The 72,089-nt window shown below is 43.8% G+C and overlaps 2 protein-coding genes across 2 annotated transcripts; one reads left to right on the forward strand and one right to left on the reverse strand.

Annotated features, from left to right (window-relative positions):
• The first annotated feature begins 24,812 nt into the window (after positions 1-24,812).
• LOC110575338 (40S ribosomal protein S27-like) lies at positions 24,813-25,080 on the forward strand. Its single transcript, XM_021684358.1, has one exon. It carries the CDS (start codon positions 24,813-24,815, stop codon positions 25,062-25,064), a length of 252 nt encoding a protein of 83 aa, XP_021540033.1. The 3' UTR covers positions 25,065-25,080.
• A 17,000-nt stretch (positions 25,081-42,080) lies between these two features.
• On the reverse strand, positions 42,081-42,479 carry LOC110575327 (60S ribosomal protein L32-like). Its single transcript, XM_044911921.1, has one exon. It carries the CDS (start codon positions 42,477-42,479, stop codon positions 42,081-42,083), a length of 399 nt encoding a protein of 132 aa, XP_044767856.1.
• Between the last annotated feature and the right edge of the window lie 29,610 nt (positions 42,480-72,089).

Below are 72,089 nucleotides of genomic sequence, written 5' to 3' on the forward strand. Positions count from 1 at the left end.
GCGCTGGAGGTTCTGAATTTACCCCCTGCTCCCTTTTTGTCTTTAACCATTCAACTGCTGGGTATTTCTGGATTCGCAACATCTTTCTTGGTACCCAGAGATGTACTGTATTTTATTGGGGCATACGTTCTGGGCTCTGGCTCACCTGCGCAGAGATGCCATCCCAACGCAGTCTTTGATTTTTTATTTTATTTTATTTAAGATTTTATTTATTTGCGAGAGAGACAATGAGAGACAGAGAGCATGAGAGGGAGGAGGGTCAGAGGGAGAAGCAGACTCCCCGCCGAGCAGGGAGTCCGATGCGAGACTCGATCCCGGGACTCCAGGATCATGACCTGAGCCGAAGGCAGTCGCTTAACCGACTGAGCCACCCAGGCGCCCCCCAACGCAGTCTTTGAGGAGGTGAAGGATTATGCCAGTGGTGCTTTGGGGTGTTGAGATACCGTGGGAGGATTTAAAGAGGTCTCTTGGAGACTACCAGAGGGCATGCTCCGGCGGGGCGGGGTGTGTGTGGCCTCCCTCCTCCCCCCTTCCTTCCCCCCACCCCCTCCAACTTTCCCCCCCACCTCGATTAGTCATGACCAACCTAGACAAATAGTAAAAGGGAATCTTTGTGATAAACTCCCCCAGTATTCTTCTATTTCTTTGGGGCCCTGGACTTGGCGAAGAGTTTCCCTGCCTTTTAAAATTATAAGTAGCCCATTAAACATGCTCTCTACCCTTTGGTTTTGTTTGCTTGTTTGTTTTAGAAATCTTCAGAGCAGGGGCTGCCACTCTGAAGTGACTGGAGTTGAATTTACTGTCACCCCAGAATGAGCACGTGGTTACTGCACGTGACGCAGAGACAAGAAGACAGGACTCCGGAACCGTGGGAACCAGCGTGGTGCGGTGACGCCGCAGAGAGTAGTGTGCCGGGTGGTTACCTTAATTCCCAGCTGGGCTGCTTCCTAGCTGTGGGGCCAGGCAAGTTCCTGAGCCCCTTGCTTCCTACACTCCAGATGAAAACAAGAGTTGTTAGCACAAAAGGGTTGGGAAGGATAAATGCGAAAACATAGGTGACGTGCTTTGTTAGGTCAGTGCCGAAAATTCGCGAAGTGGCCGCTCAATATTGACTTTTGTCATTATGAAAATCACCTCCCTGGCTCTGTAATCCTGCTTCCTGTTGAAGAGCAACTGAAGGAGTCACAGGAGCCACCCCCCCCCCCCCCCTCTGAGTCTGGCTATTTTTGAGGCTTCCTTTGGAATGGGCCGGCCCCAGCAGCCCAGGGGGTGGGAGGCAGGGAGGGAGGCAGGCATTATGCTCTGGGTTGCAGCTGTGGCAGGCAGTACAGTATCCCCCACATGCCAGATGAATCAAGCTGAGGGCCAGATCTGGGCTGTGGGCCAGAGGCTCCCCACCCTGATTTATAGTGTGGACAGAGATGTGGGTGTTTTGTGAATATATTTTGATGATGATAAAAAAAGGGGGGGGGGCGAAAAAAAAAACCCACCCTTCCTAAAAAATGTGCTGAGGGAGGGAGGTTCAGGCCTATCTGCAAGATTAGAGCAGCCTGACTGTGAGCAGGAGTCACTCGTAGGAAGGAGGCCCTGTGGAAGACTGGCCTGTGAGAGGCAATGCCCCTTGAAACGCAGTGAATTGTGAATGAGGCCCCTGTATGCCAGCCATTGGGGGTTAGACCGGGCCTGCTGGCCCTCCGCAGGTGTGGAGTGGGGGACTAAGCCTGCATTTTAACTCCCCACGTGCACGCCCCACAAGCCGGACAGAGACCACCGGACTTGCTGGGCTCTGGGGAGACACCCGGCTCCCATGCTTCCCTGGTCCTAACACTTCTCCAGAAACTGGCGAGGCTTTGCTTTGGGCCTACATCATTGCCAACGGGCTGGGGACAACAGGCGAAGTGTGGGAGGGCTGCCTTGGATGGAGTTTGGAAGAAAAAAAAAAAACCACCCACATCCAGGATTTATTCTCAACCTTCAACCCAACACATTTGAGAGGGCTCCCAACTCTGGGGCCGAGAGAGCAGAGTGGAAGCAGGGAGGCCGAGTAGGGGCTGGGAGTGCGGGCTCCTTCCGGAATGTTTCCCCTCCCAGACAAGGCAGAGCCAGGCACAGCCCTCCTTGCTTCACTCAGGAAATGTCAGGCACAGCTGGCCCAGCTTGCTGTATTTCATCTGAGAAAGAACCTCAACCAGGTTCCCTAGGACCCGACAGATCTTTGAAGACAAGCGGTGTATTTCCCAGACGTGAGGCGGCTAAGCGGACATCATGCTGGAGCGCACAGCACGTAGCCTCACATGGATCTGCAAACATTTTTTCCTGAGGGAAGGGCAGGGAACACTCTCATGCCAATAACCTGTAGTATCTGACAAGTACAATCTGTTGGGGTTTTTTTTTTTTTTTTTCCACTTCTTCACCTCTCAGCACTCCCAGCCTGGGGCCCTCCATTCAAGCCAGGCCTCATCTGGGTCCCTAGTACCCCTGCCACCCGCCATGCTCATTTGTGCCTTTACGCTTTCACTCTGTCTAGAATCTTCTCGTCCCTTGGCGATCTACAACCTCCTTATCCAGTTTTCTGAGGAAACAGCCCCAGGTACCCCTGGCCTCCCCCACCATTGTTGCCGGGCCCAGTTTTTTAGGGGCACGTACTACCTGTGTGTACATCTTCACGAACTCCGAATTAGCCCATCAGTACAGAGAGCAAAGGAGCTGGAAAGGAGAGGGTGAGCCTCTCTCTGTTTGGCTGCCTCTTCAGATCCAGCTCCAATGGGTTTTGGGGAGCTTTTCCTTGGGGTTTGGTTTTTTTTTGCACACACTCCCCTCTTTTATGTGTTCACTCCACCAAAACACAAACCCACCACACCTGCAAGGCCAACCTGGGGTTACTTTCAGAGCCTACAGTGATTTCCCTCATCAGATAAAGCTTCTCTGGCCCTGAGCCCCGCAATTTCTCTGCTTTACCTCTAGGATGAAAAGTCAGGCTCCATGAGAGGGGCTGCAGTCTGTATCACTTGGTGTTGGCTCCTTTGCCAGGATGGTGAGAAGCCCCCGAAAATAAAATAAAATGGCTTCTCAGGCTCTTTTAAATTTCCCATTTCCTTCCTCAAAGCTCAACAAAGGACTTGTGTGTGAAGTGTGAGTGTGTGTGAGTGTGTGTTTGACCATGATGGGAGAAGGCACACAGGATCCTTGTGCATTCCGTTTCCTTGGGAGGAAACCGAAGTGGGTGTCCCGCTGACTTGCTGGGGATGTCTTTTACTAATAGTTTCATTTGCTGTAACCAAAAAGTTGCATCTCTGGCTTCTGACTACGTCCTACTCCTGATTTGATGCCCGCCAAAAAAGCATGTCCCGTAGATGTTTGGGAGACTGCATATTCCTAGCAGATAAGGGAGTGGGAGGCCATTCCCTTCTCGGGGTGCTGGTGGTTCATTGTAACGAAGGTGAGGGTTTCATTTCCCCCACAGTACTGCTTTTTTGATGATCCGGCTACGGCCAACTTCTGTCCCTGCTTTGGATGGCCCTGTCTCAGCATTTGGGAGCGTCTGCCAGGGACTGGGCTTCATAAAGATTGAGTTTGCTTTGAGATCCTGTTAAAAATGGAGGAAGCATTGTGGGTACATGCTCATTGCAACCCTGGGAACAAACTGTTGGCTAGGAGTATAGTGGGGCCCATTTACAGACCAAATGTGCTAATTATAAATGGTTCTTATCTTGTCATTAAACAGATCTGGCAGGCCTGGGACTTGGCAGCTCTTGGTTAGCTATTAGTTCCACATGCTACTGTACCGGCTGGGCAGTCATAAAACTGTATCTTTTTGAAAAATGGTCCATAATATAGACCAGCCTCCTCGGCACCCATTAGCCCAAATTGGTATGACTTGATGGTCCAATCTTGGGCTGCTCAGATGCTGGATTTCATTTCTTCCTGGAGCTTTAGGCAGACTGGAGGGAGGGTCACCAGAGCTGTGTGCAGTGAGGTCGGGGCAGAGGCTCTGGCCCCCAGCCCCCCACCTCCCTTGGCACCACTTGCCTTCCCGCTGTGAGACAGGCCCTCTATGTCACATACTCATCCTGTGTCCCACGCTGTCGAGTCCTGCTAAGGTTGAACTGCGAGTTGGGGTTTAGTTGATAAGAGCCTGGGGCATAGCAGGTATACACGCCTGTTAACAAGACTCTAGGAGGCAAAAAGCCTCTGTGGGTGGAGGCCACAGTGCTAGGATGAGAGCTGATAGGGTAGATATTTTTGGATTAAGTTTCCTCAGAAGACCACGCAGACCTTTCTGGCATCAGGAGGGAGTGATTGGGAAAACAGGGTGCGGGGGTGGGGGGACAAGTCCCAATACCCCAGAAGTCCCAACAAAGAGACCACACTGAGTCTCCAGGCAGATGGTGGCAATCTCTCTGCTCCTCCCTGGCAGTGTGGTAGAGAGCATTTATGAAGTACCGGGTGGCATGTGTGTCCTTGCAAGTTTAGGGGCCGGCCCCTAGGCTAGCTTATAAGGTAGATGAGAAGGCTTTACCCAGCGTTTCTAAAGCTTGATTTGGCTTTCATTTGATTTAAATGTCTCAAAAATAGAGAAAGGAACCAATCTTCTGCTTAAAAAAACACAAATTTGGGAATCAAATCCAACCATTGCTCATTTATTCTCTTTTAAAAGCACGTATTGAGCACTCAGTATGTGCCAGGCACAGGGCTTAATATATGGCAGGCAAGTATGATTATATCCCCATTTTACAGACCAGGAAACTGAGGCTCAGGTACATTAATCCAGGTCCCACAGCTCTGAAGTGTGATCCCGGAATTAAAACATGGTATAGCAAAGAACACGGGTTCTGAGGTCAGGCTGCAGGGAACATTCTTTGTCTTATAGATGGATGTATGAAATTAAGGGATGTTTATTTTTGTAAGTGTTCTCTGGAGGGGACCCCCGCCCACCTAGGACAACAGCTGTAGCTCAGCGGGGAGGTTTAGTGTAAGGCTAGGCCATCAGCACACAGAAGGCAAGTGAGGGCTGGGAGAGAAAGCACCAGCCAGAATGACTTGTTCAAGGTCATACAGCCATCAAGGGCAGAGCCAAGCCCAGGCAAGAGCACTTCCCCCCACTACTCCCTGCAGCTGGCTGGAAAAGCAGAGCTCTCAGCTGCAACCTCCACAGCAGGAGGTCCTTCCCCCAAACTGTTCCTCAGCCCCCTTCCTCTTGCTTTCAGACAGGAGTTGTTTCCCAGGTAGCCATAACCGTATGACCATCAGAGGAATTTGTGCGGAGTAGTATCTCAGAGCTAACTGAGGGCACTTCGGGACAAACAGACAACCCTGGGGTTTTCATCACCATTTCCCCTGAAGAGCCTTGCTCCAAAGGCTCCCGCATGAAGCTTTCCTTCTCAGAAACTCAATGCTGTCTGGGAGGATGTTTGCAGAGCAGTGACTGTCCTCTGACCAGGGCTGGTCCTCTCCAAAACAGTAACATTTGTCTCTTGTTGGTCTCTACCTTGTTCCTTTCTCTCCCATGGAGCCTCAGGCCCTCCTGCTCTTGTGTTTTTCCCTCCCCTGACATGATGGCATCTTATGTTAGCTGTCTGCATGTGCACAGTAAAAGCATCTCTCCAGAAAGAATATCACAGCAGCTTGTGTGCCCTTTCCTAGGTCTTTGTTTCGGGGGACAGGAACTTAAGCCAAAGGAATATATCTCTATCAGTGGAATTTCAGGCATTGGCCAGCAAGTGGGAGGGTTAATAAAGGGATATTGAGAGAAGGCACCTTTCTGGCACTTCTGAAATCATACTACTGGCTCTGGATGTCAACTCATTTGGAAACTATATCTATAGCTGGAAAATCCTCAGAACTCGTGTGGTCACGTGGAGCGGGCACAGGCTCTGGAGTCAGACTGTCTGAGGTCACATTCTGGCTCTGGCACTCACGAGCTGTGGGACCGTGCTTAAATTATTTAAATGCTTGGTGCCATAGTTTTCTCATTCTATAAAACAAGGTAGTCCTAGGACCTAATTCACAGGGTTCTTACATGAATGCAACTAGATAACTTGAATGCATATGAACACTTAGCATGGTGCCCGGCACAATGGGAAGCACTTAGTGAATGATACTTAGTCTTGCCATTCCCTTGCGAAAGCTGCTTTGTCCTTAGGTCCCTGAACTATGTAGATCACTCTGGGTGAACTCAGTTCAACTGGGATTATGGAGTATCTGCTGAGTGCCTAGCCCTCTGCTGGGGGCACTGTGAGTAATACAGTAGAAATCTATGAAGGAGGAGCTGTTTCAAGGACCTTCTCTGATGGGATGTTTTGAGCTTCTTCCAAAGAGCCCCCTCTGGCAGCTAGGTGGAGAGGCTCAGGGTCTTACACAGCATAGAAAGGGCTTTAAACTCATGGGCTCTGCTAGCAGGCAGGCATGTGTTCGATTCTTACCTCTGCCTCTGGACTGTAGTGTGACCTTGGCAAGGCTCACTACCTCCCCATGCCTCTGTTTGGGCATGCCTTGGCTCTTGATCTGTAAAATGAGCATCATCATTACCTTCTTTTACATGATGTACCTGTCAACATAGATCCATACCTATTGCTTTGTGCAGTTATCTTTTCAATCAGATGGGAAAAAGGTGTTACAAATGCATTAATATCTTTAAAATTTACCTATAAATATTAATATTATGTGCACTGGTGCTCTTTATTTCTTTGTGTGGATTTGAGTTACTATCTAGCGTCCTTTCATTCAGCCTGAAGGACTCCCTTTGCCATTTTCCCCTCTCTTTTTTTTTTAGATTTTATTTATTTATTTAGAGAGCAGATGGCGGGGTGGGGCAGAGGGAGAAAGAGAATCTTAAGCAGGTGCCACGCTGAGTGCGGAGCCCATTGCTGGGCTCGATCCCACGACCCTGAGATCATGACCTGAGCTGAAACCAAGAGTCAGATGCTTAACTGACTGAGCCACCCAGGTGCCCTCCGCTCTTTTTTTTTTTTTTTAAAAATTTTTTTTTTTTTTTTGAGAGAGCGAGAATGAGAGAGAGTACATGAGACGGGGGAGGGTCAGAGGGAGAAGCAGGCTCCTCGCTGAGCAGGGAGCCCGATGCGGGACTCGATCCCGGGACTCCAGGATCATGACCTGAGCCGAAGGCTGTTGCTTAACCAACTGAGCCACCCAGGCGCCCCCGCTCTTTTTTTAACTGAGGTATAATTGACATATAATATTGTATTAGTTACAGGTGTATGACATGATGATTCGATATTTGCATATATTGCAAAATGATCACCACAGTAAGTCTAGTAACATCTGTTACCATATATACTTATAAAAAAAGTTTTTTCTTGTGACAAAGAATTTTGAGATCTGCTCTCTTGGCAACTTTCAAATATGCAATACAGTATTATGAACTATAGTCACCATGCTGTACATTCCACTCCCGTGACTTACTTATTTTATAACTGGAGGTTTGTATCTTTTGACCCCTTCACCCACTTTGCCCACCCCTAGCATCCCCACCTATGGCAACCACTAGTCTGTTCTCTGTATCTATGAGCTTGGGTTAGTGTTTTTGGTTCTACATATAAGTGAGATCATATGATATTTGTCTTTCTCTGACTTAGTTCACTTGGCATAATGCCCTCAAGGTCCATTCAGGTTGTTGCAGATGGCAAGATTTCATTTTTTTTTTTTTTTTTTTTTTTGTGGCTGAATAATGTTCTCCTTCATTTTTAAGGATCATTTTGCTGGGTATAGAATTCTCAGTTGATAGCTTTTGCCTTTCAACACGTTGACTATATCATCCCACTGCCTTCATGCCTCCCTAGTTTCTGATAAGAAATCAACTGCTAATCTTATTGAGGATCCTTTGTATGTGATGAGTGACTTGTCTCTTGCTGTTTTCAAGATTATCTCCTTGCCTTTGGCTTTTGACAGTTTGCTTATGATGTAACTAGGTGCAGACCTTTTTGAGTTTATCCTGCTTGGAGTTAGTTGAACTTTTTGGATGTGTAGATTAATATTTTTCATCAGATTTGGGGAGGTTTTTGCTATTATTTCTTCAAATATTCTTCCTGCTTCTTTCTCTCTTCTCTCCTTCTGAGACTTCCCTTATGTTTATGTTGTACATTGAGGGTGTCCCACAGGTCTCTCAGGCTCTGGTCATTTTTCTTTTTTCCTTTTTCTTTCTGTTTCTCACATTGGATATCAACATCTTCAAATTTGCTGATTTTTTTCTTCTGCCTGTTCAAATCTGTGGCAAATTTTTCTCTAGTAAATTTTTCACATCAGTTATTGTACTTTTCAACTCCAGAATTTCTATTTGGTTCTTCTAAAAACTAATTTCTACCTCTTTATTGATATTCTCTCTTTATTGAGACCTCGTTCTCACACATTCCTTTAGTTCTTTAGACATGGTATCCTTTAGCTCTTTGGACATATTTAAAATGGCTGACTTGAATCTTTGTCTAAAAAGCCCAACATTTTGGCTTCCTCAGGGACAGTTTCTAGTGGTTGTTTTGTTTTTTCCTGGGTATGGTCTACTTTGCAGGTATCATAATTTTTTGTTAAAAAACTGGTCATTCTGAATATTATGATGTAACTCTGGAAATCAGAATCTTTCTCCTTCCCAGTGTTTGTCGTTGCTGCTGCTTGTTGTAGTTGTTGTTTGTTAAGTGACTCTATTTGAACTTCCACAAGAGCTGGTTGGCCCTATCTCATAGTTACACTTTACAAAGTATAACTCCCCCTACTGTTTGCTTTGGCTGACCCACAACTCTTTTGATGAAGCTTGAGGCCAGTCACTGGGAGGAGCAAATTATAAATATTAAACTTGTCTTATGCTTCTTAGATCTCTGCTGATCTTATGCTTCTTAGATCTCCTCATTTCAAGGAACTCGTAAATCACAGGGCCAACCAGCTTTCATTATTTGCCTTCATGTCAGAAAGAGAAAAAAAAAAATCATGAGAAATGATCCCATTCCATTTCTCCTAAGAGGGTGAAAACGACTTCCCTAAAGAGAATCAGCCACAATCTGGAAAGAGAGTTGAAATCCATGTCACCCAGGATATATGCCCACAACCCTCTCCTTCCATTCCTGATCTTCCCTACTTTTTAAAAAATTTTATTTATTTATTTGACAGAGAGAGACACAGCAAGAGAGGGAACACAAGCAGGGGGAGTGGGAGAGGGGGAAGCAGGCTTCCCGTGGAGCAGGGAGCCCGATGCAGGGCTCGATCCCAGGACCCTGGGATCATGACCTGAGCCGAAGGCAGACGCTTAATGACTGAGCCACCCAGGCGCCTCACTGATCTTCCCTACTTTTGAGGGAAGGGGCACACATCCCTGCAAACTGGGGTTGGCTAAAGTTCTACAGTGTTGCCAGAGACAGGTTCTCACCCCACAGCAAAAGGGGGCAGTTTTCATGGCAATCTGGAGGCAATCAGAGACTGGGGCAGAGGGACTGGAAATGTAGCCTGAGGAGCATAGGCAGAGTATATCCGGCACTGGACACGGAGTTGGGGAGGAAGGGAAAGGGTGAAAGGGAGACAGGCAATGGGGAAAAGAATGGTTGATCAGTTCTGTGTGACTGGGGCAGGCTTACAGCAAGAGGCAGTTTGCTTTTTCTGATTCTATATTTTCACCAGTTTGTATTTTTTATTTATTGATTTTTTTAAAACTTTTTTTAAGATTTTATTTTTAAGAAATCTCTACACCCAATGTGGGGCTTGAACTTACAACCTGGAAATCAAGAGTTGCATGTTGTACCAACTGAGTCAGCCAGGCGCCCCTCACCAAACAGTTTTTAATATTGTTATTTGGGTTCTGGTGACACTCCCCAACTATCAACCTTGTACATTCATTTAACAAGCATTTACCATGTATCAGGTACTGGGGATACCGATATGAATAAAATAGGTCCCTCGGGGTCATAGGGGAAACCACTGTATAGAAAATTACAGGATAGTGAGAGCAGGAAAGAAGGCCAGAGAACTGGGGACCCCAGAGAGGCCCCTCACTCCAGCGTGGAGAGGGGGTAGGAAGTAGGATTCTGTTAGGTTTCTGGAAGGAGGTAATGTTTCAGCTGAATCTCTAACCTTAAAGCACAAGAAGTTAGTTAAGTGTTGATGCGAGGAGCATGTGAGAGTGCAGGCATCCTAGACAGAAGGAATAGCAAATACAGACAGAAGCCAGAGAGAGCTTCTGGTACATTCTGAAATGGGAAATAGCTTTGGAGGATGGATATGGAGTGAATGGAGGGTACCAGAAGGAGATGAGATTAGAAAGCTAACTAAGGCCAGATCACGAAATGCCCTGTGTGTTTTAAGGAGGCATCTGTGTTTTATCTTAAGGTTGTGGAGGGGTCAATGAAGGATTTTGCAAGAGGATGACCTGGGTAGTGTAATAAGGTGGTCGACTGTAGAATCATATACTATTGATGTTCAAAACTGTAGCCCTTCTACCAACAGCAGCAGTCTCACCTGGGAACTCATTAGAAATAGAAATTCTTGGGCCCCATCCCAGACCTGCTTGATCAGACACTCTGAAGGTGGGACCCAGTCATCTGTGTTTGAACAAGCTCTCCCAGTGATTCCAGTGTTTGCTCAAGTTGGAGAACCACTGCCCGAGACAGATCACCTCGGTTGGAATCCTAGCTCTCCCAGTGTATTACCATGGGCAAGTGCAAAATTTTTCTGAGCCCATTTCCTCAGCTGTAAAATGGGGATTATGAAGCTATTGTGAGGATTAAGTACATTGATGTGTGAAAAGTGCCTGGAGTAATACGTGGTCCATCGAATGTGAGCCATTTTCATGAATGTTATTGTCACCCAAATTCTTTCTGGATGGCTGAATGTTTTTATCTGAACTGTGGGCCTTAGTTTAGTGTCATGGTTCTTCTCCTCCCTTCCCTCTCCTCCCCTCATATGTAGAAAAATAACTATTACATGTCTGTTGCAAGCAAAGGGGTGCTTAAGGGGAATTCACCTGGAGCTAACACTAGCACCCTAATGAGAATCCAGGTTTGCTGACTATAGAAGAGACGGAGTTCAGGGTGTGGCCTTGGACAAACCCCCTTCCCGGGTCTTGTCCTCAGTATGCTCATCTGTGGAGTGAGGGGGTTGGAACAGATGATTTTGGAGGACTTGGACATTCAGGAATTCTACTTACCTTTAAATGTCAGATTCATCAAATGTTCATTAAGTGTTATTCTAGTAACTTTTCACAAGCCTGTGAGATAGGTGGTATTATTATCCCCCAATTGAAAATGAGAACACGAAAGCTGAGAGAAGATAAGCTTGCCCCAGATTGCATAGCACCCCATGGCAGGGCTGAGATTTGAGCCAAGTCTGGCTGATTCTAGGGTGTATGTCTCTTCTGCTTGTCACATTGCCCCCCCGTGGCACACTGTGGCTTCCTTCAGAGAGATAAATGGGCTTGCCCAAGGTCACACAATGAAGCAAGGGGCAGAGAAAGGACCAAAACCCAGGTTTTCTGACTCCAGGGCCTGTGTTTGGTCTACAAATCACAGTGGCCTCTAACAATGAAGGCTAACAGCATGCTAAGTGCTGGACAGATTAATGGCCTGCCTCTTGCCTTACAGGCTCCAACAATCTAAAGTCAATAGACAACACACCAGCAGTGTAACGAACGGCCATGTGGCACAGAGGTCAGCAATCCTCTGCAGGAGCCAATTTGAAATGCCTAGAGGGGTCCAAGAGGGTTTGAGGTGGACTTCCTGACTGAGGATGCTTTCAGGAGCTATTTGAAGGTGTTAGGACAAGTGACATGCTGCCTCTTTCCAAGCAAATAATGGGTAAAGTTGGAGATTTCTCCATTCACCCCACTCCATCTCCAGAGCGGAGATGTGTGTGTACATTGAGGGGCAGAAAGAAAATGTTAGAACGTCTATTCCCATTGCCTCTTTATTTTATCACTTTTAAATGTCTATTTTCTGTATATGCTTTATGATGTAAAACAGACACACTAAAATTCAGGAGTGCCTGATTAGAATTTACAAATTTCTCATGCATAATTTATAAATTTCTGGTTTTGTATATATTATATAATGTCCACAATTATTTTGTTAGTATGCAGTACGTTAATATAATTTGTAAATCGGCAATATATATGTACTTAAGTACATATGCATAAATTAAATATATAAGTAAGTATATTGAAATTATATAATATTTGGGGATATACTCAAACATTTTTCTTTTTTTCTCTTTTTTTATTCAATTAGCCAACATATAAATACATCATTAGACTCAAACATTTTTCTAAATAGGGGTTCAGGGAGATAGGCACCACACCTCACCATCATCCACTAGGAAGCAATATTCTGAGACTTGCTTATGTTTTGGTAGAGCAGAAACCCTATCTTCTTTGGCATTTATTAGCCACAAATGTCTGTTGGTCCATTTTCTTGGTCTAAGTGCCTACCCGGCAGGCAGAGAGTATGGTGGAAACAGAGACCCTGGCTCTGTAGGGTTGACGAGCACAAGATCTCATAATAGCGGGTCAGTGACATCGATTTTGGTGCATCCACACAAAGGAATTTTATCTTGTGATTAAAAAAAAATTTAATTTAAATCATGAATGTTAACTAAGTAAAATTTATTTTTTATTTTATTTTTTTTAAGATGTTATTTATTTGAGAGAGAGAGAGTGAGCGAGCGAGAGAGAGCACACAGCCAGGGGATAGGGGGCAGAGGGAGAGGGAAAAGCAGACTCCCCACTGAGCAAGGAGCCCGATGCGAGACTCGATCCCAGGACCCTGGGATCATGACCTGAGCTGAAGACAGACGTTTAACCAACTGAACGATCCAGGCACCCCAACATTTATGATTTAGAATGTAGGACAAAAATGTCATGATGTGGAGAGATAGTCTTATATTGTAATTGTAAAAAAAAAGGTAATTTGCAGTTATATTGGGATGATTGGTATTTTTATTAAAAGCCCCCCCCCAATCATGTATATATGCGTGGAAAAAGACTAGGAGGAAATAGCCCAAATTACTCATCATAGTATGTAATTGCAGACATTTTTATTTTCTTCTTTGTAGCTATTTTTGTTTTCCAAAATTTCTATAAGAAGTTTATTATATTTTTTTTACTTTGAGAGAGAGATTGAGAGCGCACGCAAGTGGGGGTGGAGGGTCGGGGAGGGGCAGAGGAAGAGGGAGAGAGTGAATCTTAAGCAGGCTCCATGCTCAGCACAGAGCCCGAGGAGGGGCTTGATCTCACAACCCTGAGATCATGACCTGAGCTGAAATCAAGAGTCAGACACTTAACCAACTGAGCCACCCAGGCGCCCCTCTATAAGAAGTTTATATTGCTTTTGTAATCAGGAAGAACACTCTTTTTAAAAGAAATAAATAAATAGAGCACCTGCACTCGAGAGCTGTGAGCATCCTCTTAGTGCACAATGCCGACCTACAGAAAGAAAAATGAGGCCTACTTGTTGCTGTTTCCTGTAAGAGGATGCTAAAGACCTTATCACATCAGTGTGAGGTGAGGGCACCAGGGGAGAAGTTTCTCTCGGGTCTCAGAACCAGGAAGAGCTGCAATGGTTTGCTTTTGTCTCATGGACGCTGTGACTCATGTAACCCAATAATCATCAAACGTTTTTGCCTCACAATCCCCTGTGATTTTCTTAAATGTTTTATTTTGAAGTAATTTTAGATTTATGTGAAAGTTGAAAAAAATAGTACAGAGAGTTCCAGTATGCCCTTCGCCCAGTCTTCCCTGATGTTAACTGACTTAACCATGGTACAGTGATCCAAACCAGGAAACTAACATTGGTACAATAATACTGACTAAATGTCTTAGTTCAGGCTGCTATAACTAAGTACCACAGAGTGGGTGGCTTATAAACAACAGAAATTTATTTCTCACACTACTGGAGGCTGGAAGTCTGAGAAATGGGTGCCACCATGGTTGGATGAGGGCCTTTTTCTGGGTTGCGGACTGCCATCACATGGCAGAAAGAGGGAGAAAAAGCTTTCTGGGGTCCCCCCCCTTTTTTAAAAGATTTTATTTATTTGACAGAGAGAGCACAAGCACGGGGAGCAGCAGAGGGAGAGGGAGAAGCAGGCTCCCCGTGGAGCAGGGAGCCCGATGCAGGGCTTGATCCCAGGACCCCAGGATCATGACCTGAGTCAAAGGCAGACACTTAACTGACTGAGCCACCCAGGCACCCCTGGGGTCCCCTTTATAATGGCACTCATTCCATCCATGAGGGCTCCACCCTCGTGACCTAATTATCTCCCAAAGTCCCTACCTCCTAATGCCATCACATTAGGGGTTAGGTTTCAACATATGAATTTGGTGGGGGGGACACATTCAGTCTGTTGCACTAAACAACAGAGTTTATTCACATTTCCCGAGTCCTTCAACTGATTTTTTTTTTTCTGTTCTAGGATCCAATCCAGGATCCCACATCGCATTGAGTTGTCATGTCCCCTTAGTCCTTTTCAATCTGTAACAGTCTTTCTCTGTCTTTCATGACCTTGATGCTTTTTTTTTTAGATTGATTTATTTATTTGAGAGAGCGAGAATGAGAGAGAGTACATGAGAGGGGGGAGGGTCAGAGGGAGAAGCAGGCTCCTCGCTGAGCAGGGAGCCCGGTGCGGGACTCGATCCCGGGACTCCAGGATCATGACCTGAGCCGAAGGCAGTTGCTTAACCAACTGAGCCACCCAGGTGCCCCCTTGATGCTTTTTTAAAGATACTGACCAGCTACTTTGGAGAATGCTCCTCAATGGAGGGTTGTCTGATATTTTTTCATGATTAGATTGACGTTATCCATTTTTGACAAGAATACCACATAAATGATAACTGTGCCATTCTCAGTGTCCTGACCTTTTGATAACTAAATGTCCCCTTGCACATTTTTATCATACAGTTTTACAGTCTTAAGTGTAAACAGTTGCAAAGATGTTATTTCCAATCTATTGTAAATATCAGCATTTAAAATATAACTGTTTCTTTGTTCTTTTAAATGTATTAATGGAATCTAAACACCAAAGTGATTTTACCCACCATCATTTTATTTGAAAACATATAAACGAGATCTTTTTAAGCATTTAACACTGTACTCCCTCAATCTGTATTTCTAATTCACTTCCCCCAGAGAATTTTATCTTAAGGTAGTACATTTTTTTTAAAAAGATTTTATTTATTTATTTGACAGAGAGAGACAGCGAGAGAGGGAACACAAGCAGGGGGAGTGGGAGAGGGAGAAGCAGGCTTCCCACGGAGCAGGGAGCCTGATGCGGGGCTCGATCCCAGGACCCTGGGATCATGACCTGAGCCGAAGGCAGACGCTTAACGACTGAGCCACCCAGGTGCCCCTGGGTAGTACATTTTTATACACAAAAGTCTAATGCTCCCCCTCTCAGACTTTTTGGTAACAAAAATATGCTTATAAATTGAAATTAACTTTTACTTCCTGTGTCCACAAAACACTAATTATTTGAAAATATTACAATTGCTGTACACAAATGATAAGAACAGAATATATATGTTAGAAGTTTTTGAAAATAGGGGAGCCTGGGTGGCTCAGTCAGTTAAGCATCCGACTCTTAGATTCGGCTCAGGTCATGATCTCAGGGTCCTGGGATCAAACCCTGCTTGGGCTCTGCACTCAGCACAGAGTCTACTTGGATATTCTCTCCCTCTGCCCCTTCCCCTGCTCGTGCTCTCCCTCTCTCTCAAATAAATAAATCTTAAAAAATAGAAATAATTATTAGCTACAAAAAATAAGTTTATATTTAAATGCATCTTTTTTTTTATGATTTGTCATAGATCTATTTATTTTTTTTTATTCTTATGTTAATCCCCATACATTACATCATTAGTTTTAGATGAAGTGTTCCATGATTCATTGTTTGTGCATAACACCCAGTGCTCCATGCAGAACGTGCCCTCCTCAGTACCCACCACCAGGCTAACCCATCCTCCCACCCCCCTCCCCTCTAGAACCCTGTTTGTTTTTCAGAGTCCACCGTCTCTCATGGTTCGTCTACCCCTCCGATTTCCCCCGCTTCATTCTTCCCCTCCCGCTACCTTCTTCTTCTCCTCTTAAATGCATCTTTAATGAAATGGGTGATATTTTTTTTAAGGTATCTGTGGATAGGGCGCCTGGGTGGCTCAGTTGGTTAAGCGACTGCCTTCGGCTCAGGTCATGATCCTGGAGTCCTGCATCGGGCTCCCTGCTCGGCAGGGAGTCTGCTTCTCCCTCTGACCCTCCTCCCTCTCATGCTCTCTCTCTCTCATTCTCTCTGTCTCAAATAAATAAATAAAATCTTAAAAAAAAAAAAGGTATCCGTGGATAAATATTACTTATTGCTAGAAACACAGTATTCAGCATCAATTCCATTTCTAATTTTCTTTCTTTATATACATAAAGACTGAGAAATCTTATTCATAGAAATAGGAAAATGAGAGTTGACATAATTCCATGAGTTCCTTCTGAGTTACATACCAAAAATCAGAGTGATTGCCCCCAAAAAACTTTTTCCCATTTTTTTATTGCAATGTAATTCACATGCCATAAAATGTACTCTTTTAAAGTATAAAATTCAGTGATTTTAGTATACTCAAAAAGTGGCACAATCATTACCACTATCCAGTTCCAGAATATTCTCATCATACCAGAAAGACATTTCTTACACATTAGCCATCACTTCCCATTCCTTCTCTCCCGCAGCCCTTGGCAACCACTAACCTTTCTGTCTGTATGGATTTTGCTCTTCTGGGCATTTCATGTAAATGGAATCATATAATATGTAGCCTTTTTTTGGTCTGGCTTCTTTCACTTTGCTTAATGTTTTTAAGGTTTATTCTTTTTATGGCTGAATAAGATTCCATGGTATAGATGTACTGCATTTTCTTTATCCATTTATCAGTTGATGGACATTTCAGTTGTTTCCACCTTTTGGCTATCGTGAATAGTGTTCTTTTTTTTTTTTTTTAAGATTTTATTTATTTGACAGAGAGAGACACAGTGAGATAGGGAACACAAGCAGGGGGAGTGGGAGAGGGAGAAGCAGGCTTCCCGCCGAGCAGGGAGCCTGATGCGGGGCTCGATCCCAGGACCCTGGGATTGTGACCTGAGCCAAAGTCAGACGCTTAATTGACTGAGCCACCCAGGCACCTCTCTCTTTATAGTTCCGATTTGCATTTTCTTGGTGGCTAATGATGCTGAGCATCTTTACATGTCCTTATTGGCCATGTCTTTTCAGATCTTTTGCCCACTTTTAATTGGGTCATTTGTCTTTTTGTTATTAAGTTTGTAAGAGTTCTTTATATATTTGAGATACAAGTAAGTCCCTTATTAGGTGTGTGACTTGCAAATATTTTCTCCCATTCTTCATGCTGTCTTTTCATGTTCTAGATGGTATAGTTTGTGGTACAATGGCTTTACATTTTCACACAGTCTGATTTATCTTCTCTTTTTTCTTTTGTCACTTGTGCTTTTGGTGTCCTATTTAAGAATCCATTACCCTAATCCGAGGTCACGAGGACTTATAGCTATGTTATCTTCTAAGAGTTTTAGTTTTAATAGTTTTAGCTCCTGGTCTCTTGCCATTTCCATGTGAATTTTAGGATCAGCATGTCAATTTCTGCATGAAAAGCCCACTGGGATTTTGTTAGGGATTGCATTGCATCTGTTTGATTCAAAATGATTGATTTGGGGGAGTATTGCGATCATAACAATATTATGTCTTCTAATCCATCAATGAAGAATGTCTTTTCATTTATTTAGGTCTTCTTTTATTTTGCTCAATAATGTTCTATAGTTTTCAGTGTGCAAGTCTTGCACCTCTTTTGTTAAATTTATTCCTAATTATTTTATTACTTTATTGTAAATGGAATTGTTTTCTTAATTTGATTTTCAAGGTGTCCATGGTTTATGTATTGTAATACAATTGATCTTTTAAAATTTTATTTTAAATTCTAGTATAGTTATCATACAGTGTTATGTTAGCCTCAGGTATCACCCATGTATCACCCAGTGCTCATCACAACAAGTGTACTCCTTAATCTCCATAATCTGTGTAATCCAGCCCCCTACCCACCTCCCCCCGGTAATCATCAGTTTGTTCACTATAGTTAAGAGTCTGTTTCTTGGTTTGTCTCTCTCTTTTTTTCCTTTGTGCTCTCTCTCTCTCTCTCTTTTTTTTTTTTGTAAATCTTGTATCCTGCAATCTTGCTGAGCATGATTACTAGCTTGAATAGGTTATTTTGGTAGATTCTTTAGAATTTTCTACGTATAGGGGCACCTGGGTGGCTCAGTCGTTAAGCGTCTGCCTTTGGCTCAGGTCATGATCCCAGGGTCCTGGGATCGAGTCCCCCCATCGGGCTCCCTGCTCCGCGGGAAGCCTGCTTCTCCCTCTCCCACTCCCCCTGCTTGTGTTCCCTCTCTCGCTGTGTCTCTCTCTGTCAAATAAATAAAATCTTTAAAAAAAAAAAAAAGAATTTTCTACGTATAAGATTATATCATCTATGAATAGGGATATTTTTACTTCTTTCTTTCCAATATGGATGCCTTTTATTTCTTTCTCTTGCCTAATTGGCCTGGTTAGAACCTCTGGTACAATGTTGAATAGAAGTGGTGAGAGTAGAAATCTTTGTATTATTCCTGATCTTAGGGAAAGAGCTTTCAGTCTTTTTTTTAAAAGAAAGATTTTATTTTATTTTTAAGGTTTTATTTATTTGCGAGAGAGAGAGAGAGCACACATGAGCAGGGGCAGAGGCAGAGGGAGAAGCAGACACCCCGCTGAGCAGGGAGCCCGATGCGGGACCCGATCCCAGGACTCTGGGATTATGAGCTGAGCCAAAGGCAGACACTTAACCAACTGAGCCACCCAGGCACCCCTAAAAGATTTTATTTATTTATTTGAGAGAGAGAGAGAGTGGGCAATAGAGAGCACGAAGGGGGAGGGAGGGCGGAGGGAGAGAGACAAGCAGACTCCTTGCTGACCAGGAAGCCCGACATGTGGCTTGATCCCAGGATCATGACCTGAGCCAAAGACAGATGCTTAACTGACTGAGCTGCCCAGGCACCCCAAAGCTTTCAGTCTTTATACCATTACATTTTATGTTAACTGTGAGTTTTTCATAGATGCCCTTTGACAGACTGAGGAAGTTACTTTCTATTCCTAGTTTGTTGAGTGTTTTTATCATGAAAAGATACTGGATTTTGTCAAATACTTGTCCTGCAACTATTGAGATGAACATGTGGTTTTTGTCCTTTGTTCTATTACTATAGCATATTATAGGGATTGATTTTCATATTGAAATGAATTCCTGGGAAAAATCCCATTTGGTCACTGTATATAATCCTTTTTATATGTTGTTGATTTCAATTTTGGGGTACAGTTGACCTTTGAGCAACATGGGCTTGAAATGCATAGGTCCACTTATATGTAGATCTTTTTCAATAAACAGTAAATGTATTTTCTCTCATGATTTTCTTTCCTTTTTTTTTTTTTTTTTAGAAAGAGAGAGGGCGGGGGAGGGGCAGAGGGAGAGGGAGAGAATGAATCCAAAGCAGGCTCCATGCCCGGTGCAGAGCCCAACGTGGGGCTCCATCCCACGACCCTGAGATCATGACCCGAGCCAAAACCAAGAGTCGGATGCTCAACTGACTGAGCCACCCAGGCACCCCTCTCTCATGATTTTCTTAATAACATTTTCTTTTCTCTAGCTTATGTTATTGTAAGAATATAGTATATAATATGTATAACATACAAAATATGTATTAATTGACTGTTTATGTTATTGGTGAGGCTTTCAGTCAGCAGTAGTTAAATCAACCCCTGCATTCTTCAAGGGTCAACTATATTTTTGTTGAAGATTTTTTATTATTGTGGTAAAATACACATAACATAAAATTCACCATTTCAACCATTTCAATGTGTCCAACTCAGTAGCATTTAGTACATTCACACTGTTGTGCAATCATCACTGCTATGTAATTCCAGAACATTTTCATCACCCCGGAAGGAAACCCCATACACATTAAGCAGTCACTCCTTATTCTTCCCTCTTCCTAGCCCTTGGCAACCACTGATCTACTTTTTGTCTCCATGGATTCACCTATTCTGAATTTTTTGAGGATTTTTACATCTATATTCATAAAGAATATTTGTCCATACTTTTGCCCAGGTGTGAGGCGAAAATGAAATTCTTTCTATTTAGAGAATGACTATTATAAATTCTTTATCAGTAAGCAGCCCATAAAGAGGGGGCCTAGCCTTTCTGCCAAACACAATCATTCACAGGCCCCTTTGTACCCAATTCATTTGGCAAGGGAGGGAGGTGTGCAGAGAAAAGGAGGTGAGCAATCTTTCAGCTTTGTCTCCCTTCTGTCTGGTGAGAAAGTAGGACTCTGAGAGAAGTGCTGCCCAGCATGGCTCCAGGCAAAATATAAACAATTTGTTTTCTTTGCCCTCAAATCTCCCTCTTCTGCTGCTGTGTCCAGCCCCTGGTGGCCTCAGGTAGCCAGGTCCTAGGATTAGATCTCTGAGGTCTCTGCCCGCCCCCACCCCTCAGCTGGGACCTTAGGCCCTGAGACTACTCTCATAATTGGTTCCCTATTGAGTGCCCCTTGCCCACAAGCCTTACTAACTGACCAGATGGCACCCACTTGCTTGAGTCACGTGTTCTTGTTTGCTAAGGCCTCCCTAAGTTACCCTGTCCAAATTCTCTGATCATGAGGAATGTCAAGCCCTAAAGCTGTTAAAAGAAAAAAAGATGACTTGCGAGAGAGGCCAAGAAGGAGGTATTTCTGGAGAGCAGGGTGTTCCTTAGGTACTTTTCAAGTAATGTACAAAGGCAAGTTCGTTGTTTGGTGAAGCTTGTTCAGGGAATGGGGAGTGAAAGGTTATACTCCTACCCTCACAGTGCCCTTCAGAGCCCAAGTCCACCCTACCGCTTTGTTGAGAGCCAGAAGTCTCTGGAGAGACTTTGTGACGGGGAACATTTTTTTTTTCTCCATGGAGGCTTCCTGGCTCACACTTCTCCAGACCCCAGAGACACTCCCAGGCTCAAGATGACGTCATTGGAGCGTTTTCAGATAGAGAATTTAAGACTTTCTCTGACTTCATGTGCTTTGTGTTTACAGCTGAACTCAAACTTTACAAGACTTAGGTTCATTTACCTTTAGTCAAAAATTCTCTTTCTTGGCTCCATTTCTAAATACACATGGGCCTCTTAAGTCTTCTTGGCCATCAGGTACCTGTTGATCAAAAGTGCCACATACTTAGGTGGGACTAATGTGGCTGACATGTCCTTTGAAGTTCAAATAGGGTTGGAAATGAGTGCAGTATTGCTCACATGATGTCAGCTCACATGTTTGAAATATAGTGTGTGACATTTGACAGACTCAAGCACATGGAAAGACAGTCATTCTTCTTATAGAACCAGAGACTCAAGAATAGGGGAGTGACTTCCCATCAGGGTCTGCTTTTTTTTATGAAGAATGCTATTTCTGGGGCACCTGGGTGGCTCAGTCTGTTGAGCATCTGACTCCTGATTTCGGCCCAAGTCATGATCTCAGGGTCCTGGGATTGAACCCTGTGTGGGGTTCCATGCTCAGTGGGGAGTCTGCTTGAGGATTCTCTCCCTCTCCCTCAGCCCTCTCCTCCCGCTCATGCTCTCTCTCTCAAATAAATAAATAAATCTTTTAAAAAAGAATGCTACTTCCAACCCTCGGCAAGCAGTGGGTTATTTGAATAGTTTTGGAATTTTAGTAGGCAGGCCTACTCTCCACCCTTGCCTTTACTGTGGGGGGCAGTCCCCACTGAAGCCTTAAGCTTTTTTCTTACACCTGCATGGCTGATAAAAGCAATTTGCCATATGTACACAATGTACTTCTCCCTGAAGAGTATTCCAAGATGGTTCAGGGTTGGCCATTTTCATGGCCAAACCAGAGAAGGCAAATCCCCTGTAAGTAAGCTCCCATTTCTCCTATCTTCACTCACAGCAGGCCTTAGAGCACTGTTTTCCATCGAGTTGGGTTGAGACCACAGAATCCTCAATTCAGCACCCCCAGCAATCTAGACCAGTTGCCTGGAGTTGATATACAAAATAATAATAACTAACATCTTTTTTTTTTTTTTTTTTTAAAGATTTTATTTATTTATTTGAGACAGAGAGAATGAGAGACAGAGAGCATGAGGGGAGGAGGGTCAGAGGGAGAAGCAGACTCCCTGCCGAGCAGGGAGCCCGATGCGGGACTCGATCCCGGGACTCCAGGATCATGACCTGAGCCGAAGGCAGTCGCTTAACCAACTGAGCCACCCAGGCGCCCAATAATAACTAACATCTTACTGAGGACTTAAGGGTCATGCACTGGCTCAGTGCATGCATTATTTTAATTCACACATTACTCTTTTTATGATACTATTATTTTATAGACAAGAAAACCAAGGCCAAGGGAAGTTATCTTTCCCAAGGTCAAACTGGCAGAACTTGGGCTGCAGTTCTGTTCTGACTTCAGAGACTGACCCCTCCACCATTATATTATGCCAGTTCATTCATTCACTCAAGAAGTGTTTAATCAGCACCAATGAGATGTTGTCACTGTTCTAGGCACTGGGGGTACAGCAGTCAGAAGAGCTCTACCCAGTAGAACAGGACACTGTGTGGGCCTCCTGGAGGAAGAAGGCCTCTGTGGATCAATGACCCAACAGTGGGCGATATATCCGTTTACTAGCAGGATGAGGGCTCTCAAAATGTGAGAGCTCCAAATTTCGAGCACAGGGAGTGTATGAAAAACACAAGCCACAAGGCAAAGGAGCAGTGGTGGAGTTTGAGCTTAGCTCTGGTCCCATCAGGGCTCCGTGTGCTTAGTATAAGCGATGGCTCATGCTTGAGGTGGAGAACAGGCCCATTCATCTCTGTAACTCTATAAAGGTCAACCACCCAGGGCCCCTCTAACCATAGGCCAACCTTAAGCTTCTCAAACACCCCATGTCTGCTTCTCTCTTTTGCTATTAGCAGCTGGATGTGTGAAGCTCACAGCTCCCTGCAAGGAACCCTGGGGCAGGTCACAGGTGGGGCTGAGCTCACCTTTCCTATGGATACATTTCTCCCTTGTGAAGGGCAAGGAGATAGATCAAAGGACACCTGGGCCCATTTGCTTGATAGGGAGACCCGGGGGAGCTGGAAAGGAAGAGGGAGGAGGGGACTGGGGCAGCCTAGAGCCGTGCCATGATTTATTGGCTTGTTTTGCTCCTGCACTTCTGTTTACCCAGCTGGGCCTGCTGCTGCCCAGGGTACCGGCATGTGCAGAACCACTCTGGCCAGCCTTTGGGGTAGCATCAGAGAGAGCTGTGGACTTGGCCAGCTCCTAGCAAAATTGAGGCAATTGAGTTTGTGTTTTCTATTTGCAAGTTCCCGGCCCCACTAGGCTTTTTCTCACCTCCATGGGGCACCCCTCCACACTCCCCCCCGCCAGTCTCAGCCACAAAGCCCCTCAGCCCTTCTTTTCCTTGGTAGAAAGTGGTGTCACTTGGGCTTCTAAGGCACACTTACACGAACAGGTAAGCATCTGCCAACAGCCTCAAGCCTAATTCTTCTAGCATTTTCAAATGCTGGGCACCTCTGTAATCAATCCATTCAAGAGCAGATTGCCTCCGGAGAGGAAATGAAACAAATAGCTTATGGAAGAGTAGCAGATCCAAGAACATGAATCAAGTCCCGAGTCTAGGCCAGGCTTCTTTCGGCTAATTGATGAACAAAGTTAAAACAAATCCCAGCATCTCAATAATGCTCGCTGCCTGGTTTAAACAGCAATAGAGAAGTCCTGACAGCCCCCAGAGTAGAATGATTTCAGAACTCTTTGTGTGTGTGTACATGCGTGTGTGTGTGTGTACGCGCGTGCGCACATGCATGCAAGAGGGGGATGGCCAGGATTTCAGGATCCAAAGGGCCCTTCCAGGCACATGTGGTCAATGGTCTGTCAGTGCATAGAGTCAGCTCTACTTTTCTTACAAACCAACCCAATCTGAAACCAAACAGGAGGAACTGGTGGCAGAGGGCCTCTGGGCCTTGCGTAGGCACTGGGAGTGGTGCTTCTGAGTAGAGGCTTTGCAGTCAGACAAGCCTGATTGGGGGTTTCAAATCTAAGCTCTGCTGCATATTAACTGTTTGGCCTTAGGCAAGTAGCTTAGCTTTTCTGCGTCTCAGTAGAAGACTCTGTTATACGGGAGAAACACCCACCTCACTGCATTGTTGTGAAGATTAAGCACAAGAGAGTGTGCCAACCACTTAGCAACTGGTCTGCGTGCTAGTAATACCTGGGGGCTGTGGTGGTCTGAGACGAGGATTCTGGAGAGCAGAGGATGGGGCACCGGAGAGCTTCAGCACTTCGGGTGTTCATGCCTAATGTTTCCACAATTCAAAGGCAAGTTTAGAAGGTGGAAGCAATGTAAGCAAAAGGTGGTATGTCCATACAGTGGAGTATTACTCAGCCTTAAAAAGGGAGGAAATTCTGACACCTGCTACACACGATAGATGACACCTGAAGATGTTAGGCTAAATGAAATCAGCCTGTCACACACACACAAAAATACCATACGATTCCATTTACGTGGGGGACCTGGAGTAGTCACATTCATGGCGACAGAATGGTGGTTGCCAGGGGCTTGAGGTGGGGCAAAAGCAGAGTTGTTTAATATGTACAGTTTCAGCCAGGGAAGACGAATTCTGGAGAAAGATGGCACACAACGGTGTGAATGGGCTTAATGCCCCTGAACTGGACACTTAAAAATGGTTAACGTCAATTTTATGGCCTTTCTGGTGGTGACGACCTCCCCATAAGAATATGCCCCTCACGAAGGACCTTCTCCACCCATCCCTGGAAGAGGAGAAGAGGAAGCACAACAAGAAGCGCCTGGTGAAGAGACTCAACTCCTGCTTCATGGATGTGAAATGCCCGGGATCCTACGAAGTCACTACCATCTCTAGCCACACACAAACCGTAGTTGTTTGCCGGCTGCCCCTCTGCCCTTTGCGGCCCACAGGAGGAAAAGCAAGGCTTACAGAGGGATGCTCCTTCAGACAGAAGCGGCACTAAAAGCACCCAAAATGAAGATGAGTGGGAAACTATCCCAATAAACACATTTTGGATTTAAAAAAAAAAATGTCGGGGTGCCTGGACAGCTCAGTCGGTTAGGCATCCGACTCTTGATTTCAGCTCAGGTCATGATCTCGGGGTCCTGAGATTGAGCCCTGCATCGAGCTGCGCATCGGATTCCGCGCTCTGCAGAGTCTGCTTGTCCCTCTTCTTTCCCTTACTCTCAGCTCTCTCTTTTCCTTTCTCTCTCTCTCTCTCACCATCCCTCTCAAATAAATAAATAAATAAAATCTTTTTTAAAAAATGTCAATTTTATGTTCTGTGTGTGTTGCTGCAATTAAAAAGAAAAAGGTGGAGAATTACTGGAATTTGGGGTATACATGTGAGGAATGAGAGAGAAAAGCAAAAGCTCTGGCAAAGGGATGAACGCCCCAGGGAAAGCCTTGCTGGGATTCTGCTATATTCTACTCTACTATGAGAGGACAGCCAATTTCCATAAAGGGACAGAGAGACAGACAGACAGACAGACAGAGACAGAGAATACAGAAGCAAGAAAGGAGGGGGGCCTGGGGCTGTGAGTGTCAAATAAAAGCTACAAAGGAATGGAGGTTTCTGAGCTCTGAAAATGCAGCAAGCAAGGAAAGAAGGCTCCATCTCGAGACAGTGGTTACCCCTGGGGTGGGTGAGTCCCCAGCCCCATTTGGGCCTTGGCTGTGCCCAGATGGGGAAACCTCAGGAGGGAAGGAGGAGGTGGTTTGGGCTGGCCCGACGTAAAAATGGCAGATTCATAAATATGATGGGCTCAGCTCCCCACCACTTCCCAGGCAGAGTGGCTGGGACCAGCCTGTATTCTCTCCCCAGTCTCACTCCCTCTAGGCTCCACAGGGCCCCTGGAGGCTGCCTTCTCCTTTGGTTCAGCTGCCCGATTTCCCTGGAGAGGAGGTTGCAGAGGGGGGCTGCCAGTCCTCACATCCCCAGGCGCCTACTCTCCCCCCCACTCCCCCGGCCACGCTGCCCCTGCACATGTGGCCCCTGGCCGTGTGGACACACCTGAGTCCAGGAACGACCCAAGCTGCAGGGAACCCAGCCCAGGCACGGAGGTAATTAGGCACGTCTTCTCTGCTCCTGAAGTAATGTTTGTCTTTCAAATTCTGCCAACCAAAATGGCTTGGGCTGTGATTTACCATCACAACGTTATGTCATACTTCCTTACTGCTTTTATGACCAAGAAAGACTCCAGGCACAGTAGCCATATTATGTCCTAGCAAACTCCTGCCTAAATTAAGTCACTATTTCTGGTCCCTGTCGCTGGTCAAAAATGACATCCAAGGGTAATTGCTGTTTTAGGGGCACATTTTAAGGCAAATGCAAAAAATAATGAATGTACCTATTTTTCGGACTGAAATTTGCATCCGTCTTTTTACCCTCTCCTGGCAAACATGTTTTATGTTTATTTAAACGGTCCTTAATAAAAATGTACAGCTGCAAAGCATCTTACTACTCAATGCTTTCTGGTTCAGAAAATTGCCCATAATCACAGTTGACTTTCCTATTTGTAACAGAATATTATTTTTCATCGATGTGTGGCTGCCGCCCAATGTGCAAATGTTACAAACGCAGTGGGAGGCTTATCTGAGGTCGCAAGCACTTCATTCATTCATTCCCTCAGTCAGTCAACAAACTTGTTTTGTGGACTTCTTAGGTGGGGTTTTAGACCTTTTGGAGCAGTGGGAAGAGCATGTGCGGAGGCGTGAGAGAGCATGGCAGGTCACTGACATGACAAGAGGAACCATTATGATTGGCTGTAAAGTGTTAATGTAAATAACTTGTTACTGATAGGAGTGACTGTACCAACATTGCTGACTGCTTTACTGTAGTAATAAGTTGGAATGGATTCAAGGTTATCCTTCTGTGCCTGCTTGCGTTTCAGTATGTTTTAATGAGAGTTAGAGAAAAGGGCCCGATTAATAGCTGGCGTGCCAAGAATTGTGTAGTCCCCGAGTACACCCATGGGAGTATGTGACACATGTGAATATCATCTGTCAGTTGTATTGCAGTTGAGAATTGGAGCGGCCCACAAGATGTGTGCTCTCTGGGAGAGGAGAGAGATGAACTTGGGGAGGCGAGATGGGTAGGTGCAGCTTTTCAGAGCTGTAGTACACACATTTTCATTTGGATTGCCCCCAAATTTTGCATAGCAGATTGTCATTGATGTCACGGAGCTACTGCTCACTTGTGAGGTTCCAGTATTTTCCCTGATACAGAGATGGGATCTTAATTAAAGTGGTGACCGTCAACCCATTCTCGCAAATTTAGCTTGTCTTGGAGAACCCATAATTATACTTCTTGCAATCAACTACTTCTAGCACCGGCTGCATTGCATGTTGAGCTCCTTAGAAATGAGAAAGTGATCCCAGAGGCAGTTTCCAGGTTAGGTTTAATGCAGTGATTGTATTGGGGACCTCAGATGTCTTGGAAAACAGATGGAAATTCTCAGTAATGAGTCAAACTAGAAAAAGGAACTTACTAGTAATGAACTTGATATGCTCTCTCTCTTAGGCACATGGAGAGCCGTTGGGGTACAGAGAAAGACGCCTATGTTGCCTTACCTTTCTGGACTTGACCAGAAAATATTAGGAATGATATATCATGTGATGTGCAAATAGAATAACTGATTGGCTTGGTGTTCTGTTTGGAAGGGTACTCAAAATGTTTCCCTTTCCCTGAAAACACTCTCCCACTGGTGCTTGATTTTCTATTATTAGAAATTGTGGTGGAATCCTTTGTTTTAAAATTATGCTTTAGGGGCGTCTGGGTGGCCCAGTCCATGAAGCATCTGCCTGCGGCTCAGGTCATGATCCCAGGGTCCTGGGATCGAGCCCTGCGTCGGGCTCCCCACTCAGCAAGGAGTCTGCTTCTCCCTCTCCCCTACCCTCTCTCGTGCTCTCTCTCTCACTCTCTCTCTCAAATAAATACATAAAATCTTTAAAAAAATTATGCTTTATTTCTATGCTTTGGGAAAGGAGGGTAGTTCTTTTAAAAATAAGAAGCACATTCAGGAATGAACTGGAAACCTGCTAGGATTGTTGTTAAGAAAACCAGTTGTGCGTAGATGCGACCTCAGTAATTTATCAGTGAGCATCTAGCCGCCAAATATCTGATGGGAGGGAGGAGGCCCTCTCCTTCGAGAGGGGGAAAATGACTCCCTTCTGATTGAAAAAGCACCATCCCAGACCTTCTTGCTGCTGACATGCAGATGTACATCTGGCTGTAATCTCTCACTCCCTGCTAGCTTTTGCCAAGCTGTGTGGAACAGAAATCCAGTTTCTCCCCCATGTAAAGAGACAGAGAGAAATTGAATAGTTAGATAGTTAAAATTCTGAGCACTGGCTAGGAGAAGGAACATGCCCAAAGCAATAAAAAGACTCTCACTTAAAAGCCGTGGTTGCAGAAAGATTCGAGCCGTTTAAACAACTGGCAGAGTTGATCAGGGTGAAGGGAGTAGGAGTCTCCGAGCTCTGGACAAGACTTGATACTCCACAGACAAACCAAGAAATATTTAAATTGTGTTCAGTCTACTCCAGGTTGACGAGCAGGGTAGAATCCATGCTTGATAAAATTTGAGGGGGTTTGTTTGCACATAGGTGTCCGTGTTTCTATAAACTTGGCTCTAAATTTTATTCCATGTGGAGTTGTTTCAAATGCAGTTGTATTTATAAAGAGTGAAAGCATCATTGAATGGGAAAATGTTCTGTTCTCTCTGAGCTGTCCAACTTAACGGGAGCCTATCATTAGCTCAGAGCCGTGGCAACTTACCCAAATTGCAAGACTAGCACAGGGAAGGAAGATAACTCCCTTTGAAGTTTTGTCTTCAAAACTCCAAAACCCACAGTTCATAAGTGACAGCAAATCCCACAGTGCCTCAAGCTTTGGATTAAACACTGCAGCCTTCTTTAGAAATGAAAGTGTCCCTGGGAAGGTTAACATATAAAGTTACTGGTACCTTAATATAATGGTTCCCTAAACTGAGTATTTATCAGAAGCATCTCATGCCACACCTTTCACTTAGAGCTTTCAAAATATAGGAATGTTCAGAGAAGAATATAGCAAGCATTGTGTTCTTGCCATGCAGAGTGGAAATACACTACCATATTTATTTTGTTTTCCGTTTTTTTAAAGGTTTATTTATTTATTTGAGAGAGAGAGAGAATCTTTAAGCAGACTCCACGCTGAATGTGGAGCCTGATGTGGGGCTCGATCCCACTGACCTTGAGATCTCGCCCTGAGTGGAAACCAAGAGTCGGGTGTTTAACCGACTGAGCCACCCAGGCGCCCCTGTCTTCCAATTTTTTTTTAATAAAAAGAGTAAAATACTTAAGGAAAAGTTGAAGTTCCCTTTATCTCCCACTTCCTGTCAACCCATTCTCAGCATTATTTCCTGAGATCAGTCCATGTAGGTTATCTCACTGCTGAACAGCAACCTAATAGTACAGCCATGACACACTTAATTTACTCATTCCCATGACACCATACCACTGGTAACTTTTGAGTTTTAATTTTTGCCAATCTGACAAGTATTCTCTTGAATACTAGTGAGGTTGAGCATCTTTTCATACATTTGTAGATCGTTCTAGTTCCTTCTGTTTGTTGCCTGTTGGTATTCTTTGCCCATTTTTCTTTTGGGTTGGTTGCCTTTTCAAAATGTCTTTATTATGTATCTTTTGGATACGGTTTCTTTTTCAATTTTGTGTGTGGCAAATGTCTTCTCCCACTGTATGGCTTGTTTTTAACTTTATAGTGTCATTTGTTTTCCATAGACTTTTTTTTTTTTTTAAAGATTTTATTTATTTATTTGAGACAGAGAATGAGAGACAGAGAGCACGAGAGGGAGGAGGGTCAGAGGGAGAAGCAGACTCCCTGCCGAGCAGGGAGCCCAATGTGGGACTCGATCCCGGGACTCCAGGATCATGACCTGAGCCGAAGGCAGTCGCTTAACCGACTGAGCCACCCAGGCACCCTTCCATAGACATTTTAATATTTAAAGCAGTCACATTTATCAGTCTTTTCTATTAAAATTTGTGAGTTTGTATGCATGTGTGATTAATAAATTCTTCCTTACTCCAAGATCATAAAGGTATTCTATATTTGCATCAAAATGTTATAAAATTTTGCTGATCTCGGGGTCATGAGTTCGAGCCCCACATGGGGTGTAGAGGTTACTTAAATGAATAAACTTAAAAAAAATAACATTTAGATCTTTAATTCATTTTGAATTAATTCTTAGGTAGGATTTGAAGATATTACCTAATTTTATCTTTTCTCACATGGATAATTTTAATATTTATTGAATAGTCTATATCATCTTCCATGATTTATATATTTTTTAAAGAGTTTATTTATTCTTTTTTTGAGAGAGAGCACACACGAGCGGGGTTGGGGAGGGGCAGAGAGAGAGGACTAAGCAAACTCCCCGCTGAGCAGGGAGCCCGATGCCAGGCTCGATCCCAGGACCCTGGGATCATGACCTGAGCTGAAGGCACATGCTTAACAGACTTAGCCACCCAGGCGCCCCTCTTCCATGTTTTATAATCAATGTCTGTCATATGCCTACTTCCCACAGATTTATAGGAGTTATTTTTAGGCTCTTTTTCTATTCCACTGATCTATTTATCCATCTGCCAATACCACACTGTTTTAATTGCTATACCCTGATAAGTCTTGATAATCTGTCCTCCATTGCTCTTCTTCAAAATTGTTTTGTCTATTCTTGGTGTCTTACTCTTCAGCATAAACTTTAGGATCAGCTTGTTCAGATCCATTAAAAATCCTGTTGCAATTTTTATTGAACCTGAATTAAATTTATAGATCAGTTTGAAGAGAATTGACATCTTGATGTTGAATCTTCTCATACATGATCACTGTATATCTCTGCTTTTTGAGATTACCTTTTTGGAAAGTTTTTATTTCAATGTAATTATGGATTCATGGGAAAATGGAAATGTAGTACAGAGACATCCCCTGTACTGTTCACCCATTTTCTCACAGTGGTTACATTTTGGTTTTTTTACACAGCTTTATTGAGGAACAATTGATATACCGAGAGGTGGACACAGTTAATGTGTACAATTTGATGAGTTTGAAGATATGCATATACCTGTGAAACCACCACCACAATCAGGTGATAAGCATATCCATTACCTCTCAAAGTTTCCTCCTGCCCCTTTTTGTGGTTGTTGTTTTATGGCAAGAAACTTCACATGAGATCTACCCCTTAACAAATTTTTAAGTGTAAAATGCTAAATTATTGACTATAGGCACAATGTTGTACTGCAAACTTCTAGAACTTATTTGTCTTGCCTAACTGAAACTTTATATCAGCAATTACATCTTATATAACTAGACTACAGTGTCAAAACCAGGAATTTGACACTGGCACAATGTTTGTGTATAGTTCTAAGCCTTTTTATTATGTGTAGATTTGTATAGACACCATTGCAATCAAGATACAGAACTAGTCTATCACCACAAAGATATCCCTCATGCTACCCCTTATAGTTACACCCAGCCTGTCTCTAACCCGCAGAAACCACCAATCTGTTCATCTCTACAATTTTGTCATTTTAAGAATGTTTTATAAATGGAATCATACAGGGGTGCCTGGGTGGCTCAGTTGGTTAAGCATTTGCTTTCAGCTCAGGTCATGATCCCAGGGTCCTTGTCCCTCTCCCTCTGCTGGTCCCCCTGCTTGTGCTCTCTCTCTCTGTCAAATAAATAAATAAAATCTTTTTTAAAAAAATAAAAAATAAATGGAATCATACAGTATGTGACTTTTTGAGAGTGTCTTTTTTTTATTCATCATAATTCCCTGGATATTCATCCAAGTTGTTACGTGTATCAATAGTTTTCTCATTTTTATGGCTGAACATGAGTCCATGGTATGAACGTAGCACAGTTTTTTGAACCATTCACCTGTTGAGTGACATTTTGGACATCTCCATTTTTGATGTTTTCTGTTTGTTCTATCTTTTGTTTTCTGTTTTTATTTTTTTAATCTTCCTGTGGGTTACTTGAGCATTTTTTAGAATTTCATTTTGATTTATCTATAGGTTTCCAAGAGTATCTCTTTGTATAGCAATACTATACAGTATCTCTTTGTATAGAGATACTATACTATACAAAGATACTATACTAACTGATGTCATTTTACCTAGTAGAGCAAAATGTGAAAACTTTGCCTTCCTTTATGTCCCTTTACCTCCTCCCCAGTTTATAAGATAATTGTCTTAAATATTTCCTCTACAGGTGCACCTGGGTGGCTCAGTTGGTTGAGTCTGACTTCAGCTCAGGTCATGATCTCAGGGTCCTGGGATTGAGCTCCGAGTCAGGCTCTGTGCTCAGTGGGGAGTCTGCTTCTCCCTCTCCCTCTGCCCCTGCCCCTGCTCATGCTCGCTCTCTATTTATTTATAAATAAATAAAATCTTTTAAAAATATTTCCTCTACGTATATTGATAAACATATTAGACAATGTTTTTTTTTATTCAACCAGCAAACAATTTAGAAAACTCAAAAGAAGAAGGAAAACCTATTGTATTTACCCTTATTTTTTGCTCTTTCTTTGCTCCTCTTTACTTCCTGATGTTCTAAGAGCCCTTTTTTTTAATCCTTTCTTTATTTTTGGAGAACTTCCTTTAGCCATTCTTTAAGTGTTGGTGTACTAGTGACAAATTCTTTTAATTTTCCTTCATCTGAGAATGTATTGATTTCCCCTTCATTTCTAAAGGATACTTTTGCTGGACAGAGAAGTCTGTGTTGGTGGTTCTTTTCTTTCAGCACTTGAAAAACATTATGCCACTTCCTTGTGACCTCCACAGGTTCTGATGAGAAACCCACTGTCATTGGAATTGTTTTTCCTTGATAGGTAAAGGTAGCATTTCTCTCCAGCTCTTTCAAGACTTTTTCTTTGTTTTTAGTTTTCAGAAGTTTGACTATGTAGCTCAGCCTGGATTTCTTTGGGTTTATCCTCTTTGGGATCCACTACACTTCTTGAATCTGTAGGTTTATGTCTTTTGCCAAATTGAGAAACTTTCAGCCAGTATTTCTTTGACTACTTTTTCAGCCCTGTTTTCTTTCTCTTCTCCTTCTGGGATTCTGATGCCATGAGTACTATATCTTTTGATACGATCCCATATGTTCCTAAGGCTCTGTTCATATTTTTTTTGGTCTACTTTCCCTCTGTTGTTCATTCTGAGTAATTTCCATTTTTTTATCTTCAAGCTTACTACAGCTTTTTTCTGTCTCATCCATTCTGCTGTTGAGCCCATCCATTGAGTTTCTGGTTTTTGTTTTTTTTTTTAGCCCATCATTGAGTTTTTTATTTTGGTTATTTTGCTTTCTCAGTTCTGAAATTTCCATTTGGTTCTTCTTTATATCTTCTATTTCTTTGCTAAGAGTGTTTTACCCTTTGTTTTTATATTTGTAATTACTGGCTCAAACATTTTTATGATGGCTGCTTTAAAATCTTTGTTGGGTAATTCTAACACCTGTGTCATCTCAGTTTTGGCATCTGCTGATTATTTTTTCTCATTCATGTTGAAATCTTCCTGGTTCTTGACAATGATTTTGATATTTTGATATTTTGGGTATATATTGTTATCGGGCATATATTGTTGAAATCTTCAGTTTTATCAGGCCTTCTCTGACAATGCTCCAGTGGAGGAAGAAGAGCTATAGCTTCATTACTGCCAGCTGGAGGTGGAAGTGTAGGCTCCCCACATAGTTGCCACTTTCACCATGTGAGGAGGGACCTTGTTACAGTCCTGGCTGCCATTCAACTGCCCTCTGACAACACCCCAGGTGGGTGGTTGAGGTACCTCTTTACAGTCTAGGGAGGGTGAAGTCCAGGCTCTCCACTCTGCCTTTGCTGGCATAAGTCAGAGTGGGATCACATTTTTTTCCCCCTGTGTGTATTTAGCTGGAGTAGAGGACAGTTATTGTTAAAAGTGTTCCGTCCTAAAAAAAAAAAGTTTTATGCCCTACTGCATTGCTCCTTTCCTGGTACTTTGGCTAGAGAGAGGAGGCTTTTGTTAGGACTTTTTGGCCTGTCCTTGTTGGTGTTTTGGGGTTGCCAGTTTCTCCAGCACCCAGTCTGGGATAGATGAGGCCAGAAGAAAACAGAAGGAACTTACTGACATGTCTCCTCAGTTCCCAAGGTCCTTGGGCAGTCTGAGTCTTCTCTCCACCTATCAGAGTCTTCTGATGTTTGTTTTCTATGTAACATGAAGTTTTTACCTATACTTAGTGGGACAAATAGGGAGAAGCACTTCTACATCATCTTGTCCTGCAACTGGAAGTACAAGGTCATCTTTTATGACTTCCAAAATGTTTCATAAAGGTCTTACACAAAGTTTGTGTATATGTATTTCTAGATCCTTGCTAAGAATATATATTTTGATTAGTATCATTCCTTTTTAAAAGATTACATATCCTGATTGGTTGTTTCTGGTATATTGAAATGATACTGATTTTTCATATTACTATATCCAGCACCCTTGTTGAATACTCTCAGTTTTAATGACTTGTAAATCCTCTTGTATTTTATATGTCAGCAACTATATCATCTGCAAGTATGATCATTTTCTCTTTCTTTCCAATCCTTATATATCTTATTTCTTTTTCATATACTATTGTGTTTGCTGGGTCTTCGATTACAGTGTCAAATGCAAGCAGTAATGACAGGCATCCTCATCTTCTTTTCTCTGAGTTTTCAAGTAAATGCTTGTACTCTTTTATCATAAAGTATGATTATCTTTTTTAAAGATTTATTTATTTTTGAGAGGGAGTGAGCGAGTGGGGGCAGGGCGGCAAAGGGAGAGGCAGAGAGAGAGAATCCCGAGTAGACTCCCTGCTGAGCACAGAGCCCAACACAAGGCTGGATCTCACGACCCTGAGATCATGACCTGAGCTGAAATCAAGAGTCAGATGCTCAACAGTCTGAGCCACCCAGGTGCCACATTAAGTATGATTATTGTAGATCTTTGGCTACTATGTAAAGAAAGGACTGTAGAAGGGCAACAGGGGAAACTGAAAGACCAGTTAGGAGGTTAATGCAGTAGCCCGGGTGAGAGGCTGGAGTGACCTGGATTAAGATGGTAGCAAATGAATGTAGCAAATATAGAGAGAAAGGGACATATTTGAACTATATTTTGGAGACAGACTTGAAAACATTTGAAAGGGGGCTGAGGGTAAAGAAAAGTGGAGAAATCAGATTGATGCCTTGTATGGGGCCCAAATAACTGCATGGATGGTGATGCCATTTTCTGAAGTATAGAACACCGAGGTAGGAATATATTTTGGGGACAAAATTAAGGGTTTTCTTTGGGTTACATTAAATTTGAGATTCAATGACAGACATACAAGTGGATATTCTACAAAGACCATTGGATAAGAGTCTAGAGCTCAAGAGGAGATATCAAAATTGTAGATATAAACAGCATATAGATACCGTTTAAAGCCATGGGATTGTATGAGATAATCTAGGGTGTAGTAAAGCTAGAAAAGAGGGCTAAGGACTTGAACATTTAGAGGTTAAGCAGAGAAAGGGAAGGTAGCAAAAGAGACAGAAGAAACAGCCAGCAAGATAGGAGTAAAGCTAGGAATTTATCCTAGTTAGATGATTGAACAAACATGTAGAGATATACATGTACAAGTATACTCATCACACTATTTTTTATAATAACAGAAATTGGAAATAAATGTCTGTAGGGCGATGATTAAATAAATTGTGGTGCATATACACCCTAGAATATACTAGGCAGACATTAAAAGGATGACATAAATCAATACTTATTGACGTATAGGGAGGTATACGACACATTATTCCACACAAGAGCAGGTTACAAAATAGCATATATAGTATGTATCCATTAATGTAAAATTGTATGTGTGAATGTATTTGTATGTGTGTGTAAATAGGGCCATGTGGGTAGTTTTGTTTTTCTACTTTGTTTATTGATCATCCCGTGTGTCTAAAACAGTGTTTTAGCACATAGCAGGCACTAATACATGTTTTTTTGAAAGAATGAGTGAACAAATGAATATTGAAAAATGCTCCCCAAAATGTTCTGAGTGGTTATCTCTAGGTCTTGTGATTAAGGGTATTTTATTTTCCTTTCTTTTACATTTTGTTTGGATTCTCTTACAATAAGCATACATTCTTTTTATCAGGAAGAAAATTCTTTTAATTTTTGAAACCACCTCCACCCTCGTTAGTTACCTATGACCTCGAAGTACCCCTGTTTGGCTGAATTCAGAGCAAAGCAGTGGCTTTGCCATTGTAAAGCCATATTTGGGCAGGAAGATCAGAATGATAGCAGAGAGATATGTTGGCTCTTGGAGAGCTGGAGGCAGGAAAAGTGAACTAGGAGGTGAAGACTGACAGGAGCCACAGGGAAGAAAGACTTGCGCCTTTCAGGAAAGAAAAGAGCAAAGCTGGGTTTTGCAGAGCAGAACAGCATAGCACACGAAGCTGGGAACCCCTTGCAAAACCTGGCCTGGGGGGAAAGGAGCCTGTGGAACCAGAGAGCACAGTGAGTTTTGCAATCTAAATTCTTGACTCACAATTGTGGATGGATATAGGAGTTGATAAAAAAGCCACACTGTGGTTCCAAGATTGTGCTGCTTGGTATAGAAATGCCTCATTCCCTTTGGTGGTGGCAGTGGAAAATGATGAAAGCCTTGTGTTTGAAGAAGTCCTTGGTTCTCTATTTTTTCTGAGGCTACAGGAGAAGCAAGTTGGATTATGTTCCTTGAATAACTGATTGGACCTGCTTTGGAATTCCATGTGTGTGTGTTTGCCCAACCATGCTCTGTCCTCCCCTCCATTCCCCCACATTAGCCTCTTGCTTCCCATCACCAGAATATACCTAGATTTCTCCAACGTGGAAGTTTAATCTCCTGCTAGCATTTCTCCTGTACTGTATTATGCTAAGTGAGTGCTCATTTCCTTCCTGGCCTTGAGTTACAAAATGCTCTCTTCTGTTGCCCAAGTCTTGGAAAGTGCAGGCTCCAGGAAAAGGGTGGTGGTAGAGATAGTGTTGCCAGATAAAATACAGCATGCCCAGTTAAGTCTGAATTTCAGATAATCAATGAATTTCCAGGATAAGTATATCCCAGATAGTGCATGGGACAGACTTATGCCAAAAAATTACTCATCCTTTATCTGTAATTAATTTTTTTTTTTTTGCAAAATCTGGCAACCCTAGGTAGAGAAAAAACTCATCTTGTGATACATGCATTTTCCCAGTGCTTTTCATCCAAAATTTACCAGATGTTTCTTAGATGGATTTTCAATTTACAAAAGGGGAAATAACTAACTTATTACGTCAAAATTAGACTGCAAATTAATACTGGAGCTGAAATTTTAAGTTTTCAACTTCTCCAACACATGATTTAATTCAGTGATCTCTACATCAGTAATTTATTGTCTAGAAGGAAGCAGGAATAGAGTTATCAGAAAGGCGCGTATTCCCGTGAAAAGCAAAATTTGAAAAGAATTTAGAGGCAATGACTCTTAAGATTTTAATTTCCTACTTCCATTTCCTATGACTATGTTTAGTCTCTAAGGTAGTGTTTCTCAAAGCGTGGTCCTTGGGCCACCTCCATCAGAATCTCCTGGGAAGCAGTCTGTAGAGACAGGCAGCAAGTAAAGCTAATTGATCCTGTCAAGGATTGAGCCTATGGTGTTTCCCTCACTGGCACCACAATCACTTCCTCCTTCATCTCCAGAGCTTTTATTTCATTTCACTAATAGCTTTTATCTGGAAGATGTCAATGACAGAGGGTTTGTGAGTTACTTTTAAGGTTTTTATTTTTTTCCATTGGACATTACAAAAGTGAAATTGTGAAAAGGCAAAATTGAAGATGGATTTGACACCTCCCCGACACACCCTTGGATTAAGGAATCCAAAATAACTGTTAATTGTATGACATGAGATGATCGTCCTGGCCTATATTAAATCACCAAATTTAATTTGATCTTGGAAGCTGAAGAAATCTCTATCACCTTCATCTTGCCTTGGTACCTAGCCATTCCATAAAATTGACTCCCTACGTCTCCTGGGCCTTCCTCCAAGAGAACTAATCATATCTTAATAATTTGGTCCAGAATCATGGTGTAATTGCTCCAGGTCAGTATTGTACACTATTATACTCTATGAAGAGCAGAAATTATTATCACAAATTAAAAAGAATGAGGTCAAGAGGTACAACTTGACTCTCAAAGCATCCCTAGGACATATGTATAACCAGAATGACTTTTTAAATTAAGGAATTACAATTATTCTCTGGTAGAGCAAAGCAAAGCAAATGTGTTCCGTCAATCTGTCATTTCACATTTATAGCAAACAGTCTCACATTTGGTCAATTCCTTAATCACATGCTTATAAAAATAACAGAAATAGTTTGGTAACTCACCCCATGCTACTAAAATGCAAGTAACCCAAGATGGCTTGGCTGTGTTGTTCTCATCTCTTTTTTATCACCAGGGACTCGACTCTTCTTAGCCTTATGTGCTGCCAGTTGATACTTGCCTAAATATTTCCTTCATACTCAGAACATTATAGTTCCTTTTTCAAGCTTCAAATATTTCCACCTAATTCTAGAAATACGTGAGGTACGCCTGAAACGCTGACAGCTGTAGCTCAGACCCAAAATAGTCAGGCCCACTCTATAAGACACACTGAGCAAACAGAACCAGGAGTTTGAAGGTGACAGCTGAACAGGCATCAATAGGAAACTGCCAGGTGCTCAGTTGATCCAGCTAGGGATGGGAACAGACAGATTCTATTTCTAGAAATAGTACAGAGGATGCCAACAAGTCATGGGATATACGTGATAGTACAGATCTTCCCTTCCATTTTGTGGGTAGCTTGAGAGGATGTCTCAGTAACCTTAAACTTGCTGTGAAAATGAACATGTGTAATGAATAATCTTTGACATTGACTCATTCAACTCCTATTATTTTCAAGTGACTTTGCTAGGCACTTCGAAGGAATATAAAAAAGTTTAGGACACTGGCTCTACTCACATGGAGTTTTCACACCAGTTGGGGAATCAAGACAAATATGGGAAAGTCCTGTCTTATGAGGGGTTAGGTTCCTGGTGCAAAACATAATAATTTATAGACAAAATACCCCTCAAAGTCCTTTGAAAGGGGCTACACTGAAGACAGAAATACCATTTTTTTAGTAAGTCCAACACAGGTTTGTTTTTATTATTTCCTCCAACATTATACCAGATCACTCTTTAGTTGAGAACCAAGCCAATTGGCTTGCATTTAAGGGCCATGTTGAATTTGTAGAGCACATACATTTAAGCATGAGAATCACTAGTGAGAGGCTCACAGGAACCAGCACCATGTGAGGGAACAGCAGATTCACATCTCCCAGTTTAAGTTAACTCCAGGGCAAAGCAAAATGGAATGATGGATAGAATTACCCACACGATTTCAATTGCGTTCTCCCTCTCCCTTTCTCCTTCTCTCCCTCTCTCCTTCTCTCCTTCTCCCCACCCTCTCTCTCAAAGTTTCTAAATATAGATGGATTCATATAAGACTGGTTTGCTTATATTGTACCTCTCTATACCCATGTACCCAGATAGGAGAGGGCATGAGAAGGTAAGCTTCACCACTTACTGATTGTATGACCTTGGCCAAGTGAACCCCACCAAGCATCCAGTCCCTCATCCATAAAATGAAGATAATAATTGCATCTTCCTGACAGGATAATTCTGCCAATCAAATGCAATGCTCACAAAATGTTTCACCTAGTACCTAGTAACATAAAAGCCTTAATGATGCTTAATGTGTGTGTGTGTGTAATTGCTTTTATTTTTTCAGCTCTATTGAGGTATAATTGACAAGTAAAATCATAAGATATTTATTTATTTATTTTAGAAAGAGAGAGAGAGAGCAGGGGTGGGGGGAGGGACGGAGGGAGAGGGAGAGAATCTCAAGCAGACTCGACACTGAGTGTGGAGCTCGATGCAGGGCTCCATCTCACGACCCTGAGATCATGACCTGAGCTGAAACCAAGAGTCAGATGCTTAACTGACTGAGCCACCCAGGGGCCCGAAATTGTAAGATATTTAAAGTATACATCACAGCGATTTGATATATATATATATATATATATATATATATATATATATATATATATACACACATACATATACAGTATGAAAGGATTCCCATCTAGTTAATCAACACATCTATCACCTCAAATATTCATCTTTTTTGGTAGAACATTTAAGTTCTACTCTCATAGCCAATTTCAATTATATGGTACAGTGTTATCAACTATAGTCACTATGTTTTACATTACCTCCTCAACCCTTATTCATCTTACAGCTGAAACTTGATATAACTTTTTACCAACCTCTCCCTATTTCTCCCACTGCCCCCAGCTCTTGATAACCACTTTTCTACTCTCTGTTTCTAAGAGTTTGACTTTCTTTTTAAGATTCCACATATAAGTGATACCAAATTTGTCTTTATTTGGCTTATTTCACGTAATGTAATGCCCTCAAGGTCCATCCATGTTGTCACAAATGATAGGATTTTTCTCCTTTCTCATGGATGAATAATATCCCATTGTGTGTATCACATTATATTCTTTATATACATATATCACATATATGTATATATATAAGAAATATATATATACAAGAAATATATATATATACACAATATATGTATATAAAGAAAATGTGATTATATATATTTTTCTTTATTCATTCATCCACCAGTGGATACTTAGGCTGTCTTCATATCTTGGCTATTGTGAATAATGCTGCAATGAACATGGGAGTACAGATATCTCCTCGATATCCTGTTTTTATTTCCTTTAACTATATGCCTAGAAGTGGGATTGCTGGGTCATATGGTAGTTCTGTTTTTTGAGGAAGCTGCATACTATTTTCCAGAGTGGCTATATCAATTTACATTCCTATCAACAGTGCACAAGGGTTCTCTTTGCTTTATATCCTTGCCAACACTTGTTATCTCTTATCTTTTTGATAATAGCTATTCTAACAGGTGTGAGGTGATATCTGATTATGGTTTTGATTTGCATTTCCCTGATGATTAGTGATGTTGAGCACCTTTTCATGTACCTATTGGGCCATTTGTATGTCTTCTTTGGGAAAATGTCTATTCAATTGCTCTGCCTGTTTTTTAAATCAGATTGGTTGGGCGCCTGGGTGGCTCAGTTGGTTAAGCAACTGCCTTCGGCTCAGGTCATAATCCTGGAGTCCCAGGATCGAGTCCTGCATTGGGCTCCCTGCTCAGCAGGGAGTCTGCTTCTCCCTCTGACCTCCCCTCTCTCATTCTCTCTCTCTGTCAAATAAATAAATAAAATCTTAAAAAAAAATAAATCAGATTGGTTTTTTTGCTATAGAGTTGTATGAGTTCTTTTTATATATTGGTTATTAACCCTTATCAGGTATGATTTACAAAATTTTTCCCTCATTCAGTAGGTTGCATTTTTATTTTGTTGATGGTTTCCTTTGCTGTGCAAAAGCTTTTTGGTTTGGTGTAGTCCCACTTACTCATTTTTGCTCTTGTTGCCTTTGCTTTTGGTGTCAAATCCAAAAACTCATTACCAAGACCATTGTCAAGGAACTTTGTCTGTTTTCTTCTCGGAGTTTTAGGGTTTCAGGTCTTATGTTCAAGTCTTTAATTTATTTTGAGTTGATTCTTGTGTATAGTGTAAGGGTCCAGTTTCATTCTTTGCATGTGGCTGTCCAGTTTTCCCAACACCATTTATTGAAGAGACTATCTTTTCCCCACTGTGTATTTTTGGCTCCTTTGTCATAAATTAATTGACCATATATGTATGAGTTTATTACCGGGCTCTCTTTTCTGTTCCATTGATCTATATGTCCTTTTTAATGCCAATACCATACTGGGTATGCATTTGTGTTAATAAAACCATAAAATTACCAAAAAAACCAAGATGCTGTCTATTCATTTTCTTCACTGCACAGGCTGGCATTGGGTTTGGTGACTCTGATGGCCAGCTGGGCTGCTCTTTTCACAATGGCTTTGGGATTCTTAGAGGAGACACTGTGAGATAAGTAAGATTTTTTGCACATCAGCAGCACTTCAAACTCCTTGATGTTGTGTACTAGGAATTCTGGAAGCCACTGGGCAGCATATGCTTTGTTTTCTTGTTGCTCCAGTAACCAAATGTTGGGTGTCAAGCTCTGGCCCTTGAATCTTCTGCACACCCTATTGTCAGTGCCTCTGAGTTTCCACCAGTTGTGCTTTATTTTGACATATTGATCTGACTGGTGCCAGATGAATTTCTTGGTCCTCTTTTTAATGATCTTGGGCTTCACCAGAGGTCTGAGGGCAGCCATGATGCTGTGTAGGAGATGGCTGCCATCTCTGCAGGCAGCACTGAGGAAGAGCCCATACTGTCTTTTTTTTTTTTTTTTTAATTTATTTGACAGAGAGAGAGACAGCGAGAGAGGGAACACAAGCAGGGGGAGAGGGAGAGGGAGAAGCAAGCTTCCCGCGGAGCAGGGAGCCTGAGGTGGGGCTCGATCCCAGGACCCTGGGATCATGACCTGAGCCGAAGGCAGACGCTTAACGACTGAGCCACCCAGGCGCCCCGAGCCCATACTGTCTTAATAACTATAGTTATGTAACATAGTTTGGAATCAGGAAGTGTGATGCCTCCAACTTTATTCTTTTTTCTCAAACTTGCTTTGGCTGTTCAGGGTCTTTTGTGGCTCCATACAAATTTTAAGATTGTTTTATTGTATTTTTGTGAAAAATGCCAGTAGAATTGTGATAGGTATTGCATTGAATCTGTAGATTGCTTTGTGTAGTATGGGTATTTTAACAGTATTAATTTTTCTTATTTGTGAGCACAGAATATCTTTTTATTTATTAGCGTCTTCTTTAGTTTCTTTCATCAGTGTCATAGTTTTCATTGTACAGATCTTTCACCTCCTTGGTTAAATTTATTCCTATGTATTTTATTTTTTTTGATGCAATTGCAAGCAGGATTCTTTTCTCAATTTCTCTTTCTGATAGTTCATTATTAGTATAGAGAAATGCAACTGATTTTTGAATATTGATTTTGTATCTTGCAACTTTACCGAATTTGTTTATTAGTTCTAACAGTTTCCTTGGTAGAGTCTTTGGGTTTTCCATGTATAATATCATGTCATCTGCAAATAGAGACAGTCTGACTTCCTCTTTTCCAATTTGGATGTCTTTTATTTCTTTTCCTTGCCTAATTGGTGTGGTTAGGACTTCCAGTACAATGATGAATGAAAGTGGTGAGAGTGGGCATCTTTGTCTTGTTCCTGATCTTAGAGGAAAAATTTTCAACGTTTTACATTGACTATGATGTTAGCTGTGGGCTTGTCATATGTGGCCTTTATTATGTTGAGGTACATTCCCTCTATACCTGTTTTTTTTTGTTTTTTGAGTTTTTTTAAAGATTTTATTTACTTGTTTGTCGGAAAGAGAGAGAGAGAGCGAGCACAAGTAGGGGTAACAGCAGGCAGAGGGAAAAGCAGGCTCCCTGCTGAGCAAGGAGCCTGATGTGGGGCTCAATCCCAGGACTCTGGGATCATGAACTGAACCAAAGGCAGACGCTTAACCAATTGAGCGACCCAGGCATCCCTATACCTGTTTTATTGAGACTTTTTTTTTTTAAATCATGAATGGATGTTAAATTTTGTCAAATGTTTTTTCGGCATCTATTGAGATTATCGTGTGCTTTTTATCCTTCATTTTGTTAATGTGGTGTATTGCATTGATTTATTTGTGGATGTTGAGCCATCCTTGTATCCCTGGAATAAACCCCACTTGATCATGGTGTATTATTATCCTTTTAATGTATTGTTGAATTCAGTTTGCTAATACTTTGTTGAGGATTTTTACGTTTATGTTCCTCAGGAATATTGGCCTGTAATTTTTTTTTCCCTCTAGCGTCTTTGCCTGGTTTGGTATCAGGATAATGCTGACCTCATAAAATGAATCTAGAAGTGTTCCTTCCTCTTTTGTTTTTTGGAAGAGTTTGAGAAGGATTGGTATTAATTCTTTAAACTTTTGGTAGAATTCACCCCTGACACCATCTGGTCCTGGAGTTTTCTTTGTTAGGAGGTTTTTGATTATTGATTCCTTAACTAGTAATTGGTCTCTTCAGATGTTCTCTTTCCTTATGATTCAGTCTTTGCAGGTTGTATATTTCTAGGAATTTATTTATTTCTTCTAGGTTGTCCAGTTTGTCATCAAATAGTTACCCATTGTAGTCTTTTATGATCCTTTGCATTTCTGTGGTATCATTTCTAATGTTTCCTCTTTCATTTATAATTTTATTTATTTGAGTCCTCTCTCCTTTTTCTTGGTAAGCCTAGCTAAAGGTTTGTCTGTTTTATTTATCTTTTTAAAAAACAGCTCTTAATTTCATAGATCTTTTCTATTGTCTTTTTAGTCTTTATTTCATTTATTTCTGCTCTGATCTTCATTATTTCCTTCCTCCTGCTAACTTTGCACTTAGTTTGTTCTTCTTTTTCTAGTTCCTTGAGGTGTAAAGTTAGGTTGTTTATTTGAGCTTTTCTTTTTTCTTAATGTAGGAATAAATCACCATAAATTCCCTCTTAGAATTACTTTTGCTGCATCCCATAATATACTACTGTTAATTGTTATAGCAAGTGGTTTATATGTGGTATATGAGATGAGAGAGACATGCCTTCTGTGTTGAGGAATTTCAGGGGAGGGAGACATAACTGGATGTGTGTTGGCAGGGACGGGTCAAGGGTAAAGTGATTTTTGAACTTGACAAGGAATGGGTGACACTGGAGAATTGGAAGGGAGGGAAGGAGTGAAGATGGAACACAGAGAAAGCCAAGGTGTGGACAAGGGGGGATGCTCAAGAGACCAGATGTGAATGCAGATAGGTAAGGAATCCTGTGTAGCAGAACATTAGGAGTTACTGTTGGAGAGGGAAGAAGGGGAGGTGGGGCCATATGACTGAAGGCCTTGAATGCCAGGCTGTGATTCTGGAGGAATTTTTTGAGATATTTTATGCAAGGGTGATAGGATAATAAAACTTACCTAAATATACTTTCCAAATGTAGTTCATCTGCCAAAGTCCAGCTTACAGCCACTTCCTATTGGAAGCCTTACTGGACCACTTCCCCTCTTGGATTTCACTCTTCCTTTTCCAAATTCTGTTGACACTGATTGCTCTTCCTCTGCAGTAATTTTGACCTTAACCTTCTACTGTCTCATCTTGGGAGCTAGCTATGTTTTGTGTATGTGTGTTGTGTAGGGGGAGGCTATCTTTTCTCTGAAGATGTAACCTTGCCTTTCACTTCCTCTTTCCCACACAGAGCTTAGCACAATGTGGGCTCTGAAGGAATAATTTTTTAAAAAGATTTTATTTATTTATTTGACAGAGAGAGACACAGTGAGAGAGGGAACACAAGCAGGGGGAGTGGGAGAGGGAGAAGCAGGCTTCCCACCGAGCAGGGAGCCTGATGTGGGGCTCGATCCCAGGACCCTGGGACCATGACCTGAGCCGAAGGCAGACGCTTAATGACTGAGCCACCCAGGCGCCCCTGAAGGAATAATTTGAATTAACTCAGTGATTGATGATGGACTTGCCTAACTGGAGTAGGAAAAACAAAGTGTCCTACAGGCAGGATGTGTACTGGCTCTGTGAGGAAAGTAGTAAAATTAAAGAAAGGTGGACAGGTCTCACTGTCCTAGGCTCATTCCCGAAGCCCCAGATTCAGGTTTTTAAAACATTTTTCTAAATATCTTTGCCTAAGTTAGTTGGGACCTTCCAAGCCAAACAAAGGCTGGCTGGACTAACTGTTGTAATGGCTTCAGAGAATGGAGGGCTGGCCAGGAAGAGATGCCCCAAGTGCTGCCCAGTGGGGGAGACCAGCTTCCTCACAGCCCAGGGAAGGAAGAAAAAGAACCTCTGTCTTTAATCACAGCTATTCAAGAAGCCAGCTCTGCTGAGAGCAGCAGACTCTGGGAGAAAAAAAATACAGTCTTTGCAAAGGAAACTTTTTTCCAACCTGAGGTCAAGCCCAGGAGTCAAACTGTAAAGGGACTGGGAGGGAGAGCCTGGGTATGAAATGAAACAAGAGAGCCTGTTACAGGCCTGATTCCAAGGAACCACATCTCCATGCCTGTCACAGTCCATCTTCCCAAACACCCATCAAATGAAAGAACCCACCTGAACAGATCTTCATTTGTTCAGTGTGGAAGCTCGATGCTTTTCTAATAGAAATCTGCATGTTATCCTGGTTTGCAAAAGCCTCTAAACACATCAGCGGAGGAAGTTATTTGAAATGGATTCTGGTTAGGACTTGTCTCCTTCCTCATGTTCACAGTGATATCATCATTGACAATTTAGAGCCCTGATACCTGCTGCTCTCCCTGAGCCCCCACGCTGCTTTCTGGATTCCCAGCTGAAACTGTTTCTGGGGCTCCAAAATGACCCTTTCCTGGGCCTCCACCAATCAGAGCCCCAACCCTCAGCCCACCCATCTTGTCCAGATGTTGAGGAGAGAGCATTCTGATTTAACTAATGCACACTAAGGTGTAAGTGAGGTCATATACAAACTAGCCCAGGTGTGTTTGCATTTCCAGAAGGGCCATCATAAGGAACAGAATTCTAAACAGTCAAATTTCCAGTGTTATTTTGGGGCGTTGTGTGATGAGACAAGTCTTATTGGGCCAACTCAAATATACCACATGGGTAACCGCCTCAGCCACGTCTGATGCCATTCCCTTCTCTTGGAATGTCCTGGCCTCTTCTGTCTCAGCCCTGTTTTTCCTTCAGGGCTCAGCTCAAATCTTACCCATGAAAGCCTGCCCAGGGTGCACCTGGCTTGAATTTCTGCCCCACTCGGAAGTCATTGTTCCTCACTTCTTCCATCTGGGTTAGTTTGGTTTCCTCGAGCAGATGCCGAGCTCTGTGAGAACAGAAATCATGGTTTAAACTTCTTGTCTATCTTCCACAGCCCTTGGCATGCTGCTGGGCTCCTAAGAAGTGGACAAGCAATTTTTATAATAACAGTCATTGCTTTCCCACATGTTAATCCAATTTGAGTCACAGTTACCCCCATAAGGTCGGGTGTCATTATTCCTGTTTTACAGAGGGACTTATTGTGGGGAGGACACTGCTGAAAAGGAAAAAGTTAATTTAAAATCTTATCTCTTTTCTACTTCTGGAAATTCTCTATTTATCAGTCGATACGATATTTTTTAGTTTGACCTCTCTGACCAGCCCTGTGCTATTGGAAATGTGAAAGAGGCATGGGCCTGGCACCCTGCCTTCAAGTCAGTCAGGGAGTCATGCCTCTAAACCTGGTTGACCACCACGAATGCCTTGGGAGCTTTTTTTTTTTTTTATTCTTATGTTAATCCCCATACATTACATCATTAGTTTTAGATGTAGTGTTCCATGATTCATTGTTTGTGCATAACACCCAGTGCTCCATGCAGAACGTGCCCTCCTCAATACCCCTCACCAGGCTAACCCATCCTCCCACCCCCCTCCCCTCTAGAACCCTCAGTTTGTTTTTCAGAGTCCATCGTCTCTCATGGTTCGTCTACCCCTCTGATTTCCCCCCCTTCATTCTTCCCCTCCTGCTATCTTCTTCTTCTTCTTTTTTTTCTTAACATATATTGCATTATTTGTTTCAGAGGTACAGATCTGAGATTCAACAGTCTTGCACAATTCACAGCGCTTACCAGAGCACATACCCTCCCCAGTGTCTATCACCCAGTCACCCCATCCCTCCCACCCCACCCCCCCACTCCAGCAACCCTCAGTTTGTTTCCTGAGATTAAGAATTCCTCATATCAGTGAGGTCATATGATACATGTCTTTCTCTGTTTGACTTATTTCGCTCAACATAATACCCTCCAGTTCCATCCACGTCGTTGCAAATGGCAAGATCTCATTCCTTTTGATGGCTGCATAATATTCCATTGTACATATATACCACATCTTCTTTATCCATTCATCTGTTGATGGACATCTCGGCTCTTTCCACACTTTGGCTATTGTGGACATTGCTGCTATAAACATCGGGGTGCACGTACCCTTTCGGATCCCTACTTTTGTATCTTTGGGGTAAATACCCAGTAGTGCAATTGCTGGATCATATGGTAGCTCTATTTTCAACTTTTTGAGGAACCTCCATACTGTTTTCCAGAGTGGCTGCACCAGCTTGCATTCCCACCAACAGTGTAGGAGGGTTCCCCTTTCTCCACATCCCCGCCAACACGCCTTGGGAGCTTTTTAACAGACAGACTCAAAGGCCAACCCCAGAGATTCTGATTTAATGGGTCTGGGAGAGGGCCCAGGTCTTTTCTCAAAGCCATTTGAAGACTTCTGATAATCAGCCATGTTTGAAAGCTACTGCTGCAGTGAACCATATGTTTTTAGTGCTTGACAAGCCCATGGAGATGATTGAGGCAGGTGTTCCCTGAAGAGTGGGGGACACACCCCTGATGGGACCGAGGCACACAAACTTTTTTATTGTCACAGATTTATTTTAATGTATATTAGAAAAAAATATAGCCATTCCATAAAACCATGATTTCACAGATATGATTATTTCCTTTTATTCAAAATGTACTTAATTCTGACACATGCTACAGCATGGATGAACCCTTGAAGACGTTATGCTAAATGAAATAAGCCAGACCCACAAAAAAACAATTACTATATGATTCCACCTATATGAGATGCCTAGAGTAGTCTCAGAGAGACAAAAAGTAGAAAGTAAAAGTAGTGGTTGGTAGGGGCTGGGGAAAGGGGAAATGGGGAATTACTGTTTAATGTGTATGGACTTTGAGTTTTGCAAGATCTGGGTGAGGGTTCTGGAGGTGAATGGTGATGATTGCACAGCAGTGTGAACATACTTAATGTCATTGAACTGTACACTTAAAGGTGATTAAGATGGTAAATTTTAGGTTATATATGTTTTACCACAATGAAAAATGTATTTCAATGAAAAAGCAAGGTTTCTTCTTGAAAAAGAAAAAAAAAATTTTTTTTAAAGATTTTATTTATTTATTTGACAGAGAGAGACACAGTGAGAGAGGGAACACAAGCAGGGGGAGTGGGAGAGGGAGAAGCAGGCCTCCCGCAGAGCAGGGAGCCCGATGCAGGGCTCGATCCCAGGACCCTGGGATCATGACCTGAGCCGAAGGCAAACGCTTAACGACTGAGCCACCCAGGCGCCCCGAAAAAGAAAAATTTTAATTATGTACGAGTAGAGACAGATTGCGGATACAGCAAACATGAACGTGCTGTGCAAATGACCAGTATTTGAGAAACATTATTGTAGTTTACCCATCTAATTTTACTTAGGAGGACACCAACACCCAAAGAAGGGGAGTGACTGCCCAATGTCCAATGTCGCATATTGAGTCCAAGGCAAGGCCAGGACTAGCACCCAGGTTTCCTGACTCTGTCAATATTTTTTCCATTTATGTCATCTGATTAGTTGCTAAAATATCACAGTGAAGACAACAGACACAGAAGGTGCTCCATGTATGCCAAATCAGTCAGGAGGCGCTTGATGAAGGAACTGGGCCTTGTCATAGGCTCTCAAAGATAGAAGGATGTTTAAAGTAGAGGAGATGGAAGCGGGACACAAAAACAAACATAGTCCTGGAAACAAGAATGGATGTGGTTTGCGGTTCATACTGACACGATGAAGCTGGAACCCTGGCTAGAGCTGTGGGTTTATGTTCTCAAATAATCGAAAGCTCTTGAATGATAGGTCAATTTAGACTCGATACAATAAGCAATAGGCAACCCCTGTAGAATTTTGAGCAGAGGTGTGACATGCCGAAGCCCATTTGTAGGAAGACTCACCTGCTAGTGGCCAACAGGATGGGTAGAATGAAATCAGACCAATGAGTGGACTCTTCTAGGAATCCTGCCATGGTGTGAGAAGAACCAGAGCTGAGATGGTGGCAGGGGGAACAAAGAGGCAGAGGAGAATCAAAGGCTTATTTAAAGGCAAGTCATAGAGCAGAACAACCAGAGCTTAGTCATCTGTGAAAGGCCAGATGAAGGGAAGAGAGAAATCTAGGATGACTCCAAGGTTTCTAGGCCTGGATGATGGGGTCATGGTAGTGCCCTCCATGGAAATGAACAAAGTAGGGAGAGGAGAGGCTTTGGAGCAAAGGGAAAATATTTGGTTTGGGACACAGGGAGTTGGAGGTGATGGTGGGACATCTGAGTAGAGATGGTCTCCAAGTAGCTTGACACATAAGATACGAGATTGGAGTGACGTTAGAGGTTAGAGGTCATTAAACTCTTTTTTAAATTTTGGATACTTTACACAAGGATGATCTTCCAGTGACATATTCACTTTTATTTAGCATTAATTTAAAAGACATATTGTTTTCATAAAGAAAGTGTGGTGTAAGACTTTGAACGCAAGGGAGCAAGCATTTAAATGCCTTCAAAGCCAGAAAACATCAAGGAGAGGGTGGGAATGGCCCAAGTGAGTAATTATATTTTCTCTTCTGGAAAGAAAAGAGAGAAAAACCATGGTGTAATTTCCAGTTGTCCTTTCTTGGAGCTCGAGTGCATAGAAGGATTTAGTGTCCTTGTCACCCAATGCAACCTTTCAAAGAACGGCTGGATGAGTATTTGGTAATGAACCTTTGGGAACACCTTGTATGGAATCCAGCTCCTCTGCAATTAACACAACATGGCAGCTGCCTGAATGATTCATATCAGAGCGTCACGCAACACCACATCGTTTGACAAAGTGGGAACAGGCGGATTGACAATACTCGCTGCGTTGTCTGTTACACACTTGCTCAGTGTATGAAACACTATACCCCCTTAAGCATGACTGACAAAGCTCTTGGATTTGCTACCCCCCACCCCAAATCTCATCTCTGATTTCTGAGTCAAATGAATGGAAGATGTCCGAGTTGGGGAAAACAGCAGGTTTAGCAGATGTTCTCGTGCACTCTCACAGAGAGCAGGAGGGAAAATGGTTTGCTCTGGCTGCATTTACAGAGAGGACTGTGGGAGCCTTTTCTTCTAAGCTTGTTTCCTAGGGTCTGGGCTGGTCATCAGGGAAACAAGTGAAGTTTCTCTCTAGCCCCTTCACCTCTCTTCATGTCTTCTGTTTCTCTCCTCACAACGACTTTCAGGAGTCCACAGGCTTATGTCCAAGTGCCCAGAGCTACCACACAGCCCCCCAGTGAGGCCTCTCTAAAACTAATAATAACTCCTATGGATTGAGAATTGACAGTGTGCCAGGCAGACACTGTGCTAGGTGCTTTTATATATGCATTATCTCATTTAGTCCTCAAACAGACTTGTGAAGTAAGTAACTATTATTCCCCTCCGTGTACAGATCAGAAAAGTGAAACTTAATGAGGTTCAATCAATTCCACTAAAGGCACAAACCCAAGTCCAGCGCTCATTCCACTACATCGCTCTTGGTCAAAGAGTAGGAGGAAGGAAAGGGGCATAACCTAGTCAGCCAAAGCAGCCACATCAACCATAGCAACCAGTAGACTCTCATCTAGTAGACTGTCAACTCACATCGTGTATTGAGCAGTGAACTTCCCAGAAGACTTTAAGTCTGCCCCCTAAGACAGACTCCACGGATGGTCTAAAAGAAAATAGAAAGACATTTTCTACCCTTGACATGAATAAAGGCAGGGTTTTGATTCAACAAGAAGTTTATGGTCACTCTTCAGATGATTTCAGATGAGAAAACTATAACACACATTTTCCTTGGGCTTTGCAAATGATTTCGAATTTGCACTTTGTTTCTATCTAGCTCCTCCCATGACTGATCTGTGACAGAACCTTAATGCCAATATCCCTCTCATAATCTCTTTCTGCTGATATGTCACTCTTTTTTTTTCTTGTTTTTTAAATTAACATATAATGTATTATTTGTTTCAGGGGTACAGGTCTGTGATTCATCAGTCTTACACAACACCCAGCGCTCACCACAACACATACCCTCCCCAATGTCCATCACCCAGCCACTCCATCCATCCACCCTCCTCCCCTCCAGCAACCCTCAGTTTATTTCCTAAGATTAAGAGTCTCTTATGGTTTGTCTTCCTCTCTGGTTTCATCTTGTTTAATTTTTTCCTGTCTTCCCCTGTGATCCTCTGCCTTGTTTCTTAAATTCCGTATATCAGTGAGATCATATGATAATTGTCTTTCTCTGATTGACTTATTTCGCTTAGTATAATACCCTCTAGTTCCATCCACATCATTGCAAATGGCAAGATTTCATTTTTTGATGGCTGCATAATATTCCATTGTATATATATACACCACATCTTCTTTATCCATTCATCTGTTGATGGACATTTGGGCTCTTTCCATAGTTTGGCTATTGAGGACATTGCTGCTATAAACATTGGGGTGCAGGTATCCCTTTGGATCACTATATTTGTGTCTTCAGGGTAAATACCCAGTAGTGCAATTGCTGGGTCATAGGGTAGCTCTCCTTTCAACTTTTTGAGAACCTCCATCCTGTTTTCCAGAGTGGCTGCACCAGCTTGCATTCCCACCAACAGTGTAGGAGGGTTCCCCTTTCTCCACATTCTTGCCAACAGCTGTCATTTCCTGACTTGTTAATTTTAGCCATTCTGACTGGTGTGAGGTGGTATCTCATTGTGGTTTTGATTTCTATTTCCCTGATGCCGAGTGACGTTGAGCACTTTTTCATGTGTCTGTTGGCCATTTGGATGTGATATGTCACTCTTAAGAGTGTCATAAAATCAGAGGGGCACTGGGAAAGCTTTATGATTTGCACTTATCACCCTGTTAGATCGTAAGTCCTCTGAAAGAGTAGGCTATCATTTCTTCTTGAATTACTGCCCCATTCCTTACTGGGATTAATTCATCCCATTGGTTTCCGAGATGAAGGCTAAACACCATGATTCTTGGTCATGCTGAAGAAGAAAAGGGGCAAGGGCCAAGCTGCAGTTGGGGCTCTGGAACGGGACAACCAAGAGAAGCCTAGGCTCCTTTCCAAATTCATGAAGGGTCAGCACTGGTCCTGAGCACATGGCTGTCAGTATAGTTGACCAATGAAGAGTTCAAACCAAGACATTTGTCTTCTGCCTATGATTTGCAGGAGGCTGAAGGAGGGTTTAAGAAAATGATAGTAATAATGAAAGTGCTGGTCTACCTTGGGAAGCTGACCACTGCTGACCCACCTTGAGTAGGACTGGGTTTCAAGGCAGTTTGTCCAGCAGCAGACAGTGCTCATACTGAATAGTTCACACTCTGTCTCCTAGTCCTCCCTGTGCCCAACAAGATGGCTGGCAGAGATGAAGGGAGATGTTTAGCCAGACAAAGGCATTTTTCTTTATTTATTTTTCAATAAAAAGTTAAACCAGCAATTTTGCCCACCTTGGTATACCCTGAGTTTGGCATTGTACCCTGCAAGAGATACTCTTGACCACCAACTTTCCTATCTTCAAACCATAGAAAGACAGGGCCGGAAAGGAACTCCTAACTCATCTAGTTCTACCTTAGTTGCACAGATGCGGGACAGAGAGGCTCAGAGAAGGAGATGGATTTGCTCAAGGTCATGCAATGAGTTAGTTGTGGGCTAGAACCCAGATGTCCTGACTCCTGGCTGAGCATTCTTCCACTCCACCGCATTATAACCTCATCAACAGCAGACCTCCGATTAAGGACCTCTTGGCCTACATCCATTTCAGATTCCAAAGTATTCTCCTAGCTGGCTTTTGGGACTCACTTGGTAATCCAAGGCCGTTTCGATAGTGCCTAAGTGTCATCCTGGATTGTTCTTCCCAGATCAGCTGCGATCCAGGCCAGGATGGAACACTGCCACAAAATCAGTCTTCCCTGGCCTCTGCACTATGAGTAAAGGAAAATGAATGTCTCCATCTTCTGTCTGGGGCTTTCCGATTGCTGAACAGATGTCTGTCTCAAAATGACTCCTCAGCTACCAGGCAGGGAAAAATATCGGCTACAAGCCCTGATAAGGGACACAAGTTTTTTTGAGTGTGAAAGAGCTGCTGTCGTCTACCTCCCTCTCCCCACAGGACCAAATGTACAACATGGTGAATTTCCCTTGTCGAAGAGGATGTGCACAGACTCCCCTGACTTGAAATGGCCTAGTGAGCCCTGTGTTTTGGAAAATTGGCTTTTAAGCCCAAGCTTGAGTCCCTCTCAGAGGACCTTACCTGTTCCTCTGCCAGGTACTACACTCCGGTTTTTCCCATTCACATGAAGTAATCAATATTTTTCCAGTCCTGACCAAAAAAGGGAAAGATTCCACTTCATCCAGCCTGCCATGTTCCATATATTTCCATGCTTCGCCTCCCCTTATCCACCAGCCTGTGGCCCCGCATGGGCACTATTTTTGGAACTAAACTAAGAGAAAGGATGGTGGCACGGCGGTGAGGAATTTGAGAAGGGATTCCTGTGTCTAGTGCTAGGCCCGGTACAAATAACGCTCTGGGGTTACTACTCAAGGCTGCAGGTGTTTAGTTTCTGCTGGGGCTGCTTTCAATAGCCCAAATATAGCGGGGGACACAAGTCGGAGCATGTTTCTCAGGAAAGGCGCATGACACATGGCCACTCACTCAGCAGGGCCGAAGTTACTCCTCTGTAGAGAACGGCAGCTGCTCTGCGGAGGCCCTCTGGAGGGGCTAGGCAGCCTTCCAAGATACAAAAAGCCATTTAATCTCCACCACACCTTCCACCATCAATAGAAAAGCTCTGGTGAAACTGTCTTTCTCCTACACAGTCCACGTCAGGAAGGGCCCTGCGTCCACTCTATGGGATTTGAGGAATATGCCTAGGACCAGCTTTAGGCAAAGCAATAGGTGACCACCTCACATTCTGATGCAAGGGGTGTCTGACAGGGCCTTAATTATCTCTCCTCCCCAGCCATTATGCTGTCAGAAATCTTAGACCAGACATGCCAGTTAGAGTCTGCCTCTCCACCATTTCCTTCTAAGGGAAACTGTATGGTCCACAGTCCCTTGCTGAAGAAAATGGCCCTAGACTATTCTTTGAAAATGGAGTGGTGACTTCTTAGGTCATGGGTGGACACCTGACCCAAGGACAGTTAATCTATCCACTGGTGGATGACCTTTGTATGAAGTGGCCTAGCAAGAACAAATGTACTCAGTAGGGCAATAGCAGGTAAGCTAGGACATAAAACTTGTCTCCCTAGAAATTAAGTGGGGAGAATACTGAGGTTTTCAGTTTGTTGGCAGCAAGAGTATAAGTGAGAAGACACTAGATCAAAGCAGAGACCAATTACAGTGTCTTTTTTCATGGCAGGGCATTAGATGATAATCTGGCTATTGAGGAGATAATGAGATTTTAATCCTTAGAACTCTTAGTTCCTGAATGATGCCAAATCCTGTTCCCATGAGAAGTTTTGGAGGGACATTCATTTGCCTTCATGTAGTTGGGGACCAGGCTGAAGTATGCAAAAAGGGATCATTCTTCTGTTGAGGGTGATGGGGGAAAATTCTTAGCACCAGGTGGGCTCCTTTTCCTTGGAACTCAGTTTACACTATTGATAAGCCTTAGTAAATGGACCCAATCTCTTACATGTTGTATAGAAGTCCCATCCTTAGTCCTTTTCTCCCACTCCACCCCTCTGCCCAATTCTAGTCCAAGTCCAATTCTAGTCCATCATTTGATGTGGCCAGCTTCTCATCAGGGTGGCAAAAGATCACTCTCTCTCTTTCTGACTGGGTATTTCAACCCAGGTCAGTCCAGAAAGGCAATGCACAAGGGCCCTCTGCCACCTTGCCTGTAATGGGCATGCCAAATTAGCTTTCCCTTCAGATCTAGGCCAACATGATTGCAGATACCCAACTCAATTTTCAGGCCTTAAACATGGTACCCACACAGACTGATGTGGGCACCAGGAGGGCACAAAGCCAGTGTTGACTTGTGGCGGCTCCAGAAGCAGGAGGCCTTTCTTGGGAGAATAAGCATCCTTCCAAGCCTCTTGCCACAATAGCTGCCATGGATGGTTTTCAATACTTCACAAGTCACATAGACACTCTATGTTTGGGCCCAGCGTTATGGACAGGACTCCGGAAGAACCCGATCCTTTGGCTTCACCAAAAGCCAGCCCTATCATCTGTTTTTAATCTGGGCTGAATTAGTCTGTGATGGGAAGCAGAGAAAGATAAATGATACAAGGCCACTGTTTGCAAACCTCTGGCAATCTGTGGTGGAAAAGATTTGTGACACTCAGATCTTTGTGCCATCGTGTGGTGAGAACAGACTAGAAATTCTTCTAGAAAAGGAACCTAGATTCTAGACTCCTCTGAGTGGGTCCATTTGAACCAGCTTGTGAAACTAACCTCCCCACTTTTGCTGTTTATGATGGCAGGGAGAGTGGGTAGGCCCGCAATGATGGGGAAAGGGTGCTGTGGCTGACATCTCTAGGATCTCTGCAGATGGTGTGAGAAATGACCACAGAAGTTCTGGGATGATTCCAGGGCCTGCTGAACTAAGCCAAATCCCGCTTCACTGCTGAACCCACACCCCCAAAACCAATTTTGCAGCTTCAATCAGAGGAAGAATGAAAACTTGAAGTTAACGTACCCCTTGACTTTTCTTAGTGTACTAGGACTTCATGGAAAATTCTAGAAATGGGGGGAAAGAAGAAAGTGTAGAAACTGAACAAGTAAATCACCCACAAAATAATACTGCACATATTTCCTGGGCTTTTCTCTACCACTTGTGAACTGAACAAGGATGAAAATGACATCTTGTCATCACAGTTGAAGAGTTCATATGCCCTTTTATTTATCTTCCCTTACTGTCTGAGTTTGGCTTTACAGGGATGTATGTGACACTTCTTTTGGGCCATCTGAGTAGCTTGCATCCTGAAGTCAAGAGCGAATAGGGAGGCACTTGAGTCACCTGTGGCAAGGCCAGGCTTCAGTAACTCTGATCAAGACAAGAGGAACCATTTGGCCAAATGGTTCTTCCTTCCTCCTCGAGCACCTCAGAATCCATCTGAGCTTGCTTCCCTCCCTCATTGGCTCAGCAGCCTCGGCTCCGTGCCCCATCCAGCTGTTCTATGAAGAACTTCATTAGTCAGTGGCCCTCCTCTCCAACGTCCCTGCTACCAGATAAGTGAAATCGGGTTTAATGATAGAAGCACAGAACATCTGAGTCAGAAAGGACCTTAAAAATCACTTTGCCTGGAAGAATGCCAACAAATACAGAAGAAATCACAGGATTAGCAGATCACCATTTTGCAACCGTCATCTTACTAAGGGATTCAGGCAATGGTCATCGATATGTGCTGAAATGCTAGGGTATGTTCGTTTGGTTTCTTGTTTATATTGGTGTCCGCCTGATTTCTCCATTGTAAAATATCTTTTCCCCTTTGAAATTACAAACCTAACATCCACAGTTGAGCAAACTTGTATAATGTGCCTCCTGATACAATGCAATGATAAGGACACAGCATCATTTATGTAATATTTTTGAAATAAAAATCTGAGGAAAAAAGCACCTTTTTGCACACATTGGGAAATTAATACCCCAAAAGGAGAAGAAACTGAGTCAAAAACTAAGATTGGAGTCCTTTTTTCCATGACCTTTTGGTGAGCCACCTAGTTCTAGCCATGATGATGTTGTTGCTGCTATTGTTATGTAAATTTTCTTCTAGACAAACGCTGTTATGAATTCCTGCTGTGTCCTAGGTACTGTGCTTGGCACACTGGAGTCGTTGGTGAATAAAACATCTCTGCATTCATGGGGCTTCCATTCACTGTCATATTATTTCCTTTTTTTCCTTCTTCATTCCCATTCTCATTATGGTCATTTCATTGTATTTGCTTTCTTTAATTTTTATTTGTTTTCAACTTCACAAGGCCATTTCTGCTAGTCCTCTGTCCCCAGTGGGTTAAATGCAATGGGTTTATTAAGGAGGGCACTTGATGTAATGCACACTGGGTGTTGTGTGCAACTGATGAATCACTGAACTCTTCCTCTGAAACTAGTAATACACTGTATGTTCATTAATAGAATTTAAATATAAATAAATAAATGCAATGGGTTAAATGCTCGCCTTCATTTAAATTTGTGGTCTTGTGCAGAGAGACTCCTAAATGGATATATCTCTAGAGCCTGGCACAGAGTAGGAGCTTTATAAATATTGAATTAATAAATGTGTGCATGTGTGTGCACACATGTTGAGACTGTGTGTATATTACCACTCTATGTCTGTCCTTTAGCTCAGTCTATCCCCCTTGGAGCAGCATCTCCCTTCTCTCCTGTTATCCTTTAAGGCAGCCTCCTTTCCTCACTGTCTTCCCCAAGAGGATCTCTTCCTCTTAACAACCAAAGCAGTTACCACTCATTTGATTCTCATCACGCTGGTAGGTTCCTTCAAGGTAGAATAATTTCCAGTTTCCCAGGGAGCCTGTGGAAACAACAATGAGCAGCTAATACAGTTTCAGGCCCTGAGAAGAGGAAGTGACCCCTTGACATGCAGAATTTTTTCTGGCCTGGTCACAGGAGACTGATTGCAATTCTTCCCCCCAACCTGCTCGTATGACTCTGGGCAAGTCTTAGGCCCTTGAAACTCAGTACGTTCACCTGCACAATGAAGGGGTTGACCTCTGGCCACTGGAATCCTTTGCACTTTTCTATCTGTTAGGCTTGATTCCTCCTGACTTCAAGAAGGGAAGAAGTAGCTATGACCAAAGGTCCAGTGACTTCTCAAATAGCCTTCTGCATCACCACGTCTGTGCCCTGTTCTAATTAAAGTGCAGTGCCAGACACTTGGCTATTGGCCTTAATTAAGGCAGCCAAATGAAAAGTCTAGAATTACAGCCAATGCCCCACATATAGAACAGATTTTCCAAGCCTTGAACTGCATCATTTTCTCAAGAGGCCACAAACAAGTGATGTAGGGGAAGGGGAAGGCATTTTCCCTTTTTAGAATACTGGCTCATACAGAAGCCCTTCCAGAGACCAGGAAATGGCTAACCTCTGAGATGGGACTTGTTTCTCCTTTTCTCTCCCCCTGCTCGACAGCTCCAGGGCATACTGGAATGTGATGTGACAAGCCAGGTGACAGAGTAGCTAAGATGGTGCACTCTGGCATCAGGCAGACCTGTCTTCATTTCAGCTCAATCATTTGCTGGCTGTGTGACCTTAGCCAAGTTACTTAACCTCTGACCCCTAGTTTCCTTTATCTATAAAAGGGAATGATAGTGGTGCTACCTCATTGGGTCGTCGTGTGGATTAAATGACGTGATGCACTTAGAATAGTGCCTGGCACTTAGTAGGTGCTCTATCAGGGTTAGGAAAAAAAATTTCCAAATCAAAATATTGGGATGCAAAAGTACCCATGTATGTGCTTCTCGGGATTCGGGGTGATAGATGTTTGAAATTGGGGCTGTCCTAGAAAATTCAGTCTCTGTGACTAGGAGGTATCTTGCATTCTTCTCTTTGTCAGCTAGTGCTAAAAACTCTGCCCAGTGGCTTGTCCCAAGTGCGATTTACCTCTCGCTGCGGGGAAGAACAGACATGCAGACTCTAGGGCCTGGTGGAAAGCTCAGAGAGCAGCTAATGCAATCAACCTGCTCCCCGCCCATCACCCATAGCCGCCCCAAGAACCCAGAAGCTTAGGAAAAGGAAGTACGTTGCACCAGGTCACACACAATAAACTAGTAGTGGAGAGTTGGTTGCCACCTCTTAATCTTTTCCCTGAATCTTTTCTAAATAAGAGTTTAGAAAGAAAATGTGTGCATAATGATGTACTATATGCTGGCTAATTGAACATAATAATAAAAAAAAAGAAAATGTGTGCAGCACAAAATAAATGAAGGAAAAAAAAGAAGAAAAAACCCACAACACCAGGAGACGTAAGCCAGTCCCTATATATCAGGGTTTCTCATCTTCAGCACTGCGGACAATTTGGGGTCAGATAATTTTTCATTGTGGGGCTGTCCTGTGCATTATAGGGTGTTTAGCAGTGTCCCTGGCCTCTACCCACTAGATGTCGGTAGCATTCCCCCAACCCCAGCTGTGGCAACCAAAACCGTCTCCAGACATTGCCAAATGTCCCCTGCTGCGGGAGGGTAGCAAAATCACCTTAGACTGAGAACCACTGCCGGAAAGAAACAGCACTGTAACTGTTTCCTCCTCGGCCTTCTTCTCAATCTTAACTATTCTGTCTTCAGTGGGGATACCATCTAGCCCGGGGTTGGTGGTCCCCAAGTGCATGTCTGTAGCTTTGACCTCTCCTGTCTCGTATATCCACGGCCTACTGCACAGCTCTCTTATACATGCAGTGGGCATCTCAGACAATCTGTCCAACACCAAACTCCTGATTCCCGATCTTACCCTCTTCCCATCTCATTCTTGCCCACATTCATTCATTCATTCCTACGTTATACGGCATTGCACACCTATTGTATGAGTTTCTTGTGGCTGCTGTAACAAATTAGCACAAACTCCGTAAGACTTAGAACAACAGAAATGTATTCTCTCGCAGTTCTAGAGGCCAGAAGTCCTCAATCAAGGTGTCAGCAGGACAATACTCTCCCCAAAGTAACTCTCTGGGAGAGAATCCTTCCTTGCCTCTTCCGGCTTCTGGTGGCTCCAGGCCTTCCTTGGCTTGTGGGCCGCGTCCCTCCAGCGTCTGCCTCTGTCTTCACTCGGCCTCCTCTTCTCTGTGTCTCTCCTCTGAGTGTCTCCTGTAAGGACACTTGTCACTGGATTTCAGGCCCACCCATATAATCCAGGATGATCCCGTCTCAAGATCTTTAACTTCATTACATCTGCAAAGACCCTTTTCCCAAAGAAGATCACATCCACACGTTCCTGGGGTTAGGGTATAGACATCTACTTTTTAGGGTGCCACTGTTCTCATTCAACTTACAGGCCCACGATGCACCAGGGGTGTCCCCAGAGCAAAGTCCCTGATCTCATGGGAATTATACTAGATTGTAGGCAGTTGCATAATAAAGGCATGGGAAGGTCTGGGGGGACGTGCTAGAAGTAGAGGGAACAGCAAGCCAAAGGCCTTTAGAAAGGCCCCTTCTTGGCATGTTTGAGAAAGAGGCAAGGGGGAGTGACCAGAAGTGTGGCTGCAAATGTTTGGAGAGGCTAACAGAAACCAGAGCATCCAGGAAATTGCGGGCCTCTCCATGGTGTGATGGGAAACCATTGGACTGAGGTCTAGAGATCAGGGGGGTGACCTGGCCTGATTGGCGTTTCGAGAAGGTCAGCCTGACTGCTGTGTGGCGAGTGAAGTGTGGCAGCAGGGTGCGCACATAAGGACAGGTGGGGACTCCAGCCAGTGGAAAGGAAGAGATGGTGTCGCCATCCAGTCGCTCGGGCCAAACGCCTGGGAGGCGTTCTGGATTTCCTTCTCTCCCTCTTCCCCACGTCTGATCCATTGGCAGATCCCATTGGCTTCATGTTCAAAACATATCCAGGGGCTGACCACTTCTCAGCACCGGTGGCCCTACCATCCTTGCCCAAGCCATAGCTATCTCTTGCCTGGCCCACCGCCATGGCATCCTAACTGGTCTCCCCGCATCGAACCTTGCCTCCCTAGTCTAGCTCCAACACAGGAGCCAAATCTATCTTTTAAAAGCATGCATCAGAACATTTCCCCTGACCCCGGCTTAAAACCCTCAATCGTTTTCCAGTGCACTCAAAATCCAAATACTCCATCATGGTCCCATTATCTGGCTTCCCCCTATCCCTCCAACCTCATTTTCTACCATTCTTACCCTCACTTGCCACATTCCAACTACTCTGGTCTTCTTTCTGTTTCTTGAACCTTTCAGCTTGTCCTTACCTCAGGGCCTTTGCACTAGCTCTTCCCCTAGAGAGTAATATAGGTGTTCTCAGCTGCTATCACCTCCTCTAAGAGGCCTCCCTGATTACTTTCATGAAAGTAGGGCCCCCAACAGTCACCTTATTTTCTTGTTTCCCTCAGGGCACTTATTACTCTCTGAAATTAAATTAGGTATTTAATGAGTTATGTATTTATATGGTTACTTGTTTACAATCTGTCTCTCTCTTCTAGAAGGTGAGTTTCTTGAGGCAGCGTTCACATCTGACTTGTTCACTGTCGTATCCCCAGCACCTAGCACAGTGCCTGGCACAGGACGGTCCCTCTGTTAATATTTGTTCAGTAAATGCACATCGCACAGTACGCAGCTGGATGCTTAGGGACCATCTAGCGTCTGGGCTTCAGAATCACCCGGAAGGCCTTTTAAAGATCCATATTGCCAAGGCCCCTTCCAGACCCACTCAATCAAAATCTCTCAGGACGGGGTTCGGAAATCTTCATTTTGAACAAGTTTACTTGTGTGACAAACGCTTAATATTGCCCTTACTGTTCTAAGTACTTTGGCAGTATTAACTCATTTGACCCTCGCAATAGTAATTTTAATATTTTAATATTCCCATTTTATTGATGGGGAAGCTGAGGCACCCAGAGAGGTTAGTAATGTGCCCAAGGTCACCCAGGTAGGAAGCAGTAGAGTCAGAATTCAAACCCCAGCCGCCCGTACTTGGAACTGCTATTCTATGGTGCCCCTGCACAGTAGATTCTGTGAACAGTTCCATGCAGGACCCACGGATACATTTTCTCTGATGAGGACAAGCTGAGGCCCAGACCAGAGAATGGGCCCTCTTTAAAGCCACGGTCAGGGATGAGCCAGGTTTTGTGTCTCCCCATCTAAAGAGCGTTCCATTCTGTCCAGTCATTCTGTGTTCTGTGAGGAGCAGGGCCCAGGAGCATGTTGCTCACATAAAAATCCAGTCACAAGATGTTATCTAGAAATGTTTTTGCTATCAGTGCTTGTTGTCAGGGAATGCCGGAACGCACCCTGGCACTGGGTTCTCTAACCATCTCTCTGGGAATACAAGCTTAAAGTCAGAGATCCCCTTCGGTCAGGACGTGGTCAGCAAAGCCAAAGGCGCCGAAGCCTGGAGCAGTGGGGCGTGGACTCGGTCTAGATGGTGTGCAGGGGCAGCCCCTATAATGTCTGTGGTGGGGGGCAGTATGGGCCCTAGGCACCAGGCCCAGGCCGTCCCCACTCTCCCCCCCCGCCACCCCGGCCCGGAGTCCCCGCTGAGGGAGCAGAGGATGGCCCGGCCAGATGACATGCATCAATTACTCTGCAGGGAGGCCCAGGGCCAAACGGGCTTTTCAATTTCCAGATGCTTTTCAATTAAAAGAAAGACCACTCTGTAACCTGCCTTTGAATGGACAAAGTTTCCATAGTAGAATAACTCGACGAGTTCACCCTTTTTCCATTACTTTTCACTGAGCAACTGAAACGTTTGTAACCAATAAATTATGGCCCGAGTCCCATGGCAGCAAGGGGCATGGAAGGGTTAAGTGACTTATGGAAGGTCACTCTGCTAAAGAAAGGCTCCTTTGTTTCTGACTCCCCTTTCACTCCTGCGAGCTGGTCTACCTTTGGGGGAGACCGAGAGGCTAGGCTGCCTCGCTCCCAACAACAGAGGGTTGAGCAATGATGTGGTGACCTTGTCCATCTGGGAATTCAGGCTCTCCATCCCTGCCCCGAAAGGAATCTTCTGAGCTCAGATTTTCTGTATTGGGAGGCCACGCTGTTAGTTCTGACTGCGCCTTATCCTCTGGGGGCCAAAGTGGCAGGAGCAGGGGTGAGGTGGGGGGCAGAAAAGGCCACAGTGAGAGGAAGTAGTTGGAGGGGCCTTGGGGAGACAAGAAAGCCTCACTAGTTTTTGTCTTGGACTTGCCTTTTCTCAAATTCCAGCATTGTCAGGGAGGGAGGGGCCAAGCGGTACTGGTTGCGGTGGGCTCTGTCGAGATAGGACAGCTTACTCGTTCTTCATGATGATAAATGGGCTCAGCCGTGAGCAGAGATCAGAGACAATGGCTGGGTACGGGCCCAGAACAAAGCCTGCTGGTCATAGATGGCAGAGCTGGGTGCGATCTCAAGTGAGTCAGCTTCCCCGCCTCGGACGGATGGATGACACTCTCCACATACCATGGGGTTGGACAGTGGAGATTTGGGTGCTTACATGATGTGTCCAAAGACCTTGGCTAAGAACTGAAGAGACCAAAGAGTAGGTATTTCCTTAGTCCTCGTTCCTCTTACTAAACCTCCCCAAACTCCCATTCTGTGGGTCTTTTTTTATGGAAGTGGAGCTCTTCCCACGTTCTCTTTTCCCCCCCGTCCTGCTGAAAGAGTGGGTCTAATCTGTATGATCTAATCTGTATCACCAGCTATAGAGACAGGAAGAGGAAGGAATGAGAAATCGGTGAGGGGAAAAAACCCCGTTTCGAGTTTTCCTTGGATGCACCAAAATAGTTTCTTCCACCACGTGCAAGGGCCAAAGCCCTTAGTGTGGTCCACCTTGGGCCACATGGACCTAAAATTAACAGAGCCAGTAGGGAAAGAGGAGAACCCAGTCACCCCCTGTTTGAGAGGCTGGTGATGTTTTTTTTTTAACAAGTCTCAATTACTTATTTCAGGGCACCACAGAAATTTGGGGGTTATGGTGCATGCAACTGAGGTTAGGGGAAGAATATTCTAGGAACCAAGTTTATTTTGTCTTGGGTCGTTTCTCACTTTGGCCTTCTTTTGTTGAGTGTGTGAGCTTTCCTTGTTTGGATCTACTGAAGACACAGAAACTCTCCCCTGAAGACACAGAAACTCTCCCCTGCCCTTCCACCTCTGCCCTACCCGTTTCTCTCCTGCGTGGCCTCTGGGACGGAGGCTCGCTTGGCTTTACAAAGATTGAGGGTGTCTCCCCGAGTCCTTTTTAAGCTTCCCAAGAGTCTTCAAGGCGTGAGGCTGTGAAAATGAGTTTTAGGATTTAGTGCTTAGAATATTTTTCCACATGTCATCCTGAAGCTAGAATTTCCAGGGAAGATCCATGATATCAGATCACTTTGGACAGCCTCAGTGTCTTCCCATATCCATTAAACTTGTGAAATATCGCAAAAAGGCCATATCCTAAATGACTCCCAAGTGGGCTGTTGGGCCAAGATTTTGTGTCCAAGGCAAGCTTCTTGCGTTTCACCCCATAGGGGATTGTTGTAATCATATCCAACAGATGCGTAGCTTCAAAAAAGCCAAGGATGGTAGCCTTTAGAAATATCCATCTGTTGAACATTTTCCCTTTCATCTCCAGAATAGATAGAAACTGTGTGAACAATGCAGCCTGGCTCTGCACTAGATTACAGTCACATTTTTTCTCATTAACGGAAGAGTAAAGACAAGTAAGGAACACTTGGGGATTGGCCAGCAGTACCTAGGTCACATTGTTAGGAGCTCTTCGGGCCTTCAATCTGAGATTAAGTTATATCAGAACAAGGCGAGCCAAATTCCTCCCTCTACAGATGGAGATCAAAAGGCTGCATCAGCCTCGCCGACCACAAATCTCTCTGGTGTTTGACGCTCACTGTCGATAAACACCCTCTCTGCTAGCAAGGTGGCAATCTGGAACAACCTCCTTCGCCAGAGGGCTTGGGGACCACAGTGGGCCCTGCTTCCTCTGCCATTTCTCACTTGGGATCATTTGGCCAACTAAATCTCTCTGTAGAATTTAATTTTTAGGACCATGATGAGGCTTTCACGTGATAGAGTTTCTAGGTGGAAAGGAAATGAATGACCACAGAATAATGGGACATTTCCTTTCTCACATCCTGTCAGAAATCTACTCAGCTATTTCTTTTCCTCCTTCCTTCCTTCCTTCCTTCCTTCCCTCCCTCCTTCCTTCCTTCCCTTCCTCTTTCCTTCTTTCCTTCCCTCCCTCCCCACTCTTTCTCTGTCTCTCTCTCTAAACAAACAAACAAATAAACCTGCAGAGGTTCACCCCGTATAATTTCAGCAAGTTCACAAACCCTGGATATTTCTCTCTCTCTCTCTCTCTCTCATCTTTGCTTCTGTTGGCACTAACTGGATTCCCCCAAAGGGCCGTTTCAGCTTAAACAGCTACAGAGGAGGAAAAATCCATCTTCTCGTAACTTACATAAGGAGTTTGAGCCTCCCACAGCCCCCAGTAAGCCTTGAGTTTGCCCCTAGCAGCACGGCTGAATGAGCCTCTGAAATCCCAGGAGGTGTGCTTGTTCCCGGGCGGGGCAGTCCATGGAGAAGACTCAGCAGCTGCAGTCTCTGAGACCTGGAGCCTGACCCCTCTCCTCACCTGCCAACCAGTCACCTGCTACAGGGCCCCCCCCCCCCCCCGGGGGAGGCACTACTTGTTGTTCACTAGTATGTTGTCAATTGGGATTTTTTCAAAGAAGCCCCCTTTGGGGGTAACCCTCGTGACTTCTGAAAGAGTCGCTTGCTTTGTTTCATCAGAATCACGACTTTCTTAAGGCTAGTATTTATCAAAGATATTTTCTTCCGAGTGGGGAGGTAGCTCCAAGCAGCTGGTGAGGTTAGCAATACCATCATTGTTGGCTATTGAGCAAGGGAACAGAGTGTTGCCTGATTTTAGTACAGCTTCTGCAAGACACTCTCGAGACCCCATTTTTAAAAAAGATTTTATTTATTTATTTGAGAGGGAGGGAGAGGGAGAAGTAGACTCCCTGCTGAGCAGGGAGCCCGATGCAGGGCTCGATCCCAGGTCTCTGAGACCATGACCTGAGCTGAAGGCAGACACTTAACCGACTGAGCCACCCAGGTGCCCCTTTAGACCCCATTTAACAGCAAAATGGAAGGGAAGGGAGAACAAGAGAGAGGGAGCGAGTAAGTACACGAGAGAACTCATGCTTCATATGTCTCTGAGCCCACAGCTAGCTAGGATATTGGGACCACCCAGAGGCACCAGGTCAGCCTCTGCTTTTCCCACAGGGGAGGTTATTATAAGCCCTCAGGACTTGTGGGGAGGTGTGCTTCAAGGTCATCTAGTGACCCTGAACCCCCCTCTACAGTCCCCACGCCAGTGGCTCTCCGGCCTCTCCGTGCACTCCTCCAGTGGTGGGGACCTCACCTCCAGGGCTGGGTCGGCATTCTTGAGTGGCTCGGACTGAAAAAGATTTTCCCTTCATTTGTTCAGTCTCTCACTTCTGTTTACTGAGCACGTGCTTTGGGACAGGCACCATACTGTGTCCTGGGAATACAGCAGTGGATAAAACAAGTATGGTCCCCGCTCATAGTCTAGTGGGGAGATAGGTAATAAAAGAACACAACTCTCCCCACCCAGCTCAACCCTCTATTCCCTTACCCACCAGTTTGCGGTGGCCAAAATGCCACCCAATGACCCAGGAGGATTTTGCTTGTATGGGGCCAGAGCCGAACTCCTTTATTCTGAAGAGTAGACTTTTACGAATGCAACCACTTTTCTTTTTGGTTTCCTGGCCCCATCACATGCTGACTTACCTTGGGCCAACTCACCAGAAACCCCTAAGCACCCCCCTTTTTTTCACATATTATACCATTAAGCTAGTTTTTGCCTACCTTGTATTTGTGCAATTGATTTATTTTGTACCAAGTTCCAGGGCTTTACATTGATTTCTGTTCACATTTCTTTTCCTAAAATACCCTGTCATTCCAGTCTATTGAGCTAGTTTGTGATTCAGCAGGATAGGAAGTCCTGTGTAAAATTTAGTCAGGGGCCTGTATATTAAACTAATAACACTGGATTATCACAGGGAGAAATTGGGCCTTCGCCAAAAGTCAGAGGACTGACAAAAACCAATGTGTCACGGGAGTTTCACCCCGTGGGGTTACTTTTTTTTTTTTTTTTTTGAAACAAGGAAGCATAGCATGGATCACAGTCTTCTCAGAAAACTCCCCAACTGTTCACCATGTGGTTGATACTTGATGGGGTCTGTGAACTGAAAATCCGGCAGTATCTTTGTTAGGTGACGGGGGGGGGGGGGGGGGGAGCAAAGGGGACATGATTGGAAAAGGTGCCCATGGCCACTAGCTCTTGGTAAGAGCTAGGGCATCTCCTTGTCTTGTGTACATGGTGGGGCTGGCGACTACACTGTGGCTTGGTGTTCTACGGGACAGAAGGAAAGAGTGGCCGATGACCTTCTGTCCCGTGGAGGTCAGACAGAGCGGGTTCCTGGGGTGGTGTGCTCAGGGGGCTAGGTGTGTGGTCAGAGACCGGGATTCAGGGGCTAGCAAACTCAGCCAGCTAGGCAGGCCGGCAAGCCTCACTTAGGCAAACACCCCTAACCTCCTCCACCCCTCCCAACCAGCTCCACATTCTTGAGGTTTTCGTTCACCAGACCTGAGTGAAAGACTGGCTGCTTGACTGCTAATTATTCCTGGAAGTGGCATGCTATGAAGTCTGCAAACATTTTCTGCAAACATTGGCCCATAAGAGGCGAGCTGTTGAGTTCTGGAAGCCAGGAGGATGGAGGTGGGAGGGAGCATTCCTCAAGCATGAGGCAGTAGGGTCCCTTTGCCTGCTGGATCTCTGCTGTAAGGTCAGTGGGAAACAGATGCGTCAAGGACAGTCCCCAAGTAGAATGGGACCCCCCCCCCCCCGGGGACATGGGCTTTTCAGACTTGCTTTTCAGATGAACATGTGAGGCCGGTTGGGGGCTCTCGTGTAGCTGGACTGTTGATGGCTTTCTGTTGTCAAAAAAAAGTTTCATCTGCCACCCAGCCAAACTTTGCTTGCACACATGTTTTCCAGAGACAGAGACAAAAATGTGTTTCGGGGGGTGTTGGGGGGGGAAGACTGGAGTGACAGTTACATTAGCCGTATGCAGGGCCATCCTCATCACCTCGGCATTTCCTGAAGATTGTTGCAGCCTCCTGTGAACCCCAGCCAAGGTTCTATCGAGATCCAGGGCAAGCCCCATGACCAAAAGCAGGCTGGCCTGGCTCAGAGGGAGGGAAGGGAGACTTCAAGGAGAGTAGTCAGGTTGCGAAGGCCCTCTGCCATCAGAGCCTACTCCACCAGCCTCTTCAGCCTCCTCTACCACTGCTCTGTGTCTCTAGCTCTAGCATTACCAGACTGGACCCCTAGCACCCCGCTGGGGCCAAGCGGTTTCCAGCCTCTCTGCCACAGTTCATGCTCTTCCCTCTGTGCACAATGTTCTCTCCCCACTGCTTCTCCATCCTAACTCCTACTCACCCTTCCAGACTCACTTCGGTGTCACTTCCTTTGGGAAGCCTTCCCTGATTCCCTCTGTCTGGGTTTGGCCTTCTCCTCTGTGTTCCCACAAAATGCTCACCCTTATCGTCTGAACATAGGAATAATGACCTTGGACTTAGGATGCCTAAGTCACTGTTCTAAATCCTTCGCACGTATTAACACTTAATCCTCACAGCCCGACGGTGCTATCGATATCTTGACTTTACTGATGAGGGAACTAGGAAACCAAGAGGCTAAGGAACTTTTCCAGTGTCCCACAGGTAGGGAGTGCGGAGGTGGGGATTTGAACCCAAGCTGTCTTTCTCTGGAAACTGAGCTCTTTGAGGGCAAGTGAGTAAAATCAGCCCTGAATTCTCGGAGTAGACACTCCAGAGATTTGGATGAACTTAACCGAACCACATGTGACCACTAAGCCCATGGGGAAGAACCTGAAAAAGTGGAAAGGGGTCAGAAGAAGAGGCGGCCCCTCGTAACACACATCTCCCTGCTGATCCTGTGGACAGATGTCCAAACCTAGCGGACCCCTCTGTAGGTGAGCTCCCTCCTCCCAGCCCATAGCACGAAAGCTAGAACCAGGCCGTGGGTCCCACCTTGGGAGGCAGTCTCTGGGAGGCCATTTCCCAAGGCCAGACTCATTTCTACTGGGCCTGCCTTCCTCATTGACACCAGGGTAACCATGACTGCTCATTTGGTTTTGGTTAAGGACAACAATGTACTTGCTCACTGGGGGAGTGGGTGGGGTGGGAGAGGGCTTTGTTTGGAAGATTCACGCTTAGCCCATCCTGCCCCAATCCCACGGAGAGATTTGGAGCAGCCAGGAGGAAATCTTTCTGAGTTCTAGAACTTTCTGTCTTCAGCCTCGAAGCCTTCCTGTGAAGACTTCACCTATGCGCAATTTCTATAGACAAGTGTGAGCCGGGCATTATGACTGGATTTAGACCTACCACTAAGTCCTTCCCAGGACTCTCAAAGGACCTTTTGAGGAAATAAATAGATTATCCCTGTAAAAAAAAAAATTTGAAAAACAGAGCATGATGCTCGGGACCCAGAGCTTTGGACCATGAATCTGAGCATTCAACTCTGCGGAGAGTGGCTATGGGTGTGGGTGTTGGAGTAGGACTGCCTAGACTGGCATCTTGGGCCCATCACTTGATGGCTATCTGGCCTTAGGTTCTGCATCTGTAAAATGGGTATAACAACAATAGCTACTTGCCTCATAGTGTTAGTGTGAGCATTAAATCACTTAACTGAAAACAGCTCCTGGCATATAATGTATGTTCAAAGATGGCAAATTGTTATCAGACTTGGTTCTTATGCCAATTAGCTCATGGCCTTGGACAAGCCTTGGATTTTTTCGGTTTCCTTATCTGTAAAAGAAGGGGTTGGACCTTCTCCCCATGGCTCCTTCCAGCTCTCACTTTCTATAACAACATAGTTTGGCCACCTTAGTTTATATTTCCCATTTCTTTAGTATGAGGTACAATTGACCTTCAGTTAGGCGTTCAAACCTCATGGTACAGTTCTGTGGAATGTCATATACGTGTGGCCCCATGTACGCATCTATACCCACCACTCAGATCCAGATCTAGAAGGATTCCAGCAAATCGCAGGTTTCCTCATGGCCCCTTCCGGTCAACACCTGCTCCAGAAGGTAACTACCCTGCTGACCTTCATCACAAGAGATTGGTTCTGCCTCCTTCTGTATTTTCGATACAAGACACCATAGAATCACATAGTATGCTTCACGTTTGGCTTCATTTTGCTCAGCTTTCTATCTCTGAGCTGCATCTGGCTTGTTAGGTGTACCAGTAGGCTTTGTCAAAATTGCTGAGTAGTGTTCCATCCTACAGCTGTGTTACATTTTATCCTTTATCCTGTTGATGGACATCCTAGTTGTTTCTAGTTTGAAGCTATTATGAATGGGAATACTGTGTCCCTTCCAGCACACGCCTTCACGCCTTTCGTGAATGTTCTCATGTATTACTGTTTGGTGTAGATGCAGGGGTTAAATTGCTGGGTCATAGGGCATGCATCTGTTTAACGGTAGTAGGTACTACCAAACTGTTACAAAAGTGGTTTTACTAATTTCCACTTCCATTAGCAATGTGTGAGAGCTCCATTTACTCTAAAGCTTTGCCAACGCTAAGTACTGTCAGTCATTTTACTTGCCCCGTTTTGGTGTGCCTGTTTTTGACTATAGCTCTATTTAAGTTCTTATAGGCACGGTAGGTACCACATGAGTATCATTGCAGCTTCTTCAACTAGCCAGATGCGACTCTTCAAGAAGAAAACCATCCCTAGCATAGCCTCTGAAGTAGGCACTACATTCAGGGTAAAAAATATCCGAGGGACATATGTCCAAATTGGCCTTCTGACAGGGGCTGCTTCGGAATAAAGGCTGCACTGTGCTCACATCATTGAGAAAAATGTTACTTGGGAGCAAAAGACAAAAGCAGCTCCAACCTTAATTCCTAACTTCTGACTGTGCAGGCCCAGGAATTTAGAATTGAATAAAACTGACGACCCATCCAGGACAGCTAGAAGAATCCAAAGCTGTGAGTACCAGGTGATTAGGGGCCTCCACACAGGATTTTTTTTTTTTTTATAGCAGCTTTAGAGAGATATAATTCACCTACCATACTATATTCACAGAGTTGTGCCACCATCACCAGCGTTCTAGAACATTCACCAGCATTCTAGAACAATTGTTGTCACTCCAAAAAGAAACCCTGTAGCCATTAGCGGGCAATCTGGTTCTTTCCCCTTCCAGCTCCTCCCAACCCCCAATCTACTTCCTGTTTCTGTGGATTTGCATGTTCTGGACATCTTCTATAAATGGAATCATACAGTATGTGGTCCTTTG

The sequence above is a fragment of the Neomonachus schauinslandi genome, chromosome X (assembly GCF_002201575.2).
Source record: "Neomonachus schauinslandi chromosome X, ASM220157v2, whole genome shotgun sequence".
Lineage (NCBI taxonomy): Eukaryota > Metazoa > Chordata > Mammalia > Carnivora > Phocidae > Neomonachus > Neomonachus schauinslandi.

Bases quoted from the DNA above. Each gene is read 5' to 3' on its own strand.
- LOC110575327 (XM_044911921.1), bottom strand. From the start codon at position 42,479: ATGGCTGCCCTCAGACCTCTGGTGAAGCCCAAGATCATTAAAAAGAGG.
- LOC110575338 (XM_021684358.1), top strand. From the start codon at position 24,813: ATGCCCCTCACGAAGGACCTTCTCCACCCATCCCTGGAAGAGGAGAAG.